This window comes from Arachis stenosperma, chromosome 10 (genome assembly GCF_014773155.1).
Source record: "Arachis stenosperma cultivar V10309 chromosome 10, arast.V10309.gnm1.PFL2, whole genome shotgun sequence".
Classification (NCBI taxonomy): domain Eukaryota; kingdom Viridiplantae; phylum Streptophyta; class Magnoliopsida; order Fabales; family Fabaceae; genus Arachis; species Arachis stenosperma.
The window spans coordinates 128,213,958-128,286,046 of record NC_080386.1 but is presented as its reverse complement, the minus strand read 5'-3'; the positions used below and the strand labels follow the sequence as shown (position 1 = coordinate 128,286,046).

Genomic DNA, 72,089 nt, shown 5'->3' with positions numbered 1-72,089 from the left:
AATAACTAATTATGTAAAATTAAAAAATATCTAAACCTACATTAAAATTTAAAATCGAAAAACTAAAAAAATTCAATATAAAAAATTTATGGAATAAAAACTGAAAAAAAAACTTAGTGAAGAGTGAAGTCAATGAACTCACCCACACTGCAGAAGTAGAACCCAGAACACAGTGATGGAGGAATCACGATAAGAGGAAGTAAAGCATGGCGATGTGGCAGGAATTAAGTACGACTGGTAGCGATAATGTGAGACGGCGAGAATGTCTGAACCACGGACCACAGTGATTGAAGAAGGAGTGAGATAGGGTTAGGGTTCAAAAAGGGGTTAGGATTTTTTTATTTAAAATGAAGTAAAAACAAGGATGGAATAAAAAGATGAATGAGGACAACCTACCTGGAGGAGGGAGGAGAGACGTAAGTCGGCGATTAAGGGAGCAACGACAGCAGCAGCAGTGGCGAGAGCGACGAAAACGGTGGTGAGAGAGAGACCAACGCGCCACAAGGATCACCTAGCCGAGTTCACGCAGTCTTTAGATACAATTGGTGGTGGCCGACGTTGGCGGAGAGGCTGCTGGAGGTGGTTTAGGGGGGGGGGAGAGAGAGAGAGAGAGAGAGAGAGAGTAGTTCAAAAATGAAGGGGAAGAGGGTTCGCAGTTTGAATTTAGAACAAGATTACCGTCAGATTTACCGGTAGAAAAATCCAACAGTAACGCTTTGAAAGTGATCAAAACGCAGCGTAAATCTACCATCGAAAAATTAAATCCGACGATAACCTTTTTATCCGATAAATTTATTGCCAAATACGCCGGTAAACCCGCCACTAACGTCTGACGATAAATCCGATGGTATTCAGCGTTTTTCTTGTAATGATTGCTACATACACAAGATAAGATTCAAATATAATATAATTATTTAAGTAAATCTGTAAATGAGTGAACTAATTGCTCGATTAACTCAAATTGGTTAACAAACTAGTCTATATATTATTACGTATATTATGTAATATGACAATATAAAAACTCAAAATAAAGTAATTCCTTTCCTTCAGCTCAAGATTTCCAGTAGTTTGCGGCGGTTCTGGAATCATATAGCGGTAGTTACATAACTGCTCCAAAATAAGGCGCAACTAAATATTCAACGGTGGTGTTTTTTAACCACTAGAATAACCACTACAAATTAAAATTTTGCGACGGATTATTTTTGTGGCAGTTATACCCATTACTATATCTAAAAACCAAACTGCCTCCTTTTAGCGGTGGTTTGTAACCGCCGCAAAATGCCAACAGATTAAAAAAAATATAACGTTCATCCAAACTTTCATTCCCCGTAAAGATTACTTCGGGTGAGTATTTTATAGGTTAGTAACATGGTTGCTTTCCCTTTCTACTAAAGACTGAAAGGAAAGCCACAAAATTTCACATCTCTTGAATATTCATTAGTCTAGGTTTTACGTAAATCTAGCTATTTTGCCGATATATCACATAATTATTGTGCCTAATGGTATCATTAAAATATAATTCCCATAATAATAATAAACATTAAGCACACTACTTTTTAATTTTATGCACCAAGTGTCTATAACGAATAGGGAAAAGCTACTCCAAAGCTGAGCTCAAGTACTCTAAAGGTTTTTTTTTTTTTTGAGGGCATAATTAATAATTTATTCTTAGCTGATTTAATTAGTATCTGTTTAGATAATACTACTAACAATTTTTGTTAATTGTATTAATTAGGATATATATATATATTGTAGTCTTTTTTATTTTACAGTTTATTATTTATGATGAAGAAATTAATTCTTATTTTTTATTAAGAAATTAACTATCAAGCTTATAAAAAAAACTAGAAACAAATATCTTTAGTTAAATACTAACTCATCGTTCATAAATGACTACTTTTAAAAATTATATTCATATACAATTATATATATATATATATATATATATATATATATATATATATACAGTTACAAACCTTTTAGTGAAAATAAATTATAAATTGATAAAGACTAAAGACAAAACCACCCATTTTAGAAAAGTGTAACTCATCAAAAGAGTAGATAATTACTTGGCCAAAACATTACTTCATAGGCAGGTTAATGTTATCGAACTCCGCAAAGAAGAAATGATTGGAGAGAAAAGTGAATGCTTTCTGTATAGGTGTTGAAATATTTCTTCTACGTATAATTCGTTAATGATGTGTATTTGTTGTCCAAAGCCTTAAATCTCATACTCCAAGTATAAGTAGGGACTCAATTGAAGAGTATTTTTGTCGTAAGCTCTTTCCTTGGTATAAAAAATAGATTTTTTTTGACAAAAGGCGTCTTCGACTATAAAGAGTGTCGACTATAGAAATAATGTTTCGACTATAGAAATAAAAACAGGCAAAGCTAAAAGTTAAAAAAAGATGGTATAAATAGCATCAAAGTCAAAAGGTAGTTATTATTTTTTTTTGAATATTAAGATTTGCTATTTGATTTTTAAGCTGAATGGAGAACATAGGTGCAAAATTTGAGGAGCAAGCTGAAGAAACAGAGATTTGGAGACCAAAGAAAACGTGGGTGTCAAAATTTAGAAGACAAAATTCTTTATGATCAAGACAAGGTCATGACTGAGAAAAAGAAGGAAGTAAGATAGTGGACAACATACTCTATGGCAAAGCCTATTTCCATGGTTCATAAATAGCAAAAACTTAGAAGAGTTCTGGGACTTTAACTAGAACACTAGATCATCACACAAACCCATTTCCATGACAAATTAATAATGTCTGATAGAGTATTGACTTTGACAGATAATTCGAATAATGATATTAAAGATGCCACAAGGGTAGTGAAACAGAGGCAGTCTCATTGATTGGAACTCCTAATCGAGAGACGACTTACATCGTCACTGAAGGGATCCTGACGGCTATACCCGTAACGTGGCCTCCATATAGGTTGCCTCGAAAAATTACTCTCTTCCCATAGAAACTTTAAATATGGGGTATGCGGGAGGTGCAGCCACTATAAGGAATAATCCTTTATATACTCCAGTACCACCTCCAGGATATCCCCTTATGGAGACATATAATTATAACCCTGGCATGAAAAATTATAATGCCTACCAATACTTAATAAAGAATCCTCCATATATAGGATCTATTCTCATGCCACAACCAATGCCTACGGTGTCGAATGTCACTTCGACACAAGGAGTAGGGGCACCTAAAGTGTCGCTAGGAGGGACACATACTTCTATATTCCCAGAGATGTTGAGACAACTACCTGTCGGAACATCGTCGCCTAATAAGTTGAAGTTGGAACAGGAGTCGACAGACTATTACTCTTAGTTTCGATAGGCCGAAGAAATTCTGTTTCATCTTGAATTGGCTAATCCACGTTTAGACTATGTTTGTTGATATTAGCAACTTGAGAGAAAGGTCCTTTCTGGGATTGCTTTGACTACAGTATATTAGAAAATGAAAAATTGCAAGTATAAGGAGAAAACAGTTGTGACATGCATCATCAAGTATATACTTTTGAGGTTACAGGTCGAACCTTTTGAAGTTTGGGTGGTTCAGTTCTCGTCAAAATATCAATAGGACCACACTTTTTAGAGGTAAGGGTTGCACTACTTGACCTTACTTTGCTTCGACTTTCCCCTTGTCTGAGTTTTTTTCTTAGGGATTGCATCCGCATCAGCATCTCAGTTTTCCTCAATTGGTTGCAAGTCAGCGGCAATTGAGTGATGGGTGTTTGTCAAGTAATTGAAGGAATCAGAAGTAAGGAGAGTTGAGTATCAAAATGATGCTTAATACTTAAAAAGAAATTAAATATTTATTTTACATTCTCACCTTTGGTTTTCTTCAACACTATCAGCATAGTAGAAAAAACCATATTCGAGAGGACTTGGTCGACAAATGTGCAATAAGTAGAGAAATACCTTGACCACCACTCATGAAAGTCAGGATTCGACAAGAAACAACGATTGATATTCAAATATTGATATTGAGCTGACATCTTTTGGTGGTTCATCTCTAACATTTTGTCGAATTCTTTTGTTTCCGACACACCATTATGAATCATCTGAGCCATATGGTCGAGAGACAGAGGAGAAGGTAAGGCTTAGGCTAATCCAAACTGTCGGGCTACATACTGGGGAGAATAGATGACTAGTTTCTTTTTAAGATCCCAGGATGATTCATGAGGTAGGCCGACAGGAAGAATTTGAGGAGATAAGATTCTAGCCCACATGTCATCGACAGTTGCTTGATTCTCTGGTTGAAAGCTAGTAAAGGAGTTGTGACACGAAATAGAACTAGGTCGAAAAGAGAATGGGTTAGGGAAATAAGAAACATTATGGTCTTCTTTGATTTCGAGCAGAATCCTAACAAAGTATCAAAAGGCATGATAAACCACAATTTTATGGTTTATCTTGTATTGAATTTGGTAGATTTTATCAACTTTTCCTACATTTATTCACTAAAATAGCATGGTTTTGTGAATTCTTCCTAAATTGTGTTCAAGAGTGAAAATATGCTTTTTAGGCCTTTAATTTGCAAATTTTAATTCACTGTAATTCCATTTGATGCCTTGATGTGTTTGATAAAGTGATTTCAGGTTTCCAAGGCAAGTATGGATTGAAAGAATGAGGAAAAAGCATGTAAAAGTGAAGAATTCATGAAGAAATGATGTTTGGAGCATTTTACAACCATGCATACGCACAACTGCAGTTTTTACATCCATGCGTACGCACAGGAATTAATGCATACGCACAATTGCATTTTTTTACAACCATGCGTACGCATGATCAGGCATGCGTACATACGAATGTGATCACGTGACTCATTAATGAGAAGATATTGGGGCAATTTCTGGACCTGCCAAAGCCCAATCCAACTTATTTCTGAAGTTATTATAGGCCAAATTCAAGAAGGATGAGGGGGAGAGCAATTAGGTTTAGATAGAAATATGCTTTAGGTCATATTCTAGAGAGAGAAGCTTTCTCTTCCCTCTAGAATTAGGGTAAATTTAGGATAGATTTCTCTTAGGTTTAGATTTTAATTGTTGCTTTGATTTAGTTTCCTTGCAATTTATTGTTCTTACATCTTTGTTCTTTTAGTTTTATTTGTTATTTTCTTTATTTTGTCACTTTTATGTTTATGAACTCTTTATAGTTTTAATTTCCATTAATGTAATTTATGTTTTCATGTTTCTTATTGTTTGATTGAGTTGTTAGTTATTAATTTCTTGCAATTGGTAGTTGTTAGATTTTATATTTCTTGCTAATTTATTATGCTTTTCTTTTATGCCTTCCAAGTGTTTGATAAAATGCTTGGTTGGATTTTAGAGTAGATTTTTATACTCTTGACTTGTGATTGAGGACTTAGGTTCCTTGATATCATTGATGTCCAGTATCATTGGTAATTTAGGGTTGTTAATTGGTTTTAAGATTAACTATGTTCACTTGACTTCACCCTTTGACATTCTGACGTTAGAGGAAAACTAAGTGGAATTAACTCTTTTTAATTACTATGTTGTGGTCAATGATACAAGATGGAAAACCTTGACTCTTGATATTTGTCATGAGTGTCTTTTATCATTTATATTTCTTTTAGTTGTTAGCTTTATTTTCTTGTCATTTATATTTCTTGTTCATCATTCTTAAAACCCCATAAATACCTCATAACTAATAACATGCACACTTCCCTGCAATTTCTTGAGAGACGATCCGAGATTTAGATACTCTCGATTTTTATTGGTTTGACTTAAGTGACAAACAAATTAAATTTTGATTGAGGGTTGTCTATTAGTTTGGATCTATATTTCGATAAGATTATTTTTGTGAAAATCCTAACCGACGATTTCTCTCTATCAAGGAACCAATGGGAGTCATGATATTTGGCCTCGTCCAAGAAAGTTTGAAAAGACGAATACCATCGATTGAAATGTAGGGAACGTTAGAATTAGAAGTTGTGAGTCGAGGTTCAAGGATATCTTTTGAGCCACAAATTTACAAACCAGAGGGGACCAAAAGGGTTGATTGAAGGATTCCCTTGTCGAATTTCACCAACAATTAGAGAGTGTGTTTCATAAAGCTAACTCAAAATCAAAACAGGAATATTAATGAGTTTTTTGTGATGAAGCCTAATGGCCAGGGGCAGGTAGTTATTCTTTTGAATTTGGACTGACTTCGAGCAAAAAACAAAAGAATTGATCCAACGCAAAAAAAAAAAAGCTACATGCTCACTATCAAAAATAGGATCTCCATCGGAACCAATGTTGTTTTGAATAAAGCTCGATATAGAATTCGAGACAAAGTTAATGTAAAAAACATCCTCAGGATAATCGGTCGACCATAAAACAAATTCACCATTAACTCATAAACCAGTCAAGGTCGAAATGTCCATCAGAGTCAGACCCATTATTCCATAAGAAAAGTGAAAGTTATTAATGGTAGGGCACCAAAAGTACAGATTAGCCCATAGCAAAAGAGCAATATAAGAAAGATCGAAGGTAGCTAATTCTAAGGCATGCACAATATTCAGAATTTCTCAAATGGGTTTGTACACAAGTGCAAGTCGAGACATCTAGGTCGAAAAAAGGGGACTCAAATCCCTAGTAAGCGTAGTTCTAAAGACTCGACCAAAAGGAGATTAGGTTTTCAAGAAACAAAGCTTTCAAAAATTGGGGATGATGATTTGATTACACAAGTAATGATGGAGTGAGAAGCTCTCTATTCAAAGAATGGATCATTAAAACCCAGTAACCTTACGTATTCCCAAAAAAATACGCGTCATTTAAATGATGCGTAACTATCGTTTCAAATTTTGAGAATTTGAAAAAGTTGCACGTGCCTGGCATAAGGAGTCTTAAACTTGTATTTTTAAACAAAAATAACAAGTTTTAAAGGGGTAATTTGTTGGCACCAAAAATGAATTTTTTTTCTCAACAAAAGGACATCTTCGACTATAAAGGGTGTCGACTATAGAAGCAGTGTTTTGACTACAGGAACAACAACAGGCAAAGCTAAAAGTCGAAGAAAAATGGTACAAAGAGCGTCGAAGTCGAAAGGTAGTTATTGTTTTTCCTTGAGCATCAAAGCTTGTTATTCGACCTTCAAACTGAGTGGAAAACATAGGTACAAAATTTGAGGAATAAGCTGAAGAAATATGGGAATTTGGAGACTAAGAAAGATGTGGGTGTCAAAATTTGAGGGACAAGATTATTTATGGTCAATGCAATGTCATGGCTCAGAAAAATGAGGAAGTAAGATAGTGGACAACATGCTCAATGGCAAAACTCATTTCCATGTTTTATAAATAGTAAAAACTCAGAAGAGTTCTGAGACTTCAATTCGAACACTATATCATCACAGAAGCTCATAAAAAATTTCTAGTCTCAGTGACACCACGTAAGAACATAAAGTGCAAGTATATGTAAGTGGTAGAAGTCAGCTTTTAGTTTATTTTCTTTCGTTTTCTTTTAATTCCTTTACATTTTATTATTATTCTGTTTTTTATTAAATTTTTTACACTTTTATTTATTCAAAATTTTTTTATTTAATTAATTATTTATTTATTCACTTTATTTGTTACAAATTTACCACTAGTCCCTCGATTTAATTTATTTTGATTCCGTAATTTTCAGGTCGAATTCACTCTTTTTTAAAAGAATTATATTTATTTTTTGATATTTAAAATCTTGATACAAACTTAAATCGATACCTTATTAAAATTACTAAAATTTGAGTGAAACACATATATATAGTTATAGTCAAAGAAATAGATTGAAAATAGAAAAAAGTGTACCTGCAAAGCATTCTAATATTCAAGTTAATGACTATTTTAATTTATACGTATAATCAATTCATGAGAAGTATAAACATGAAATAGAACTTGTTATAACTAACTATATAAGCATATATAATTAAAAGCTAATAGAGAGTATGCAAAGGTTGTAGAGAATGAGAATTGGCTTCTTGCTGAGGCATGGAAGACAACTTATACAAGCACTTGGTACTTGGTGGCTCTAGTAATTGACATTGATGTACTGACTGTTTCGTTATTAAGTCCGTAATAATCATTGGTTAATGCCTTAATGGTTATAACTAATAAACTCGTAATGAATGGCCATATTAAAGTAAAATAACTCAAGTTATAACTCTTAAAAAAATACATTAGTAGACTCTTTAATTAGTTAAAGTTTTGATTTATATATATATATATATATATATATATATATATATATTTTCTAAACCTCATCATTTTTAGCAAATTCTAAAGACACTATATATATGTGTGTGTAATATTATAAAATTAGTATAATTTATTATTTTTAGTTAGTAGTAGTTAACAATATTTAAAAGTTTGTTAAATTATAATATTAAATTATTGAACTAAAGGTATTGGATTATTGACTAAAAACATTAACCAATATAAATTAAAATTAGTAGTCTTCAAACTTTTTTCTATATATATCTTTTGTCAAAAAAAAAAGAGAGATCTCGTATTTCATGACATAATTAAAATAAAACTCATGACTTTTTATTTTGTGATTAACCAATATTTTTAAATTTTTGGTTGAATCTTCTCTATTTTATTATTGACAAGTTTTTCTATTAAAAAATTTATAATAAATTATTACAATCATAAACAATAAATAAAATAAAATAAAAATTATAAAAAATATTAAACAAAAGATAAAAAATAGTCTGAAAGTTTGTTTTGGAACTAAAAATTTATTAATTATGATAAAAAAAAATTCTAAAAGTTTGTATCTCCTAACCGATGTATTGTTTTGGAACAAAAACTTTGTTGGACTATAGAAAATTTTAAAAATTTGTATCTCCTAAGTCATGTATCATCATTTTTTTACTCATTCTAACTTTGCAAATTAAGAATATAATATCATTTTTACTTTAAAGAAAGATGAAACTATTCAAAGATATAGTTTAATGTATAGCTCAAAAACAATAAAATAAAAATATCTAGAATTCTATAATGATATTTAAAATTTTTAATAACAATATAATACAAAGTTCAGATCTACCAAAAGAAATTAAATTTTTTATCTCAATCAAATAGTTTTCATTTGCACATTTTATTTGAATTTAAAGTTTGAAATTTAATTTGTATCATTTTTTTTCCTTTAATATATATTATCTTTGACAAAAGAAAGTGAAAAAATAAATCTACCAAACAAAAAAATTCTATCAAATAATCACTATAAAGAGATTTATAATTGGAGAAAAAAATAATAATAAAACATAAGAAAAAAAGTTCATGTTAAAGAGCATTTCAAGAAAATGAAAACAATAATATCAATAAGTACTATATATATATAAATCAAAATACATAAGAAAAAACAGACTAATATATAATAGAATTAATTTGAGTATATTTATACATAAAAAAATATATATCTAAAATAGCAAAAACAATAAAAATAATGATTTTTATAATTTTATTTAGTCATCTATATATAGTAGATTAGAAAACAATAGTTATTTAGCTAAATTAATTTGTATTTAACTATTTATTGTATTCAATTTGAATAAGAAAAAATTTATTTTATTTTTAATTTATATAATTTAATTTTAATTCAATATATATGATTTGATTTGATTTAATTTAATTAATTATTCGTTAAAAATATTTTAGTTATTTATTTTATTCGTAAATTTATTATTTTAATATCTAATGGGTTAATTAAATCAATTAATCAATACACATACTTAGTATAATTAATTTGGTTTAATAAATTAAAAGATATTTTTAGAAATATGTCCCATTAACTCTATTATTATATGCAGAAATTTGATTTTAATATAATATTATAATATAATATATAATAGATAATAGATAATAGATGTTAGATGTGCTTCTCATTGTGAAGGTTGACGGAATTAGGAAAAGTGCAATGTATTTGATTAAATGGAATGGACTAATGGAGGATTATAATTTTGCACTAACTATTAAGCTTTTAGCAAGTGGAATTTATGAGTGTTTCTTAATCTTCGTCAGTCACAACTAGAGATGATGAATAGATATGTTTATGCAATTTGATTGCCAAGTTAGTTAAGTATTATAAAGAATAATTCTCTTTTGAATCTTCATCCACCAATACATAAAATTAAAAAAATTGCCTTAGAATCTTCTCTAGCAATGAGTCCATATACACTCATTGTATTCTTCTTCTTTTTTTTTTTTTTTGTACAGGGATTGTATTCTTCTTTTAAATTGGAGCCAACCACCAAGTGGATCGGAGCCCTATGACATAATATAGAAAAGTTTTAGGTATTTTAAAAATATTGGTGTTTCAATTTTTTTTAATTGTTAATTTCAATTATATAAAAAATTTATAATTAAGAATAGTGACTAAAATCGTTGTAATATCAATTTTTTTTAAGTACCTAAAAGTTTTTTTCTAATATATATCATTATATTTTGTGTGAAGTTCATTACATATACTACATACATAATAATTTTTTTTTCCACAACGGAGATAGGTGTGACTTGCGTGTATGGTAATTAAATCAATGTTGGTTTTGTAGGCACCTCAAGAGATGGGATAACTAATTCGAAATTTTTAGTTTTTTTTTTATGTCACGAGATGAGGATTAAACTCGTTACACTTAATTGGTTAAAGAAAAATGAATCCTTTTGTTTAACTATATCCCGATTGCATAATGAATATTATAGTACAGTAATAAGAGTTATTAATATTAATTTGTGATTTGTGGGTTAGGCACTACACATAATACTATATTAGTGGATTTAGTTGTATTTGTATAATAGGAAGCCAATAATCAGACATATGAAGAAGCGAGGTAGGAAAGCTATATCAGCTCAAAATCCATAATTGTAACGATCTTTTGTTTTCATATATTTTGGTTTACATACGGGCCTTAGGCCCGTAATAAGTTTTGTTTCGGTCGAAAGAGATTAAGGAATTTGTTACTTCATAAATGAACTTTCAATGAGTATGATGGGCTATAAATATGTGTCTGTTTGTTGTGTTTGTGGGTTGGGCGTTTTCCAAGCCCAAATCTCAACCAAAAATACTATCTTTCAATACAAAAAAGACTACTGATGACATTCACAATTTGTTAAATTCATTCAATATGGTACTCAGTTACTCACCTTAGTATAAAATAGTTTTCTTAACCAATTTAGTTGGTCGAATAGCTAGGTCACTTGTCCGTTTAAGTAAATGTTAGAAGTTCAAATTCTATTTTGTGCATCCAGCAATTCATTGGCCAACGGCAGACCTTTAAATGAAGCTTAAATTCGTGACGAATTAATCCTTAGTCTGTTGAACCGAAGAATATCGTGAACAAAAAAAAATAATTTTCCTAATGTCAATCTTTTAGAAAATCTAAGTCAATCTTATTTATAAATAACTTTTCATTTATTATTAAGAAATTTAAAGTATAGACCATTATGATTAATATATAGATAGATAGAACGGACCGAGCAAGTAAAGTTCAAATTATATCTTTCTTAGTCTCGTTAAGTATTTCTTTAGATTAATTGCTTTTAAAAGTAATGGCTTTTACATAAAAAATATTGTATCTTTTTTTTTAGGTTTTCCACGGTATCCTCCAACTCGATAGGTCAAGGACTAATCCGTCGCAAAAATATTGTATCGTTATTGTTTATATCTGGACCCACAATTTAATCAGGTCCAAAAAGGCTAAAGCCTAGTTTATAGAACAAGAGTCCTTATCACACTCTAGAACCTATCCGACCTTATAAGGTCGGCTCACGTGGCGCTAAAACGGAACAGTTATACACCATTAAAGATGGAACTACTCTAAAAGGTGGTTATTTATTCTACTATTAATACATTGACACTTTCAAGTATATTCAGAACCTAATTTACTAAAAAGCTGCCTAAAATCTTTGCTAATTTAGGTATCGGAGTTCCTTGCAAGTACCATCCACCACCTCCTCAAGAAGAACTCGGACAGCGGCACCTCGATACTAGCAAAAGTCGGACGCTACCTCAAAAGGAATCTGGACCTCATGTTCAGGTCCAAAAGCAACCCAGTCTCAGGTAACTCTCGAAACATTGGCGTCGTTGCCGAAGACTTGGAGCTCAACCCTTGATAATGATGGATGATCAATAAGATGGTCAGACAACCGCTCAAAAAGAATAGGATGCAAGCATATTAAAATCAACGCACAATTATCTTCAACAAAATAAGCGCTGGCTTCCCTATGCATCCAAATCAAAAGAGCTTGATTAATTCAAAGTTGTTATGAAGAACTAAATTTCACAAGAAAACAAGGCATTTTTTTATAACCAAATATCAAAAAGTGCACCGCTGACATACAATGATTCTTCTACAACAAAGATGGGTGAATAACTCTCAAGCATAGTTATCAGAACCGAACCGGCAATCGACCCGGCCACGTTACTGGGTCACTGGGTCACTGGTTCAACCGATGGGTCACAGGTTCAACCGGTTAACCCGATCATAATTAAATAATTATATAAAATTTATTTTTTATATCAAATTAACTTATTTTCTAATTCATTAATTAATTAGTATCTATTACATTATTCAAATATATGTTAAAAAATATTAATATTAATAGATATCATATAATTATCAATAACAAAAATATGTCATGATTAATAAAAAAATTTTACTTATCTTTTTTTAATTTATAGATATTTAACAAAGTTTAATTTTTATTTTAATAATGATATAATTAAAAAGTAATTAATTTAAGAAAAATTAAATATAAAACAAAAATAAATTAAATTAATATGACTAAAAGATAAGTAAAATATCTTAAATTTGCATGACTAAAAGAATTAATATATAAGTTATTAATTAGGATATATCTAATAATTAATAATATATTTATTAAAAGATAGAATTAAAGACAAAAGGTAACCGTGTCCAAGTGGTGGCAAGCCTCTTTTATAACTTGAATGTTTCAAGTTCGAACCCCAGCGCTGGCATATGCTCCAAATTTTTGAGATTTGAGTGTGCGCGTGCTGACATCATCCTGGGGCGTGCTGACGTCAGCGGGTCAACCGGTCCGGTTCCATTCTCGATTTAGACCGGGTTTGATCGGGTTTTCCGAGTTTGACCGGTTCGTATGCTTATCCGGTTAAATGGTTAACCCGAACCGACCTAAGGTCCGGTTCACCGGTTTTCCGGTCGAACCGGCCGGTCCGGTTCGGGTTTGATAACTATGCTCTCAAGGATTTCACGTGAATCCGACATTTCCATGGTGGCAGCAAAATCAAAGCTTCCACTCTCTCTTGCACCTGCTCTTCTACTCTTCATCTCAAACTTGGAATATGCTATTGTGTCGATGTTACAACTTTGGAAAGAATCACGGCAGAGATTTTGACCGCCACTAACTCCCGGTTCTCCAAGTCGCATCTATAGGGATTTTGATGCTGACGCTACCTTTTCTGATCTTGGGTACCGAATTTCTACATACATGTGCACGTCTCTACTCTAAAGATTTCTACTTCTAGTGTTGATCTACACATCAACGATAGATACCCTCTCAGGGTAATGGAGCAATTGCACTACTCTAAAGATTCCTACTTCTAGTGTTGATCTACACATCAACGATAGATACCCTCTCAGGGTAATGGAGCAATTGCATGTTTCAAATGCACAGGAAAAAATAAATAAATAAAATGTCCCATATTGAGTCAGTAACGAAGGAAGAATGAAAAATATTGTTGGTAAAAACAATGAAATATTTTTTCCCTACTTATGTCCATGCAAGAGAATGCAACATCAGCCAATTGAAGAAAAGAATGTTCAATTAAAAGAAAACTTAATTAGCAAGAGAAAATATGTGAGAAGAAAAGGAGTAAACAAGACCCCTACTACTCCACCAGAAGAAACAACTGGTGTGATTAAAGACTTAATGGCAGAATCTACAAAAAAGTCCTGTAGAAGAACTTTGTTTGACGGATTTGCTGGCACAGCAAAATACAGTCGCACAACCAATTACAATAAAATTGAAAACAATATAAATGTAAGCCTTTCTTGTGGTATAATCACTTCTATGAAGGAGGCATCAAAGTCATTACTAGAAGAGACACAGGTCCCAAGGTAATATGTATCACTCCTACATTCTATTATGTATTTTTCTAGTGAGTATATACAGAAAAATATACCACAAAAAAATATACTTCCTCATATACCAATGCAAAGCAATAATAAAGGACGTCGGACAAATTACTACGAGTAACATCGAATATATGACGACACTACCAATGCGTGCTATGATTTGAAAAACGTAATTGCAAAACTAGCTAGAGAAAGTCGGTGGGTAGATATTTTAATACAATGACGTTGGATCGCAAAAGAAGATAGGAGTGCAAAGATAGAGAAAGATCACCAAAGTCTATAAGCACTCTGAATCAGCATTTTTACGTTATTACAAGAGGACTTGCAGAAGCCAGAACAATTAAAGTCTCCTCGAAAAAAGTGAAGATGACTTATTATCCAACTTGACAGAAGTATTCCAAACAATAAGGCGGCACGGGATAAGGTTAAATCCCACAAAATGCACCTTCGAGTAGAAGCGAGAAAATTCCTAAGGTTTATTCTCACTTAAGGGGGGCATTGAAGCTAATCCTACCTGCTTAAAAGGAGGTTCAATAATTAAACGGTACTTACATCTCTAGCTTTGTTCTACTGTGAAAGAGGCACGACTTCACATGGATCCATGAATGTGAACAAGTCTTTCAAGAATTCGTAAAATTCTTGTCTCAGCCTCCAATTCTTACTTGGTTGAAGAGCTCATTTTATATTTAGGTATGGCTGACAAAGCAGCAACCTCTATACTATTCAAAGAAGATGACGTCAGGTAAAAGCTCGCCTACTTCATCAATAAGATACTACAAGGAGTTGAGCTCAATTATAAGAAACTTGAGCAAGTTGCACATGTTTTGGTCCTGGCATCCAGAGATTGTGACCCCCACTTTCAAGCTCACACTATTAGAGCCCGAACTAATCAACCCATGAAGCATATCCTCCAAAAGAAAAAGGGGATATTGTAGGGCAGATGCTACAGTAGGCTGTGGAGTTGTCTGAGTTCGACTTGAAGTACGAAGCTCAGACAACCATCAAGTCGCAATACTTGGCTGACTTCCTTGCAGAATATACTTGGGAGCAAAATTGGAGCTCCACGACTTGGAACCTATATGAAGACGGATCATCAAACAAAGTTAGTAGTGGGGCAGGAATCATCCTCGAGAATGAAAAAAGAAAGGTTAAGCATATAACCCGAGAGTAGAATGGCTGAGCTGATCCCCTCTTCAAACTAGCCAGTAAAAAGCTTGGGACAATAATAAAATCCTGATCCAAAAAATACTACAATCACCTTCAATATCAAAAGAAGTCAACAAGACAGATATCCTCACAATCTAGGGATGGATAACTCCAAGCGTTGAATATATCAAGTTCGACATCCTTCCTCAAGAGTAAAAGGAGGTAAGAAGATTAATGAAAGAAGCTCATCACTAAATCTTAGTTTGTAATATTCTCTATAAAGTAGGAATCTCAACACCTCTATCAAAGTGCATCCCGATTTCAAATACTAGAGGTCCTAGATAAAACCCACGGTAAAATTTGTGGAATTCATCTGGGGGCAAATCACCAGCAAAAAGGTCTTACAAACTGGCTTGTACTGATAGTATTTTCAAAGCTCACACAAATGCTATAAGTAATAAACCACAATTTTATGGTTTATCTTGTATTGAATTTGGTGGATTTTTATCAACTTTTCCTACATCTATTCAATGAAATAGCATGGTTTTGTGAATTTCTCCTAAATTGCGCTTAAGAGGGAAAACATACTTTTTAGGCCCTTAATTTGCTAAATTTAATTTATTTTAACCCCATTCGATGTCTTGATTTGTTTTTTAAGTGATTTCAGGCTCAGAAGACAAATATTGGATTGAAGAAGTGGAGAAAAAGCATGCAAAGTGGAGAATTCAGGAAAAAAAAAGTTTTAAAGCAATTCATGATCATGCGTACGCATGCCTTGCGTGTACGCATGCTTCGGGATTTCGCCATGTCGCGCGTACGCATGCCTCATGCATATGGATGACATGAAGCACGTGATTCACTTAAGGAAAATGTGGCTGGCGATTTTTCGACCTCCTCAAGCCTAATTCCAACTCATTTCTGAAGTTATTTCAAGCTAAATTCAAGAAGGAACAAGGAGAGAGCAATTAGGTTTAGTTTAGTAACATATTTTAGGTTATATTCTAGAGAGAGAAGCTCTCTCTTCCCTCTAGAATTAGGGTACATTTAGTTTAATCTCTCTTAAATTTAGGTTTTATTTCTTGTTTTGATCTAGTTTCATTCACTTTTTCTTATTTAATTGCCTTGATTCTCTTAGTTTATCTTGTTAATCTCTCATTTGTGCTACTTTTAGTTTCATGACTCTTGTTAATTTTTATTTTCATTAATGTCATTTGATGTTTTATATTTATTGAGATTTATTTGGGTTGTTGTTATTGTTATCTTGCAATTGGTAGCTTAGATTTTATTATTATTGCAATTTTACCATGCTTTATTCTTATGCCTTCCAAGTGTTTGTAGAAATGTCTCTCTTAGTTTTAGAGTATATTTCTAGACTCTTAGCTTGGAATTGAGTAATTCAGGTGACACAAGAGTCTTTGATGCCTAATATTGATTGGTGATTTAGGGTTGTTAGTTGTTCTTGTTTCCATTGACGAGTAAGACCTATGGATTAAGACTGACTATGCCTATTTGATTTTCTCCCGATGGCGAAGATGACTAAATGGGATTAACTCTAGATAATCACCATGTTCGTGGTCAATGATTTGAAAAAGAAGCTTTGATTCTCATCCTTGCCAGGAGTGTCTTTTATCATTTATATTTCTTTTAGTTATTTGCTTTGCTTTCTTGTCATTTAAATTATCGCCTCTTTATCCACGAACCCTTCTCTTATACTCATAATGATAACACGCATACCTCATTGTAATTCCTTTGAGAGACGATCCGAGGTTTAAATAATCTCAGTTTTTATTGGTTTGCACTTGTGAGAAACAAATTAAACTTTGATTCGAATCATTTATCGGTTTGGAACTATACTTGTAATGAAATTATTTTGTGAAATTTCGAACCGACATAAATTCCCGGACCAATAAGCATATGGAATCATTCAAACTATCACCGAAGAATGTCCCTTTCGATAATCATATGGCACAAAAACCATGATTTTTATCGACATAAATAAAGAAAAATCAAGGGCAACATTCTACAATGAAGTCGGAGCACAAAAGAAGAACTCGGCCTCCTTCCAGAAATACGAAAACAAACTCAGATAAGAGGCTTTGAGAATTTCTGCCACGAGGTTGATAACATTCAAGCTCAAAAAGAAGAGTTCAACCTCCTTCCAGAAATCCGAAAGCAAAAGAGGTTTTGAGGCAAAGAATGGCCACAAGGTACGGCGAGATTCGCCACAAAAGACCTCATCCTCATAAGAAATTATATTGGGTTACAAAGGTTGGGCGAAGAAAAGCTGACAGCAAACTGAAATAGACCTTGAAATCTCAAAAAAGGCCACTACAAAGTGTCTAACCTCAAGGGTGACAAACTGTCAAAATCGCGACACGTCTCCAACATAAGAGGATACTACAATTTCTTATGGAAATTGATTTTCTACAATTAAAACACACTAATTGAAGCTCGACAAACCACAAAAATCATGGTCAACCCTATAGAATCGCTTGGATTAAGCGACTAGGAACTGATTGGCAGAAAGAAGTTACATACGTGAATTGAAAAAAAAGCACCTTGAAACAGCTCGGGCCAAACGGGTTGAAATAATTGCGTGTAGAACAAGTCACAAAAGTAACTTAACTAAATACACTTCTTGAGGCATAAATATAATTTAACAATTCGATCCACACGAGTAATAAATAAATCATACAAAATTTCGAGCCCACGAGCTCATCCCTACAAGTTCCAAAAATAAACAACCTAGTCGTATAAAATGGAACAACTTCACAAAAACAAGTTGTCCAAAAAAAACTTGTTCCAACATTCACAACAATATGAGAAAAACTCAGTTTAAATGAGTTGTGCCAGTCAACTATATTTTCAACGAACTTGTGTCAAGCACAAGTCATGTCAACCTGAAAGTAAAGCTTTAAAAGTGATTTGTATCAAAACAAATCATTAAAGCAAAGCATTAAAAAGTAATTTGTATCAAAATGAATCACTAAAGAAAAATTGAAACAACTTGATATAAAATGAATTGTAAAAAAAAAAAAGTAAAAACAATCCTCCAATTGAAACAGCTCGAATAACAACGAGTTGTATCATACACAAGGCTGACAATTTTGTAAAAACTAGAAAGGTGAAAGAATAAACATATTATCCCTTCACCTAAGGCACTAACTTATGCTCGACAAAGCGCGAAAATCACAAATCAACCTTTTAATTGGTTGCTCGGATAAAGCGACGAAGTTCAAATTGGTGTCCAATGGTTATAATACGGGTTGATGATTTAAAACAACTCAAGCCAATGAGTTGAATGAAATCGAGTAAAAAATAACCATATGTTCTAAGTGATTTGTATTAAAAACAAGTCCTATAAAATTCTATTACCCTAGAAACAACTCAAACCGAATAGGTTGAACAAATCAGTAAAAGGCTTCATTTGATAATCTGATCCGCTTGAGTGCTCGAGTCTGACTTCATAAAGCTCAACCTCGAATAGGGGCACAATAGATAAAGCAACGAAGTTTGATGGTTATAAAGATGATCTATTAAAACAAAGCAAACAAATTGTAATTAAAACAAGTTGTAAAGTCCTAAAAACATCTCGAATTTAAACAAATTGTATGAAATCAGATCAAGAAATAGCCACATTTAAATTAAACGATTTAAAATGAAACATATTGTAAAACCTTAAAACTACTCACATCAAACGAGCTAGACGAGGTAATACGTAGAAATAATAACGAATTTTGAAATAAACGATTTGTATCAAAATAAGTCGTACAAAATCATAACTATAAGTTTCAAAAATGATTTGTATTAAAATAAGTCATTAAGCTACAAAACAACTCAAACTAAATGACTTGTATGAAATTCAATCAAGAAATAATTATGTCTCAAAATAAGCGATTTGTACAAAAAACAAAGTCGTGCTACAAATCTACAACCTTCAAAACAACTCGGTATAAAACAAGTTGTACAAAATCAAAATAAACTTCAGAATGGTGATTTGTATTAAAACAAGTTTTGCATCCTCAAAACAAATCGAACTGAACGAGTTGTACGAAACGTTACAACATTCAAATCACGTCGAGTCAACCAATCTTCTTGGCTTCATACCAGAAACTGCTTCTTTACAACTCGACATTTCAATTTGATCATCTGATTGCTCGAGTCCGACTTCATAAAGCTCGACCACGAGCAGGGACACTATTTATACCCTGACCCGCAATTTAGCCAAGACCAAAAGGGCTAAAAGCCCAGTCTATAGAGTAAGAGTCCAGATCACATCTGGAACCTATCCGATCTCATAAGGTCGGCCCACGCAGCGCCAATTTGGCCCGATTTATTCAAATAAGATGAATCTTAACCAACTGCTAAGATATCTCCTATTAATCTAGAAAGGAGATCTTAATAATCCCTAGATGAAAGGGAACGATTATCCACCACTAAAGATGGACCTACTCTAAAAACTAGTTATCTATTCTACTATAAATTTACTGACACTCTCAGGTATATTCAGAACCTAATCTACTAAAAACCTGTCTAAAATCCTTGCTAACTTAAGTACCGGAGTTTCTTGCAAGTACCACCCCCACCTCTTCAAGAGAAACGTAGATGGTGGTACCTCGATACTAGCAGAAGTCGGACGCTGCCTCAAAAAGAGTCTGAACCTCACGTTCAAGTAAAAAAATAACCAAATTTCAAGTAACCCTCAAAACAGTTATCAAATTAATCATTTGTTTAAAATATATATTAGCATGTAATATATTTAAAATGTTTGAAATAATAATACATGTATATGTAGATAATATTTAGTAATTATTTTTTTATATACACGTAATTAATTGTTTTAAAGGTATTTTGAATACAAATCTTATAAAAAAAATTAAAAAATATCTTTTATTTCATGTGAGAAATATTTTACTCTTTTAAAAAGCAAAAATAATAAATATACTAATTAATTCTATTAAATACAATCTTCCTTATATTTTCTATTCAAATACAAAAATTATGTTTTCTAATAAAAAAAAGTCCTCTTAAATAAGAGGAGAAAAATAAATACTCCTTTTGAAAATCCAATCCAAACTCCTAAAACTAACTAGCGTCTAGTGATATATTCTAACACAGTTTTTTTAAATTTTAGTTCTTATCATTTATTTTCCTTAAGTTTTGGTATCCAGTAAATTTAAAAAATAGTTATTTTAATCTTTGTTATTAGTTTATTCAATTAAGTGTTACACGTCACACATTATTAGCATTTAACTTATCACATTAGTAAGTAATGGAGCAAAGTAAAAGTAGAAATTAAAATATATATTTAAAAAAAAAATTCACTCTCTTCTTTTAAGAAATGTTAAAATAATATTTTTCTCTTATCTATTTATAAAATATACATTTTCATTTTTTATAACAGTTAAAAAATTTATTTTTAATCCATTTTAAATTTTTTGTGTTAACTACCGTTAACTTTATCCATTTTTTTAAAAAAATAAATTATTTTTTACAAAAATCCTCTTTAAAAAAATTATTTTTTTGATTAAATTTTATTTATCAAAATATCTTTCAATAAACTATTTTTTTATTAATTAAATTATATTTTTACCAAAATATTCTTTTAAAATTTTTTTAATGATTAAATTATTTTTTTCTAAGATATCCTTCAATAATTTTTTACAAAATCTTAGAAAAAAATAATTATTTAATTTTAACAAAAATTTTGGTAAAACTTTAATTTAATAATTAATTCAACGAAAAATTTGATAAAATCACAATTTAATAATTATTGAAGGGTATCTTAGAAAAAATAATTTAATCATTGAAAATTTTTTAAAAAAATATTTTGGTAAAAATATAATTTAATTAATAAAAAAATAATTTATTAAAAAATATTTTGGTAAATAAAATTTAATCACATGCAAAAAATTAAATTTTTATTAAAAGGTATTTTTGTAAAAAATATTTTATTTTTTCTTAAAAAATGGATAAAATTCATGTTAGTTAACACAAAAAATTTAAAATAGATTAAAGATGAGGTTTTTTAAAAATGATAAGAGGGATTTATAAATAAAGGATATGAAAGTGTCATTTAGCATCTTTCGGATAGAAGAATGAAAATTTCCTTAAATTTTACTATATCAAAATAAAAAATACAATTTTATAGGGACCGAAATTTCAAAATGAATATTTAATCCTTCTAAAATTTTTCTCTTTTTTTTTTTTTGTTAAGAATAGTACTAATAAATTAACATAATTATTAATGGTTGAGAGAGAAACAAAGCTTTTTTCTGTCTCTCATAAAATATATCAATTGTTAGTAAAAATTGACTAATTAGGCTCTTGTCAAGACTTATAATTAAATATTTATTAGGTTAATTAAGATTATAGAACTATTTGTCCAAAAAGTTTTTTGTAAATAATAAGAATTAAATTTTAAATTTTTAGATTATAAAAATATTAATAATTTATCCTAAAATTGCTTTTTTTAAAAGTTTAAATCGATAAAAAAAAATACGAATGATGATATATCTATCAACCACAAAAATACTTTCAATTTACAAGGAAAAAAGCAAAATTTAATCATATTAAAAGACCAAACAAAGTTAATTATATCAAATTCTATTTAAAATTGTAATCATGTTAAAATTAATCATCAAATAAAATATATATGAAAAATAAATTAAACTATATATATATAAATATAATAATTAATTTATGAATTAATTTTTTGCATGCACGTTAATTTTTTAAATTATTTAATATGTAATTATTTCTAATGGAAAACACTTTATTTTTGCATTCAATGCTTTTCTATAATTAATTTTATAAATTTCACGTTTTATACAATGCTAAAACTCATTAAATGATGTCGGTTTTTTTTGGTTGGACAACAAATGTATAATCACTTCCGAAAATTGCTAATTATATAATAACTTTTAAATTTGAAGAGAAAAAATACATATACCACTCGTCTTGTATAATCATAAAAAAATCTTACTATCATAAATTTTAAAGGTATATTTTCAAAACATAAAAAATTATTAAAAAATAAATTTTTTATATTTTAAAAAAAAAGTATTATTATACATTTTAAATACAAATTAATCAAATTCTGAAAAAAAAATATAAGACATTTTTTTAGCATTAAAATTTTCTCTCTGATATTAAAACATCTTCTAACACACTTTAATAGTAAAAAAAAAAATGTACCAACCCACAAAATACGTATAACATATCTCAAATTTGAACGTGACTCCCAGAATTTTCTAAACAAAATATATATTTTTCAGATTCTAAAATATTATCAGAGAGAATGCTGTGTCAATGATGTTGTTAATGCCAATAAGAAAGAAATAAAACATGAGAATTTCTTATCTCTATAAATAGATTAGTGTGGGGAGAACACCACCATGAAAAACATATACATACATACATACACACACTATTTGTGTTAGTTTTTGCAGCATTGCATGATGAATAACAACTGTCGTCCTAACCTATTTTCCGTTTCCCGAAAAAAGAGTGTCATTTGCGAGCTAGCAAGGTAGTATGAGATGGTCGCTAACAACAACAATGATGATAATATCCCACAAATAAAAAGGAGAGTGAAACTACAATTGATAGATGATATGAATTCAAGAAAAGCTACATTCAGAAAGAGACGTGCTGGGTTGTTGAAGAAGTTGGAGCAGCTCGCCATCCTTTGTGACATTCAGGCTTGTATTGCCATTTTTGGTCTAGGTACAATTTCAATTTCAATTTGAACCTAGATTTAAATTGTAACAAATTATATCAACTTCATTCTTCAAAAAGTTAAGTCCATAAGAAAGAAAACGATTATTGAGGGTCAACAATTTATAATATTTTTGTCGACGTTTGACTAGTATAAGTATTAAATTATTTTTAATGAATAAATTTTACTAATTCATATATATAAATGTTGATAAATATAAATACAAATTATTTATTTTTTATATGCAAAATTCTTATAAATATGAATATAAATTAATTATTGCTTATAAATATGGGCCAGCACTTTTATCAAAATCTAGTACTTAGCCATCAAAAGAAAAATGAATAATTCTCCACCATTAGATGAAATCTCACACCATTAAAAATACTATTAATGGTTAATTGATGGCTACAACTCACAAAATATGCTGTCCCCTAGCACTCCTTAATAATATGGATAATGCTAAGGAGACAAAGAAAACAGCCAGAACTTGCCTTATCTAACGTTCATTAATTGTCGCAACAATTAATGAATGCTAAATAAGGCAAGTTATGACTGTTTTTTGCTAATTTTCTCTGGTTAACAAACATTTTCGTAATATGCGTTACTTATTATTTCTATTACGCCTATGATACCCTGTTAACTTTTCCATATACATAAACCATCAACATTAAGTTGGCCAGACTTAACATCAGTAATTATGCAATGGTAAACTAACAGCGTTAATCAATAGACCGTCATGTGCATTAGCTCTAATTCTCGTTATCTGAACGAGACCTATTACATGACAGACACTCAGAATATGCAATTAAAGCATAGTCGGTCCATTCCTCAGGCTCTACAGGAAGGACCGCTCTGATACCATAATGTAACACCCTCTCTATCAGAATGTCACACTTCCGGCTGCGCCACTCTGATAGCAAGAAGTATTACGACTACTTTATATACTTAATATTAAACTAGGAGCCTATGACCCAACGCCGTATCGCTGATTTTTTTGAAAACCGAAAACAAATATTTTACCTTAAGAAAAAAAAAACAAACAGGCATATTCATATACAAGATTTCTTACATAATAGCTTATAATGTAATTTACATATAAAACATACAACTCCTATCCCTCTTATAAAATTGTAATAACAAAGACGAGGGAAGAAAAATTATCTAATTAATACAATATCATATAAACCAAAACGCAGTATAACTCTTCATAATACTTCTTCATCCGGTTCCTAAAAAGATAAAGTTATAGGGGGTGAGAACCTAACCACACAGTCTCACCACGGAGTTTTAGAATTGTCATAAGAAGATATTTAATAAGAAAACTATTTTCAAACTCAGTGATTATCATTGCCTTATGAATCCTTTTTAAAAAACAATAGCTAATCGTTCAAAACCTTTTCAATGAAACAATGTTTAACCTTTCAGAAATCCAAAACCTTTCTTTTCTTATAAGAAAATCTCAATCAGAAACTAACCACGCAACCAATCAACACAATCATCAATTCAGCACCAAAGTTCATTCTCAATGTAGCACACCAGGACAAACACAGGCAAGACAGACACGGAAAGCACAGGTTTAGGTAGCAGTTACAGCAAATAGTTTAGGTAACAGTTAAAAACAGTTTAACAATTAGGCAAATCAAAATAAGTTCAAGCCCAAGCAAAGCATACAAATGCATATGATGCATGCCTGTCCTATGGCTGATGAGGCTCATCTGTTGGTTATCCAGCCCACCCGACAAGTCTGAAAAAACTTAGACTGTCCCTCGACGTGCGTCCCCAAGAGTCTATGCATAGTTTTTTCTCAAATAATCAATATTTCTCAATGGGAGTTACATTTCTGGGAATTTATATAGTGCCCGGTCACACTTATGTCGTAGGGTCAACAGAGTATCGAGTTTTCAACCTGGTACACGTGGTGGCAAGCCATGGTACTTTATCCAGGGAATCTCGTATCTCAGATAATTCAAATTCATAAGCCATATGAATAATTCAAAGATCATATCTCAACATTCTCAACATCATAATCATTCATCAATCCAAATCTCATTTCCAAATTCATTTCAAAACCATTTAAAGAAAATTCTCATCATCCTTCTTTCCATTTCGTTCATCAACAATCCCAATTCAAAACATAATTCTTTCTTTGATAAATAAATCAATCTTAAAACATATAATTGTTTAAAATCCAAATCTTTTTAAATAATTAATTCGAACAACACTTACAATTTTATAAAATTTCGGCAGTATCTCCTTTAAAACTCGGACTCTGCCACCCTTTTTGGGTCCCAACAAAACCATTTCTCAAACTCCTTTCAACTCAATTTCAAAATCAGAACAATTTCAATATCTCAAACCATTTTTAATTTAAATCTATTTTTCAGCAAATCAAGCTCATTTTCTCTTTCCAGATTCCAATTCATTTCCAACAAAGTCAACTAACATTTTCTCAAAGTCTTTCCAACGATTTCAAACCCAAGTCATTCACAAATCTCAAATCATTTTCCGAAGTTAAACTAATTTTAATATCAAATCATTTTCCAATTCTCAAATTATACTTGGCAAATATTCGAATCAGATTTTCAAATTAATCTTTCATTCGTTATCTCAATACCAACTCAATATTCAAAACTAGCCACAGTCAGGTAAGCAATCACATTTATTCAAGGCAATTCAGTTCAGTTCATAAGACTCCATAATCACCAAAAAAATTTATTTACCTAAATATCAATTTATAACAATTCTTAAGAATAAAAATAAGTTTTAATGAAAACGCCCCTACCTCGGAAAGTCGAATCCTTAGGAATTGACCGTGATAAATCCATTTATTTTAAATTCGCAGCAACAGTGATAATTCCAATGAAACCAAGGATACTGCATCCATTGCAACAGCAACAACGTTAATTTCGCGGTGATGATGATGGTTGCAACAGGACAAGAATTTTGAATCTAATATGATCAAGGGCAGAAAGAGTCCTAAGAATCCAAGACAAAGCAAAAACTAAAATTGAATTAAAACAAGAATATGACAACTATAGCAATGACAAAATAGAACATGCAAATGGATTAGGCCCAAGGGAAAATTTTGACCAGTACCAAGATAATAGAATCAGAACCAGCAACAGCCCCGACGTTTGCTTCCAGCAGCGGTAACACCTTCACCAATGACTCCAATTGAGACAAACTCCAACAAACACAATATAGACAAGAACATCAGAGACAAATACAGTGTATTTTACAGAGCAATAAGGGTTCAGAGATGGTTGTTTTCAGGGCTAGGGCTTAACTGACTCACCATTAATGATGGTAGCGACCGGCAGCGGCAGAGGAATGGTCTCTCCTCTGTGCGTCACTCTCTCTCTCCTCAGATCTCGCTTACTCTCTTTCTCCTCTGACTCTCACTCTTCCTCCAGCGACCTCTACAGTCACAGCAAACTAAAGGCAGCAGCAACAAAGCTCCAGCGGCGATGGAAGCAAGGCGGCGACACAGGCAACCACGCCTCCCTTCTCCGCGCGATCTGCTTCTCCTTTGACAACTCTCTTTTGCGCGGGGTTCCTTGTCCACGGCCGCTCGATAAAATGCGGAGGAATGATAGCGATGCAGACTCGGGCTCCAGGAGGGGTGGCGCCACAAAGCATCTTGAAAAAATGGCGGCGACGCGAGATGGACGGAGGTAGGCGCGACGGCTCGATCTCCTTCTTCTCCCCTGTGGTGCAACTCACTTCTTCCCCAGTCCTCTCTTCCTTTCCTTTTCTGGATTTCGTTTCCCCTTTCTTTTCTCTCTTGATTGCTGCTGTGTGTGGGTGTGTTTGTGTATATTGAGTGGGAGCTGTGGCGGTGGGTGGGTGGGTGGCGGTGAGGCGGTGGAGGTTAGGGTTTGTTAGTTTTAATTTAGGAATTAGGGTTTAATTTGGGGAAAAAGTGAAATTAGGGATTTTGAGTATATTAGAGTTTGGTAAATTTTAATAAAATTAAAGTATATTGTATAAATTTGAAATCTAATTTAATCTCTTAAAATTACTTTAAAAATACTACTTAATTATCAATTTACTAATAAGCTTTTAATCAAGTATTCTAATTTAAAATTAGAAATAATATAATTTATTTTCTATTTATAAAAATTAAAGTATTAAATTCTAAAATCTCAATTATTTAATTTACTAATCAGCCACAGCATACTTTTTGTTTTCTTTTTCTTGCCATCATTACAATGGCCTTACCACTAGCTTCTTCTTCTTTCAGATGGTAGCTTAAAATTTCTTCCATAAATTTTGTGAAGTGACCGAAAGTAAGAAGAGAGATGAGAGAAAAGAGAGAAAACTTTTAATGGATTTGAATGAAGAAATCAAAATGAATTAATTCACTTCCCTTTTTTTGCTTTAGTTAGCGTGTAGCATCTATTCTATTATATAAAAATCGGATTTCTGCACTTAATGATGGAGCTGACGTGGCATGCTCCAGAGAGTGTTTCCTGATTTAATTATTTTAACACATTCAATACAATTTATTACTATGACTTAATTATATCAGTTAATTAATTTGATTAGATATTTAAATATCAATATAATTTATTATAATATATATTACTTAATTAATTTTACTTCATTAATTGTAATTTGTTATATTAGTTAATTAATTTATTCATTTATAAAGTCTAAAATAAAATAAATAATTTGTTGTTTATTCTAATTGAATTTATTAAATTTAATTATATATTATATATTATATACGAATTAATAATAATTTATAAATCACTCTTATTTATAATATTCAATAAAATATTATATATGTCTTAATGTGTTAATTAAATATTATATATGCAAGAAAAAATAAATACAAAGATGATTTATATAATATTGATAATATTATATTAGCACGGTAATTTTTTTTGTTTTGATATCATATAGTATTGATAATGATAATATTATTATATAATATTATATAAACTTTCCAATATTAGTATAGAAAATTGAAAAATTATTTCTTATGGCAATTACTCTTAGTGGAATAGTGTGTATTTTATATAGTATTGATAATTGTTGCTTAATTTAAAGTAATTGTATGTCGGTATCTTAAATTTATTTTTCAATAATGATCTAAATAGATAAATCTAATTGAATTGAATGATTATATAAAATATTTTATATTATTAATATACTAAAATTAAATTCATTTTTCGGTATAAAATTTTATTGGTGAATTTTATATAAGATTAAGTTCTTTTTTATTTTTTATTTGTTTTATCTGTGTTACTTTATTTAATTTTTAGTAGCGTCATATTTACAATTACCGCCATTATGATATTTTATAAAATATGAAAATCAATTTTTTTATAATTTAAATATCAATGTTTGAGTTAATTTTAATTTAACTTTTTTTAAATTAATGTTATCTTTCATTTAGATCTTAATTAATTTAAAATATAAAATACTAATCTATCATTTTTTCTTTAAATAATAATAACTTTAATTTATTTATTGTCTTTTTTTCTTTTATATTTTGTTTATCAAAGATAATATATGGATTAGGATGGAGTTAAAAAACACTCTATGTGATGCATGTTTGGCACTGATAAATTCATATGAAATAGAAAAGAAGAAAACAAAAAGCTAAAGAACACTGAGTTGAATGGTGTAAACAGATTCATTGAAACCAAATGTCTGTGTGTTCTCATGTCTCATCTCATTTTTTAAAGTTTAAACATATTTTGAAAGTACGAATTTTAATTATATTTGTTTTTTTCCGCTCCAATAAATACTACCATATCTTCCTATTTTTGTTATAGGCTTGTCTTTTATTTAAAAATACAAAAAAACTGTGAAAAGAAAAATTAAAGAAATTAAACCTGTTATTATATTTTTAAAAAAAATTAAATGTTCTTTTAATTAAATATCTATGTAATTCCTATCTAGATATAAATTGTATTTCAATATATTGAGTGGTAAATATAAAAAAATATATAATAGATAAGTTAAAATATCAAATAATGAGATATCTATCTATTTTATCTAATCTAATCTATCTAATCTACTATATAAAAATCGAATTTTCGCACTTAATGATAAAGTTGACGTGGCATGCTTCTTGGAATGTTTCCTAATTTATTTCTTTTAACTCATAAAATACAATTCATTACGATGGATTAATTATATCAACTAATTGATTTGATTAGATATTTAAGTATCACACAATTTAATACTATTATTATGTATATCAATTAATTGAATATAATTATTAGAGTATAGTTAGGATCAATTAGATCAATTAGCATTATTTAACATATCTGAATATTTATTATAGGATATTACGTCTTTATTATTTCAATTCTCTTAACACCTATAAATACCCTTTTATATTGTATCATTCTACACAACTTGAATACACACAAACCTTTTCTCTACTGCTCTCTCTTACCCTTTTTAATAATAATAAATACAATTTAATTTAGTTAGAAGTTCATTACTTTATAGTCTTCTATAAAATAATCTTTTAATCACTTTGGATATTTTAACTCTTTTTTCTTTTTTTTCTCTTTACATGTAATTTTGTTGTGCGTTAACTTTGTTTATTTAATGATAAAATATACTCATGTTAATTCTACCATATAATAGTTTGTTTTTCTCCTATGTATTTTGATTTGTATAGTTACTATTGATCTTACTGTTTTTGATCTTGCTGTTTTCGTTTTCTTGAATTGTTCTTTATTTTTTATGACTTGATAATTAAAAAAAAAAAGCAAAAAAAAACAGATGGCCAAAAATGAAGATTAGAAGTCTAAAGCAGCAACATCATTCCTCAGCATTATTATTATGAATATGAACTTTATTATTTATTTTCTAACATTCTTTAATACAAGCTTTGTTTCTTTTTCTTAATTATTATTAATACTTTTATTCTTTTCTTCTCTAATTATAAATCTCCTTATAATAATTTTTAATAGGATTTTTTTTGGTCTAATAAATTTTTCTCTATTTTTTGTCAAAAATAATTTATATTAGAAAAAAAAGATACAAATTAAATTGTAAAATTCAAATTTAAATAAGATGTGTAAAGGATAACTATTGAATCCATTTGGTCGATTTAAACACTTTGTATTATCGTCATTGAAAATTTCAAATACTATTATAAAATTCTAGATATTTTTATTTTATTGTTCTTAAATTATATATTACGTTGTATATTTGAAAAGTTTCATATTTTTTAAAATAAGTGTGACATTATATACTTTTTTAGATACAATAAATGAATAATAAAGTTAAAGCGAGTAACAAAATTGATTATATAATAAGATACAAGTTTTTAAAATTTCTAGCACAATTAACAAATTTTTAGTTTCAAAATAAATATTTACTCTATTTTTATCTTTTATTTGATTTTTTATAATTTTTTTATTTTTTAATTAATTATGATTGTAATAATTTATCATAAATTTATATTTTGTAGAAAAAATTTATCAATTATAAAATATAGAAGACTTAACCAAAAAAATTTAAAAAATGTTGATTAATCACAAAATAAAAAATTATGAATTGTGCTTTAATTATGTTGTAAAATATAAATTAAGACTATTTAAAATTAGTTTTTGTACCATTAATGTTAACTTCAATCATAATAAGGTAAAAAGTAAAGATTGGATATATAATTTAATTTTATTATTTATACTATCAAAATTATTCTTTAATATATTATATCCTATTTATTTTTATCATTGATGATCTTTAATTGTCTATTTTTAATAAAAATTTAAATTAATTAAATTATTTTTTTTCAATTAGTAATATAATTATTGTGACATTTACTTTGTTCAGTAAAATTTTTTAATTTATTTAATCTGATTAATCATCTCTTTCTTATTTTATGCTAATTTAACTAATTAAAGTTAATAAATTTCAGTTATTTTAATTCTTGCAACTTTTTATTATAATAATATATTTCTGTTAATGTATTAATATAATTTTAATATTTATGTCATTAATAATAATAATAATCTCATTTTAAAGTGATATTTATATATAATATGTATAATTGTAGAAAATTTGCTATTTTTTATACGATTAGATTAGACTTATTTATATATATTCAATTTATTTGATTATTTAATTAAATTAATTATATTAAAAGATTAGATTAAGATTATGGTAGACTAATTATATTGTTATTAATTAATTATATTAAAAGATTAAGATTATGATAGATTATTATTATTTTATTTTTTTAATTTTTTATATTAATTCAGATGTTTAGTTTCTTTTTATTATTATTTTTTATTCTCTTATTCTATGTGTTTATTCTCATAAATCTTGCTAAATTAAATAAGCGACTGTATATCTTCTTTTTATTTTTCTTTTATATACACATAAAATTTATTAAATTATTTCTCTTCCGTTTAATAATTTTATTTCTCTTCTATTTATATTTCTTTCCTTCAATATTTTATTGGTTCTTATTTTTCTAAATTTTATTTTAATTTATGTATTTGTTCTTACTATACCTAATTTTTTTTATTTGTGTAATATACATTCTTATATATGTTATAGAAATATAATTTGATTCCATTAACTTGCCAATTTTTTTTGAAAAATCTAAAGTTAAAGCACAAAAATATATTTATAGATATTTTATTTTAATTTTTTAACTAAAAAATATAATATTTTTTGTCATATTTGTTGAAATTCTAAGTTAAATATGAATATTAATTTTTGAAATAGAATAAATATATTTTCAATTTTTTGCATCTAAAAATAATATTCTATCAATGTTAGAATTATTTAGATGGATAAGTAATAGTGAATATAGAATTATTTAGGATGGATAGAACTAAGTACATCTTTTTATTGAAAATACGGATTTAAAAATGTTATATTCAATTCTCAATAGTCAACTTCTCATTAAATCATTGTATTTTCAAAAGATTTTTAAAAAAAATGAAATGGTTTTAGGTGTATAATTTTGAAAAAAATTTAATTAATTTAAGATATTTATTATCGTTGATTAAAAAAGTAAATTGAAATGACAATTTAATATTTCTATACTCTTAAAATATTATTTATTTTTCTAGCATTCTTTGTCATCCAATGATTATATTAATATAATTTAATTCAACAAAATTATTTATTATCATTTGATTGAATAAAATTTCTATTTTAGCTTAAAATTTTAGGATTTCTCAACCTCAAGATCAATCATGTTAAATCATTAAAAAATATAACTAAGAGCGCGAAAGCGTCTCTTCATTCGAGAGTATGATTGAGATTAGAGAACTTGCCTCTTGTGGTTCTTTGATCTTCATCAACCAAAACTACAAAGGCGAGTTTGATGTGTTGGAGACCAAAATCCTGAAGTCATTATTTATATTTGAGTGTGACACTCATTAAACCCTAAAAATCAAATAAAATTGTATGTATGATTTTAATCTCATTTATCCAAATCAAAAGTAATAATGACTTATTTAATTCAATATTTATGACAATAAATGAGATCACCGTTATATAAGTCATTTAATGTGAAATTACTTAATTTGCGATTATAATTAATATATGTATTGTCCGTAAATATATTAAGAAATAATAATTTTCTAACAATCTTCTACTTGGGTTATAAATATATATTTTTCTGAGATAATCACCTCTTATAAATTTTACGCGCAAATGTGAACGTTATTTCTGTTATTACTTTAATAATCTGATCTATCTCATATATTAGTTATGAAATTACCGAAACTTTTATTACATTAGTGTCGCAACAAAACTACGATGATCCCATACTAAAATACTCAACCACATATATTAAATTTGGATGAGAAAATTCAGAAATTACATGCGAAAATGATCTCATGCATGTCTATTTTTAACTTGAATGAAAATTCTATTTTATTCGGTGACAAACTCAAATGAAAATGCAACGGCAACGTCCGGGCTCATAGCGACAGCGACAAAGTGATTAATCTGTAGAAGAAGAAGAGAAGAATTTAATAGACTCACAATGAGAGAGAAAGAGATAGAGTGAGAGAGAGAGAGAGAAAAATTTACCTAGAGAAAAGAAACTCGGCAGGAGAAAGGTGGCGACGGGCTTAATAGTGATGGTAACGAGATGAGCAGTGATGATGACATGAGCGATGAACAGTGACAGACCCAGAAAAATTTAGTAATGGGGGCAAAAATATAATAAAATTTAGGTATAGATTTTTTTGTTTGCTTCCAACGATACTCAACAAGTTAAGGACTAATCCGTCATGAATTTGAATTCCATTTAAGAATCTACAATTGGCCAGCAACGAGTTGCTATACATACGAGACGAAATTCGAACCCTCAATACTTACTTAAGCGGACGACTAAGTTGATCACTTGACCAATCCAAATTGGTTTAGATATATTCAAAATTTAAAATTAGAACTATCTAATACATATTGATAAGAACTAGAAATATACACACAATTATTATTATAATATTTAAAATAATAAAAATATAATTTCATACATATAGTATAACATTTAAAATAACAAAAAAATATTTATAAGGACTTTTTTTATTTTTAACATGACTAAATATTATTTTTTATATATATTTTTAAATATATTTTTAAATAATTATTTTACTTTTTATTATCTCATATTTAATTGTCAAATCTATTTATTATAATTTTTATAGTATAAATAAATTTTTTAACCAAAATAATTACAGTATATTAATATATAGATAATATATTTTTTTATCTTAAACAATTTTAAAAAAATCACTAATAATTTAAGTTATATTTAATTAGAAAACTAAGTTTTAATTTAATTATTAATTAATTACTAATATATTAAAATTAATTATCACTATTTTTTGAGTTTATTTATTTATTTTTCATACTAAATTAAATTTAACAATATAATTATTATTATGTGTTAAGTTTAACAAAATATTTTTTAACATAAAATACAAAAAAATATTTATATTTTATTTTGAGACAAATATAATATAATAAGTGATATATGTATATAAGTATTAATTTTTTTAAAAAAAATTGTGGGAGGCAAATGCCCCCTCTATATTAAACGTGGGTCTGTCCCTGGTTGTGAAGGAAGATGGGAATTGGGAAGGGGTAGGCGGCGATAGACTCAGCAACAACGATGACGGGAGCTGTGCGATTTTTTGTGAAGAAGCCGAGAAGAAGAAGATTTTGGGTGAGAATGACTGAATTTATCTTGCATGGCTATAGAGTATAGATTAAAGCTATGAACCACTGAATCTGTGATGTGAGGCAAATCCTAATTCCTAAAAAGTGTTTATATGTATATATTCGAGGCGGGTATACCTTAAACCCGACCATGTCCTGTCCTGACCAAAATCTACTCCGACTCGGATCAAGTTATTACCCTCTCCATCCGGGTATGGATGGGTTGAGTACCTGCGTATTCGGAAACTCCTGCCAAATCTAATCACGTATTGATACTCCATTTATTATGGGTTTGTCGTTAGCCAATGGATTGGTATATACACAAGGCGAGATTCTAACTCCTAATAATTGTTTAAGTGGACGAGTGAGATGATCACTTAACAAACTCAAATTGATTAAGACAAATACTAGTTTTTTTTAATATTTTAATATTAAAAATTATGAGAGTTTGATTTTAATTATAACTTTGTAAAATATTTATAATAATAATTACTATATATATTATTTAATTTTTTAATAAAAATTTTTATATAATTTTATGTGTTATCCCATACAGAATACGGGAACATACACTAGTTAATGATAATAATCAAATCAATTGCTAATTTTTCTTCCATTATTTCCATGTGATTAATGATAATTGAATTAAATTTGGAATCCTTCACATGAGAGGGAGATCCTTTGGAAACAAGAAGCATTTGCCTTCTCTCTTTTTTTTATTTCGGACCAAGCAAGCTAGTGTCTAGCAAAATTAATTTGGGCTAATAATAATTCAATCTGGCCCAATAACAAAATATTGCTTCAGCCATAACACTTAAACATTTTTGAATAAGGCTGAATGTTTGAATTGCAATTATTTTCTTTTCAGCCCAATAATAAAACCTGCAAAACACAAAATTATTAATTAGTAAATGTGAATTAAAGATCAAATTAATAATTTTGTAATTAATTATGTTAATAATGTTTGATTTATCATCAATTTAAATTAGAGTTTTTCAAACTCATCAATAATAAAGAATAGGAATAATTCACATAAAGACGCTTAAAACGTCTTTCTATAAAGATATTTTTTTAATAATTAAAATTCAATATATATAATCGATTAAACTGTGTTATTTTTGTCAAAATTAGACGAAATAAATCGATTTGACCAAAAAATCGATAAACTAAATTTTGAACAATTTAAATTAATATTTTTTATAAAATGACTATAATACCCCTATTATGGAAAATGATTTAAAATATTTCTATTATATATTTTAAAAACTCTAAATCCTAATCTTTCTCTTTTTTTTATATATGCCATCATTGAATTAGAATTTAGGATTTTTAAAATTAATATATATAATAAGAATATTTTAGTCATTTTTTATAATAAGCGTATTATAGTCATTTTCTATAAAAAAAATATTAATTTAGATCGATTTAAGGTTTGATTTATCGATTTTTCAGTCAAATCAGTTTGTTTGGTCTAATTTTGATAAAAATAACACAATCTAATCGATTATATAAATTAAATTTTAATTATTAAAAAATATCTTTAAAAAAATATTTTAAAGATCTTTACATGAGTGGTTCCTAAATAATAATGTAGTCAACCATGGCCTTTCAGAGCTTAAATTAGTCATACATATATAGAATTCAACAAAAAGAAATTGCTAATGCTAAAAAATATATCGATGGCGAGAACCCATTTCTTCACCAAATGGCAATCTTACAATGCAAGCCAATAAAAAGTAAAAAAAATTGAAAGTAACTGAAATGTGACCGTGTCTACTGTCTATCAATGTTATTACGCAAGAGCCAATTAAAAGTTTAAAACAACCAATTAAAAGACACGCAAACCCAAATTAACTTGACCCTGAATTGAACTAATAATAAATTAACAGAAATATTTGATGAAAAATTAAAAATAGTCAAAATTTATTTTATTTAATATTTATTAATTATACAATAATTAATAAATAATAAAAATAAATTTTAATTTTTTTATTTTTCAAATATTATCATAAATTAATAAAATTATAATTTAAAATTTTTTTGAATAATATATGATAATAAAATTTATTTATTTCTATTAAATTATTGAATTTGATTTTATAATAATTTTTTTTTTCAATTTTTGATACATAATAGTTTATTTAATAATTTTATATTAAATATTTATTAGAATAATTAATTTTTAATTTAAATAAAATTAGTATTTTTTTTAAATTAACTTAAAAAAGTATTATTTATCTTCTTTTAAAATTAGCTTTAATTTTTTTTGTAGCAACTTTATTAATTGAAAGAACTTTTTCAACTATAAATATTAGTAAGAGTTAATTTTTAATTGTATAAAAAATAAATTTTTAAATAATTATTTAATAATATATTTATAAAAAAAATGTTTCGATTATATTATTAAAAAAATTATTCAATTTTTTTTAAAAATATAAAATCTAAAAAATAAAATTCTAAATTATATATTATTATTTAAATTATTATTTTAATATTTTAATTTATAAATTAGATATTTTAAAGATTAATATATTATATAATAACAAAATATAATTATAATAATTATGTTATATGTTCGTAAAAAAATATTCGTATAAAATATATATTAAAATAATATAAAATATATATTAAAAATAAATTAATTAATATATATATTATATTATATATATTGTATCACTGCTGTCAAAATATTTTAGATTCGTCAGTAACTAGGAATACATGCATTAGCCAAAAGGTAAGTGACACAATTAGAAAAGGTCAATACTGTAGCATATTCCACATATTACTAATTAGCGAAAATTATTTAAAAAAATGGTTATGTTACACCACGGCAACAGTGCCACTCCCACCTAACGTTCTTCATCAATCAACCCTTCTTTTCTATAACATATATCAAACAATAACTTTGAACTAATATATGTTTTATTGTGTTACTCTCTGTTGCATTGCAGAAGAATTGATGGAGATTGAGAGCATAAGATTCAAGCTCATCTTGCTCTTTTCTGAATGGCACCATTTCTGCAACCACAGGTATACATGCCTTTCTAAATTGTGTTACTTTTATCTGTATTTACTTTTTTCTCAGCACAGAGAGCCAAGTGTTTTTGGTTTTTGATGTTTTGCATTCCATGATGAGTCAGCGGAAGCAATATATGGTGGAGAAATGGTGATTGATGTCTCATATTTTGGAAGGCACATACACAGTGAGACTACGCGTGCCAATGGCCGGGTTTTTGTCCTATTCAACCTCGTCTGATCCTATAATAATTCGCATAATTCGTTCTACTCTTATTCGTAGTTAAAAAATTGAATTCTAATTTATTCAATTCTTATTTATTTTTATAATTATTAAAATCTAATAAATTAAATTAAATTTTAAATTTTATATAACTACCATTACATATATAATATAAATTAAAATAAAAATTTAAAAATATACACTATCATTAATCATTTGACTAATTATTTTATATATATATATATATATATATATATATATATAAAGTCAAGTATTACTTAAACAGTTAAGCTCGACCTCGTTTTCACCCAAGACCCTGCATCAAGACGGATAATTACCTCCTTAGTAAGTAGAGGCAGGGTGAATATTTGAGAATTTGAATAGTGTTATCATTCCTAAGTAAGACCCATAAACTTTGTGCGGAGACATCTTGTCCTGTTTCAATTGGTGATTTTAATGTTGCTTATACTCAAGTTCTACCTGGTTTCACCTGTAAGCTATTACAATCATTTGCAATCCTTTCTCAATTCCTAAGAATTTTAGATGAACTCTATGGTTAACTTTGTTTCCCAGAAAAAGAAAATGTTGAGAAATGACAGTATCATTAGGGTATATATATATATATATATAGGAATCTAATAATTATCAGTAAGTGTTTCTAATTTTTTTTCATTTTGTTTTAATCAAGCAAGTGTTTTCAATTTTCTTTTTTTTTTATTTATTTTTATATAAATCTTAACATCTGACGAAGTCCTGAGTCATATTATTATAACTGTATTTTTCAGCATTAAAAAATTGTTCTACAATGATAATAACACTAGGCTTCTAATCTTAAATGAAACTTGCTATTATTTAGCTGAAAGAGATTTAGATTTTAGATTTATAATAGCCAAAGGGCATGTTGCAGTTATTAGCTAGCGTGTTATTTTGATTTGGTTTGTAGGGTTCATATTCATTGAAGATGAAGATGTTTGAGGGAAGCAAGAATGAAGTGACTTGCATTGAATTTGGTTTCTATATTGGGTTTGTTACTTTGTTTCCACCTACCATTGCTGATATATATATAGCTGAGTGAACTTTGGTACATGTCATGAAATCTATTATGATCAGTTCCACATAAATTAAACTCCAGAGGACCCCTTAATACTTATTCCTTGTATGATTAGCTTGCAGATACAAATAATCACTAATATATTTCTAGTGCTTAAATTAACCTTGGTGTTTCATTCATATAGACATATATCATATGGTAGAAGATTGTATAGACACAGTTATACATACATGTAAAAAATCTCTTTGACATATATAGCATTATTTAATTTTCTTCTTATTTTTCAAAACTATATGTAATATAAAAGGTTACATCCATTATGAAGCATTTAAGCTTATCATCAAATTCTAAAGATAAAAAGTGGTCTGAGATGTCTTAATAACATAAAAGTTTGATGGTGAGTATGAAGGTGAGCTGTAACTGGTTCATGTAGCATAGTCCAAAAAGTTGTAGCTAGCAATGTATAAAGATGAACAAGGACGTAAGAGTTGTATGGGAATCACAAACAATGCACCCTTGGGAATGGACATGTATATAATTGGTCCCAATCATATAATGCTTTTACTTAGTATTTTTTTTTTCTCTTTCTTTATTTGCTTTCCACAATCCTGTTGGCTTCTTCCACAGTCTTTCACTTTATGTGTTTTGCCCGATAACTGCATTTGATTGCGGATTTTTTTAGGATTAAAAAATGGTAGTTACTCCAACGAAGATTTAATGATTGTCATCATGTGAAGATATATCATTTTGACCATTAGATAATAGATTGTAGGGCTTGATTTTATTTGAAATAAAAATGTTACCTTTATTTAAAATGTTGCAAAATAAATTACACTTTTTAAACAAAGATCATCATGAAAAGATGTTTTTGGCATTTTCATGGGAGTAGCTACCTTAAAAAATATGTATGTAGTCACTTTGCATTGCAAGAAAAAATATCACTAATAGTAATAGGAAGCTGGCTAGATAATCAACAAGGATTTAGCCAATAACAAGCGAACAAGTATTTTTAAATTAGACTTCATATTAATTAATTATTATTAATTATTGATAATTTAAATTTTATTTTTTAAAATATAAAATTAATAATTATTTAAAATTAACTTATTAAAAATTATTTATCTATACTTTTTCTTTCCTAATAATAATAGTACATCAACTCTTTTAAATGGATAAAATGGCAAGAACGAATGAATGATACAAGGAAAAACATCTAAATTCATCCTCAATAAAATATCAGATTTGATAGTTTAGTTTTTAATAAATTTTTATTCTCAAAATATTCTTAAAAATGATTTCTATTGAATAGATTGTTCTATTTGTTATTTTAAATGGAATCAATTGTCTTGTAATAAAATTCCTTAGGAATTTATTTGTATAATATGCATATTAAAAATTTGTTTAAAAGCAACGAAAAGGCAATTTTTTTAATAAGAATAACTTTTTAGGACTTTTAAATGGTAAAAATTTGTTAGAGATCAAAATATTGGATTTAAAATTCTCTAGAGATCAATTTAAGTGTTTAATTTTAAAAAAATTGTATAATTTGTGTAGTGGTTTTGTTGTGTTCGTTGCTCGGAAGAGAGTTATACGTAGCAAATTGAATATTTACGTACACGAATGGTGTCTAATAATAATGATGGGTATTGGCACACTTTGTCTCCTTTGGTGTGGTCCAAGTAAGGGCACCCCCTTAGCAACATTGGAGTAGTGTTAACCAACTGAACCAGCCTCGACCATCAACCATGTGCCAAACAGAGATTAAGGCTGGCATCATAATAAAGGGGATGGATGAAATTTAGCCACTTTATTTGCTTCCAGTTGACAATTATCCTTCCATATTATTATTATTATTATTATTATTATTATTATTATTATTATTCCACATCCATGATTGAGGCACCTAATGGTAGGTAATGGGTCAGTCCACTCTTAATCCATCATAAAAGATTTACGAGTGGAGCCAACCATAAAAGTCCAAAACATTTCATACACACAAATATTTCAATAAAAAATCACTCCTTATGGGTTCATCCATCACAGAATAATTACTTTCTTTTTTTTTTGGTATAAATACTGATATGCACAATTTATTATTTTTATCAATAATATTTAGGTTTAATTACTTTGTTGCTCTTATAATTTTACAAAATTTTTAATTAGGTTCTTATATAATTTTTTTTAATTGGGTTACTGTATTAATTTTTTTTTAATTAGGTCCATCTTAATAGTAATTGGTTTAATTGTATAGGGACTTAACTAAAAAAAATTGGTGCAGAGACTCAAATAAAAAGAAAAAAAAATATACAAACTTAATTAAAAAAAATTGGTGTAGGGATCCAATTAAAAGAAAAAAAAAGTATAAGAACCTAATTAAAAATTTTGCGAAAGTATAAGAACTAACAGAGTAATTAAACCTAATATTTAAAAGTATTGGTCAAAAGAATAAACCATTAAGTGTTTTGGTAAATTAAAATTGTTGATTTTAGTTTTTCTGTTATTGGTACTAGAAGGGTTGTCCCCACAGCATGCAGCAAAGAAACGAAGATGGCAGAGGTTTTGAACTTTCCCATTCATCACTTTATATAAGGACGTTGATTTGGAAGCTAAAAGATGGACGCAACTTTAATTTCTTAATTCTTATAGTCTGATGACAGCAATGAAGGTCCTTCAACTCAATCACAAAGGCATGGATCTGGAGAAAGAAGAAGAAGAAGGAGGAAAGCATTGGATCATTCTGTACACGACGAGCATGAGAGGGATAAGGAAAACATTTCAAGACTGCAACAGAATCAGGTTCCTTCTGAGAAGCCTCCGAGTGAAGTTTGATGAGAGGGATGTGTCCCTTCACATGGACTACAGGGATGAGTTGTGGAACCTATTTGGCGGCAAAGTCACCATCCCTCCCAAGCTCTTCATCAAGGGAACCTGCATTGGCGGCGCTGATGAGGTTCTTGCCTTGCATGAGCTCGGCTGCCTTAGGAACCTTCTAGAAGGTGCTCCCACTATCACTACCGATCATGATCACTGCCCTTGTCTTGGTTGCAACAATTTCAGGTTCTCTATTTGCTCTTTGTGCAGTGGAAGCCGCAAACTCCGCACTATTCACGCTCATGACGATCATGACTTCTTCTTTGTTAGGTGTCCAGAGTGCAACGAGAATGGTCTTGTCAAATGCACCATTTGCACCTCCTAATACATTTTTAATTATTAGTATCTGACTCAAAATTAAGTAGTACTACTTCTGCATCATGTTGCTTAATTAATTATTAGCTTAATTAATTTGTATGTCTTGCATGTTTGGTCTTTTTCAATCTCATGTATCATCATAATAATGATGTGCTAATAAAAAATCATAAGCTAGCGTGCCTAATGTTGAGGTTAAGCTAATTAAGTTTATTAGTGAGGAATGAAAGATTGATAATCATATGGCTTAATTTTTGAGGCAGAATTTCGTAATAAAGCTGGCTAATTAATTCCGTCATGCATGAAGAAGCATATGAAGCATGATGTAGATTGAAAAGGAAAGAAGCAATATCGGATGGGTGGGGTATAATTAGGGAGATCACAGGGACATGCACATGGCTTTTTTCTTCTTGGAAGATAATAATGAAATTAGGAAAGCAGCAACATCTACTTTAATTTGTGTGTGAAAATTAAAAAAGGTTATTATGTGTGTGGTGGACACATCAAACTAAGCCATGTAGATTTTTTTATTAGTAGACTACGTCTTCATTTATATATCTAATTATCTATCATACAAATATATAATACATGAAGGAGTAATACTGTAGTAATGAAATAAAGGAAAAGGAAAGGAAAGGAAAGAATACCTCATGATGTCCCTTGGAAGTTGCTCGTTTACCAAAAAGAAACAAGTGTGGTTGTAAAAGGTGATAGTCGATGTGCTAACCAACTAAAGCTCGTCTAACTAATCATGTCAATGATGCCATATATAGCTAGATAAACGGCGTAATTTAATCCTGTATGCTTTCACTATTATATAAATTAGAGTAAATTTCTATTTTTCTTTTGTTTTTTCAGTCTGTCAATAATTAATTTGTAACAAATCTGAGTTTTATATAAAGATTTATGATTGGTTAACAAATTGTTACATAGACAAGATAAAATTTGAATATCACACTCTTATTAATTAGTTACAAACATTTTTTTTTATTCGTCACGGATCCCAAAGAATGAGATCCACCATATGACCCGATGAGATTAAGGCCCAAAAATGATGATATCCACCATAGGATTTTGCCATGGGATGGATGAAACCCTAAGAAAATTGTGGCCAAAATTGTGATTTGGAACTAAGGATGAAACTTGCACTTTTTATTTTATTTTATGTTATGGATTTCTCTCATTATTCAAATTGGTTTTAAAAGTTGAACTTTTACCATGGGTGAGTTTATTTCCCTCACACAACCAAGGATGAAAGTATGGGCATCCTTTGGTCTCTGGAAAGGTTGAAAAAAAATTTCTGTTCCTCCACTTCCAGAACCACCAGCAAGTAACCAAAAAAGTTATTTTTTATATTTGTAGTTAGAGAAGTTGGTTTGAGCCAAGAGCATAATAACTAAAAAGGAAAACAAATACAAGATCCAAATCCACTACTTTATTATCATAGCATATTCATCAATAACGGATCACACTTATATTCAAGGGCTGCTCAATTGTTTTTCCTAACTATTAACCAATATGGGCCTCATATTATCATAGAAACACATGCCGAATGACACTTGACCCAAAAAAAAAAAAAAACTGTGAATGACACCTAGAAAAAGAAAATTGGCATGATATAAATATGCAAAATTCAAATAAACTTGTGCCATGGAGCGGATGGCATATCTATATGCCTCTTGCAAGCTACACCCGAATTCAAGTCCCAAATAAGACTAGATGTTATTTAAGAATCCATAGTATGTACCCATATACTGTGTGTGGGTGTGTAATGTATAGATATAATATCTAAAATTAGGAGTTGTCCACTCCACTTGAAAAAAAAAATAGGTAACAAATCAATTATAAAATTAGCTGAGAACTATATTTATCTATCAACTGCCAAAAGTTTGTGCTCTCTTGAAAATGAAACTATGAAACTACACAGCATCATTTACAAAGATACCCTTCACAAGAAATAAAATTAGCTGACACAAACCTAGCACACCACATTCATTTTTATGTGGCATAAAGAGCCTTGAATCAGTCTTAATTTGTTAAACTAAAATCTAACTTCAAAGCAGAAAAACAAAAATAGTTAAAATTTAAAACTAGTGACACGAGTTAGAATCACCGCAATTTACAGTTAAGATTGCGTAACATCTGTTACTGCAAGAGTAAGAGTCTCATATTCTTGGATTTCTGGAAGAGCAAAAGCCTCAGGTGTCTCAGTAACCACAAGAGCGAGGGTCTCAGTAGTAGCCACTGATAATGTTTCAATGGCTGAAATTGAAGTAAGGGTATCAGGAGTAGCCATGAATGATGTTTCGGTTGCAGTGTGAGACTGTACCAGTTGGGTGTAGTTAAACTCAAGTTGCAGTCTATGATGAAGAGGTGTTGATGATAAGAGACCTTTCTTGAGATCAGCTTGCAGTTCTCTTATAGGGATTGCAGCCAGGAAGTTTTTTATGTAGGCTTTGCATGCTTCCTTCCCTCTACACAAGAGTTCCTTTTCTGACTCGCTTGATGACTGATCATCCATCTCTTTACCATTAACTTGTACTGCTTCAACAATTTGCTGCTCACCTTTTGGTTTCTCATTCGAATCGTGAGGAGCAGCATCATGCATCTTGTATATTAGTGTATTACTGTCAAATTTTAAGATGTAAGCCTGATTACATCCTTCATAAAGCCTCTCTCCCAATGTGTCAATGATGTAATAAGCATCATCTTCAACTTTCAAGATGAAAAAATGGTCATTCCAGCTAACAATATAAACTTGGGGTTCCCCATTGCTTGGGCACTCCTCTCCAACTCGACTGATCTCATCCCAAATGTTATCAAAAGACATAGCACCATGCAGGAAGTCAAATCTCTCCTCATCCATCCCTTCAGGATGGAAAAAACCGATAAAGGACTTCCCTGGAACCACAGAAAGGGGGCGTATCTTTGCTTGAATGACAGTTTCCAAATCAAAATGCTTGTCAGGGAACCGCTCCCTATAGGTTTCATTGTCACACAGTTTTCTCCATTCTGATGAGCCTTCTCGAATTAGACTGTCAAACTGTGACTTTATGGGCATAAGATCATGATTGTTCTGGAACCAATCAGCAATTACAGCAACAAGAGCTGTACATGCACTCTCACCAGCTGCACGTTCACTCCGTTGATCAATTGAAGCAAAGAAGACCTGTGTCTCAAGCTTCATGTGACCATCACGACTCAGTACTTCTTTCTGCTCCCAACTCCCTACAGCAAAGTTGTCATCACCAAATTCAGATACTGATGAGCAATTTGCACACGAGTCATCCTCAGTCTTGTACAACTGGAAAACAATGTGAAAACATTAGTGTTGAATATTAGTCAAAAAAAAATAATAAGTATAAAAAATCTTCCCAGGTTAATGCCACTAATTCTTTAGTGAACATATGGCTCATCGTAAAACATTTACATTCCCAAACAGGACAATGAGGACTGAGCTAAAACTGTCAAAGAAGAAAACTACTGTAGAGACTAAAGAGTTGCAACTTGCAAGTAAAACATAGTGCACATGCTAGGTGCAAAAGGAAACAACTGTGAGATTATTCTTACCCGAAGTGAAAAGGATTCATCAGAGCTAAGTTGCCGACGATCAAAATCTATGTCATCACCACCTTCTTCTGCATAGGCCTTCTTTAATAATGGCTCTCCCTTGTGACCTTTGGGAGATCTGAAGCTCAACTTCCTCTTCCTCCACGGTAATATGCTTCGCTTTGACATTTGAGACAAATAAGGCTCAGATGAACACATAGTTGAATCCTCCATCTGTGAACACCCATCATCTGACTTCCTGTAGCTGTAGTAAATACAACTTTCATCTTCACAATTTACCCTTGTGTTAGAATAAAACAATCCTCCAGCATTTGCGTATGCCAGACTTTCATAACTAAATGACTTCCTAAAGCTGGAATCTTCCTTCCTCTCGTCTGATTCTCCTTCTTCAAAATCATCCAGTGAATCAGAATCCATGGGGTAATCTTCACTCCTAGAACACCTACTTTCGCTTCCCTCTAGCTCATTACACGCTGTTTTTGCTATTTTTTCTTTCCTAGAGGATACATACTCTGTAAAGATCTTGACTTTCCTAAGGCCAGCCTTGATTGCAGATAGCTCATCCTTTTCCGTCAAGTTTGTTTCTCCAGACTGAGCAGAGGGAGATGAAAGGGGAACTACAGATCTCTGAACTACGTCAGCACTTTCCTGTGCCGATCTTAACTCCACTAAGCTAACAGATATCTGCATAAGAGCAAGAGGTACTACGATGAATTCAAAACAAGGATTGATAAGCCTTAATGTTAATAACTATGACTCCTAAAAATTTAAAACAAAAGAGAGGGGACATACACAAAGTGAGGGAGAAGATTCGGTAGAAACCCCAGGAATGGTGAGAGGAATGCTTAAATCAAAATCCTTTTGATCAGCTAGAGATGCAAATTCAGCAATATTCAACAGAGCAGTCCCAAGAACAGGAACCTTACTCTTAGGCCCTTGATTCAGTCCCTGCAATAGAGAAGGAAAAATTCTGTTTAGCCAAGTAACAATGATAGATGCCCTTGTCAATTGACATATAAAACTGCAGACAAAATATATTTCAATTTGGCTAAGTATTATTATTTTCTTCAAAAAGAAAAAAGAAAAGTCAACTAAAACATAAACATTCTGATAGGAAGGAAAGTTGCGAAATTTCGGCCATGAAGGTCACCGATAATCCATCGGAAAACAATAAGTCAGTAGAGATGTTAGCAACACAAAAAGTTAAAAACTACCGCAACTTACTCAATATCAGAGTTAAAATTAATGGACACGAACCACAAAACAAACAATGATCAGTGGCGTAATTCCCAGACAGAACATGTTCTCCAATAATTAAAACAGAGTAAATGAAATAACTTGACCAATCAAATGGTAATTCACAGGCCCATGAGTAAACAAATTTCAAATAACAGGATACATTCTCTAAACAAATCCCACAAAGGCACAAGTAAAAGGGAGTAGACTGACATTAAAAAGAGTGAAAGCGATCTCCCACGGATGGAAGGCATTGTCCTTGTTGACATTGAACGTGCAAACAGTGTGAAACTCCTCGTCCCATTGAGCCAAGGTTCTCGCAGTGTCAAGGATATCCGCTTCTCTAGTGAAGTTTCTGGAGAGTGGACTCCTCCGTAGAGAGCCGAGAGTGAGTTTTGGACCCTTCCACCTAATCTCCACCGTCAATCTGGGAGACTCTTGGGAGTCAAACTGCAGCAGATCGCAGCCCTCTAACTTCCTAACCACCAACCGAACCTCATACTTCCTCGCAACCAGAGGCGGCCAAGGCCGCCACCTCATCATCTTCACCACCATTCCCTTTCTCCACCCTTGCTCCTTTATATTCCAACCAAGAAACAGTGGAAAAGTGAAAGAGTGAGGACAGTGTTTAAGGTTACTTGTTTATTTATTTAAGGATAAGGGATAGGTCACCGGATTCTCAGAGAATGGAGGAGGAGGGAGAGAATGCAGTTGAATTGGACAATTGGAATTGAGAAATACAGAAAATATGCCGTTATTTGGGTGGTTCCGTTGGAATGAAGGAGGAGAAAAACTGAAAAAGGGAGATATGTGTCTTTTCTCAACTTAGCTAATAATAAATTTAATTTAATAGAAAAGAGGCTTCAATTTTGTATACTTTTTTTCTAAAACACAAAAAAAATATATTTTATATATATAAATAATGTATAAAATAATTTTTAAAAAATAATTTTTTTTTATATAATGTATCATAAACTGATAGAAGAGTTAAATTAGGGTTAAAATACTGCTTAGTTGGTTTCTTAATGAGTGAGTTAGGTGGATATTTGGATAGGATTGGATCAGATGAATAAATTTAGGATTGAGTTTTTTATTTTTTGTTTTTTTTTTTCTTTAGCAATATCCGCATGTATTGACTTTTTAATTTTTACTGTTTCACACCATATTTTTTGGATTTATTTTCTCTTTTTAGGTCTTCCTTCATTTTCTAACAAACATGTACATAGTCAGAAATTAATCCTTTTATGATGTCCATATTACTCGCGTTGTTTTTATCCACATCTACACATGGATTTGTAGGTGGATAACTTCAAATATTTTCTCATTTTTATCGAATACATTTATGAAAAATTCAAAATTTAAAATTTTTATCTATAACAATATATATTTCACTAATTATATATTGACAAAATTATATTTAACTGATTGTAAAAATAAATAATAAAACGAATATAAAAATAAGAAACTGCCATTGTAAAAGGGGTGACAATAATCTAATCACAACAAGTTATTTTATTAAATTCGATTTCATTTTACATCATTTCTTCACCTTGTGATGTTTTGGTGGATTCAGTTTAGAGAAAGTATAGGGAGCCAATGACTTAAGCATACAATAAATGTTTAGAAAGTATTAGAGATATGATTATTAGTGTTACATTATTTTATCATTTTATACTTTTGGGATGAGTAGTTTCAAGACATGGTATTAGAGTTTTAGATCCGAAAGGTCAAGAGTTCGAATCTTGGTGAACCAAAGATTTAATATTTATAAACCAAAGATTTAGCCCATCACTACTCTTCAGTTTATTTTAATAATTGATAAAATAAATAAAAAAATATTTTTTTATTAGATAAAGTAATGTCATGTAACATATAGAAAGATTGAAATTTAATATTTATGTTGGTAAGATTTTTTTTGTGTATTTATGTTTATAAGATTTTTGAATAAATAACCATTTGTATCTATAAAAGATAAAAATATTTACATATGTATTTATACTAGATTGAAATTAAATTTGTAATTACATAAGATATCTTCTGTGTGACAAAAGTATCCTATATGGCATTCTAATCCTTTAAAGATAAAATTCTTTTGTCACATAAAGAACATTTTACGTGGATACAAGTTTGGTTTTGATTTAATGTAGATGCATGTATCAGCGTTTTCATCTTTTATGAATACAAATGATTATTTATTCTAAAATTTTTTAAATCAAGAAAAGTAATATATAAAAACTTATGCGTATGTTTTAAATATTTGACAATTGATAATGTAATACAAAACTTATAAAAATATTGAGACGAAATCAAATAGTGAAATAAAAATATGAGAAAGTTTAGGGAGTTAGCATTTTTATCAAAATTTGACCAGTACTTAGTCAACAAAAAATAAATGAGTAATTTTTTATTATTAGATAAAATCTTACATTATTAAAAATACTATTGATAGCTACAAATTACAAAATCTGCTGGCCTTCTAGTACTCTTCTAAAAATATATTTTATAAGAAAATAATTTATTAATGATTTTTTTAAATAAAAGTATTAAAATTAAGAATTACTTGAAACTTTTATTCTTATTGTTTATTTTATATTATTCTGTTGATGAAAAAAAACCAGCGAAAGTGATAATTAATAGAAAAATAATTGACTTAAAATCTTTATCAGGTTTTATATTATAATGTCATTACTTATATATGTATGAGTGGTTGGAGTGGTGAATGGTAATATGTTTTAATTTTATTTATATGAACTTTGTATCATAATTTTTTTATTTTAAATATAATAGTTTACTTATAAAAAATAAAATAATAATTAAATTATAAATTTTAAATTTAAATAAGATACATTAAAATTGTATATCACTATTTTTTAATATTATAAAATTAAAAAAATTATTTTTTATTTTCTCTCAATTACCATCCAGTGCCACTAAATTCACCGAAAGTTAGACGAACGTAGAGCACTAAAGCATTAAACAATTAATGAGATAACACAAATATTCTTTATATATTAAAATTAATCACTAAAATTAATTATTATATATTTTTATATAAATGTATGTATATTTTAATTTATTTTTAATAATTAATTTTACTATTAATCTAGCATAATTGATGACACAAAATATGGCTTTCATTGCAACTTTTAAGTGGTAGCGTGGACTTGCATAGTTTTCATATGTGTATAGCTCAATACTAGCTGCTATATAAAGTCAGCGTTTGAATAATCTATACCATAGATACAATGAAGATTGAATTGGGGGAAAATTGATATACAACTTTTTTAAAAAAAAAATATCTTTTATTATACATTTAAATATCTTTAATTAATTAATTAATAATTATATATTGTTTAAATAAAGGAATATTTTGTTAATTTAAATAATTAAACTCATAAACTTTTATGATAATATAACATCATTACTATTTTATCTAATCCTAAAATTGTTATTCTTATTCATATTTATAAAAAAAAAAAAGTTGAATTAATAAGTATATTAGTGCATATTAACACACTAATAATATATAAAGCGTAATGTAATGTACAAGATCATTCTTATTATTGTTTTTGTACTTTTATTTTTAGCATTAAAAATAGTTGATAAAGAGTGAAAAATATAAAAATTAATTTTTATATCATAAAAATATAAAAAAATACAAATATTGTTTCTCATGAATAAAATGCAGCAATATTTTAATTTGTCTTGTTGGAGTGTAGAAAGAAACTATATTTGACTTCATCTTCATAAATTGTGGGACAGGTCTACTCGTGGCATTTGATAGCAACTATACAAAAAAAAATTATTAAATTAATTATTTATATAAAATATATATTAAAAATTAGTCAAATAGTATATTTATTTATACACAAATATATAATAATTAATTTTATGTGTGTACATACATAACATTTTATTTGTCTATTTGAATTGATGTTTGCTTCTAAAGTTAAGTTTATAATTAATCTTATATTATTATTTATTTATAATTAATCTTATATTATTATAAAAAAATAATATGTGTATATAAAAAATAATAATTAAATTAATTATTATATATTTATATATAATATATATTATTTTATATTTTTTAATATTTAGTTTATACTTTAATATATATTATATGCAAATAATTGATTAAATAGTTAAGAGCAGTATAAATTAACTTTAAAATTTGTCTTGTATTTAAAATTCAATAAAATCTCAAATCTTTGATTATTAAAAATGTGATATTGATGATTTGATGAATTAAAAGATGGAGAAGAAGAACAAAAGTTGAGAAAGGGAGAAAGTGGGCTCTTTTCATTTTTTGAATAATTTTAAAATAAAAACCTAAAAAAGTGTTTGTTAGGTGATTAATCTTATATACTCTTATTACAAAATTAATTATAACCATATATTAAATAACTAACAAGCAAAATTAATTTATAAGATATACTAAATTGACTAATTAATTACAATTGAGTTTATATGTTTATTAATAAAAAATAATCTAAGTAACAGAAAAGTGAAAAAAAAATATTTGTTAAATGATTAATCTCATGTAAGCTTTATAAAATCTATTAAAAAAACTTAAATTGTTTTTTTTATAACAAAATTCTATATGAAATTATTTGCGAAAACGTTCATATATTTTTCTACATAGGAAAGTTGGCAAAGATTCGTGGTCACATAAATTTTGGATTATTAAATAGTTCTAACTTCTAATAATAAAATATATTTTTAAAATTTTTTAATAATGGCCAAATAATCTTTATTTAATTTTAATTATAAATTAATTTTTTATATATTATTTAATTATAAAATTTACCTTCTATTTTATAAATTATTATTTCATTATTCATCTATCATGTTCATTAACAATTAGAAACAAAAATAATAATGAAATAAATCTTTCATTAATCATGACCTCCATAAATATTTTGACAATGTCAATCAATGAGTTTTTTTATCCCTGGTCTGTTACATCCATAAAAGTTAAGAAATTCATATTTGTTGGTAATTCAAACGATTGGAGACACCAAAAAAATTCAAACGATTGGAACAATCAATCGAGTGAATTTCGTACCACAATATGAGTTTTTCTAAAATTCGATCTATTGGAAGTAATACAATCGATTGAATTTTGTACGATAATATGAGTTTTTTTCAAAATTCAATCTATTAGAAGTGTTACATAATCGATTGAATTATGCAATACAATATAAATTTTTTTTTATCAATGAATTGAATTTTGCACGCTAATATGAATTTTTTTCAAAATTCAGTCGATTGAATTTGACAGTGTTACATAATCGATTGAATTTGACACTGCGCTGCATGTTACGCCATTATAAATTTACCAGCATCCAGCAAAAGAAAATCATCTTTTTTATCTATATAGAAAAGAAAATTATTTTTATACAAACAAAATGAAGAGAAATTCATTCATAAAACATAAAATAATTCGTAAGAAAAAAATCAATTGCAAATTTTTTTTATTAAGTAGCCAAAATTTTTTTCAAAAATTTAATTTGTATATCTCTTAATATTGATTATTTTAAGGTTAGTGAAAATTATAGTCAACCAAAATGTCCCTTCTATATTAACACAATTCAACAAAAAAATCTTTTCTTTGGAGCGGGCACTTCTTATTTGGGAGTGGATCCTCTCTCCAGTGGAAAAAAAACTGGATAGTATCCAGTGTTTGATCTCACTATTCATTGTTCTCTCTCTTATTAATTTTTAGTTTCACTTACAGAATTAAAGGTAAGAGATCACACTTTATTCTTTCTAATGGAAAAAAAATGGAGAGGATCTATTTTCCTTCTTATTCACGCATTTTGCTGCTTTGCCTGTGATTGAGATTGGGAACACAGCCACGAAGTGAACTTTTCAAATAAAAAAAAGAAAAAAATGTTACCAAATAGTACAAATGAATCTAACTATAAAACAACAAAACATATGTGAGATCAAATGAAAATGAAAATAAAAATTCATCTATAGAACTAGTTATTACTATTTCGGTCTAGTCCACTAAAAAGTCGGGTCCGGTTACGAACTACTGACCCAATACAAGAGGTGACTCGCACGTCACCTCCCATTTCACAAGGAACCTGGACAGTTAGCAGAAGTTTTCAGAAGGATGGACTTGATTATCAGGGGTCCACCCGAGTACATAGTATAAATGGGGAGGGATCTACCCCTCCGAATGGTACATCACCTTTCTAACATTAATTAGCCGCCTTTTTATACAGACCTTGACTTTAGCATCGGAGTGTCCTTGCTGGTGGCCACACCCATTGACACGCCGACGCATCGGCCGAAATGCACCACTCCAACAACTCACGCCCCAAGTTCAGATCTCTTCATTCCCTTGCTCCGTCTTTCGCCTTGTAGATCTACCAAGCACCCGAGCAATCAAAAGATTACTTATGAGCTTATCATATCTATGAGTTTTCTATAGTAATGTTCTGCTCATCCTTAAATCCAGAGTTTTTATTAGAAAAATAATTAGGATAGTGTGTTTGAATAGTAATTGGATAGACCTGTTTCATTAAGTTAAAGAACTGAAAAACACTTAGGCTTTGTTTGGTCAAAAGGAAAGAAATAGAAAGGAAAGAAATAGAAAGAAAAGAAGAGAAAGAAAAGAAATTGAGTGAAATTTTGTTTGGATGAAAGGAAAATGAGAAAGAAGGAAATAGTATATAATGTTATAAAAAGACAATTTTATTCTTAGATATTTTAAAATATATTAAAAAATAGAGGGTAATATTGAAATATTGATACTAAATATATTTTTCTTTCATTTTTTATCTATTATTGGAGAAAAAATATTTTCAGTGGGTCTCACCTATTTTTTATACTATTCATTATTTCTCTTTAACTTTTCCATTCAACCAAATAAAAGAAAATAGCTATTTTTCTTTCAATTTTTTTCCTCCCATTTCCTTCCTTCTATTTTTACCTCAAACAAAAAAAATGGAAGAAAAAAAAATAAGAAAAAAAAATGAGAGGAAAGAAAATAGAAAGAAAAGTAAAATTATTTGTTTGTTGTTTGGATTAAGAAAAAATAGATGGAAAGAAAATAGAGAGAAAATTTTCTTTTGTTTGGATGAAAAGAAAATAAAAAAAAAGAAAATCATAATAGTACAAAATTATATTAATACCCTTATCTATATTATATATAAATTATAATTTATTAATGATAAGGGGTACATGTGTAATTTTATTCATATTGCCATATTTCTCTTCATTTTCTTCTCATTTACGGGGAGAAAATAAATTAGTGGGCCTCACACTATTTTTTTCTTTCTTTTCTATTTTCTCTTCTCATCCAAACAACAAAAAAAATTACTTTTTCATTCATTTTCTCTCTTTCTATTTTCTTTCCCTTCAAATTTCCTCAATCCAAACTATGTGTTAATCCAAATTATCAAAAGACTCATCTATGAAAATTCTTAATAAAAGAATTGGAAAAATAAAATAAAAAACAACAACCGAAACTACTTCAAATATTTTTATATGGCGCAATTCAATTGATTGTGTACCACTTTCAATCGATTGTGTTACACTTTTAATCGATTGAATTTTGAAAAAATTCATATTGTGGTGTGAAATTCACTCGATTGGCTGTACTTCCAATCGTTTAAATTATTAACAAACACGATTTTTCTAGTTTTTATGGATGTAATGGATCAGATATAAAAAAATCATTGATTTGTATTGTCAAAATATTTATGAAGGTCACGATTAATGGAATATTTATTTTGTTGTTATTTTTATTTCTAATTGTTAATGAATATGATAGATTAATAATAAAATAATAATTTATAAACTAGAGAATAAATTTTATAATTAAATAATATATAAAAAATTAATTTATAATTAAAATTAAATAAAGACTATTTAATAATTATTAAAAAAATTAAAAAATATGTTTAGTTATTAAAACTATTTAATAGCCCAAATGTCATGGGAGCGTCGAATCCTTTGCCAGAAAAGTTATCCTATTTTGCAAATGCTTATAATAGACATGAAGATTCTCTATGTGAATTGGTATGCAAATGCTATGGTAAATCCTATCTTAGACTACATGTTGAAGTATTCTGAAAATTCAGTTAGAGGTCCAACTAAATCTGTATAAAGATGTTTGTTCTTCCAAGTTTTTAAGATTTAGGCCAAACATAAAGGTCTTGTTTTAGACATTAGCAAGACACTAATAGAAAAGTTGAAAAATTTTTTGCCAATTTTTTTTAAAAGACTTTGTGAATGATTATTTTTCATTTTATTTTTCTCCATCCACAAAAAAATTAGTGTAAAATCTAGTAGAGGTTACTGTCACACTTTTTTTATACTCCATGCTTCACAAACTTTTTATATGTTGGTATGATGTTTTTTTTGTCTAAACAATAAAGAAAAACACAAAGCAAAACACATATCCTAAATCAGACATAATGATTTGTTGGAGAACTTTACAAGGCTCAAACCAAATAACATGATTGAGATTATTTCTACTCCGTATATAGCCATCCATCTGTAGTTTTATTTGCTTCTCTACATATCCAATCAAATCACATACTAGGGTCTTGATAACAACTCCTGAATCTTGTTAACTAAATTAACAACTTTAGATTTACACCCACCAAGAGAATCATGCAAAAGATGAAGAATGTCCAGACAATCCATTTCACACACTATGTCTCTCAATCCACAATTTCAAGCTAAAATAAGGCCCCTCTAAACTGCAAAAAAATTCACATCGGATGATGGACCAGGAAGGAGAGCTACCATAACAACCCGCAATCCAACTCCCATTAGAATTTCTAATAAGACAACCAAATCCAGTCAAGCTCAAATCAGTAAACAAACTAGCATCACAATTAGCTTTAAAACTATTACTTACAAGAGATTCTCAGGATAAACGATTCCTGAAGGTACTAAAAGAAGTACACATGTTCACATATAACCTTAGATCTATGACCGTGCTTCTGATGAGAGCAACCACCTTGTGATTTGTCCAATAATTTTTAGCATTAAAAATGTCATTGCACATATACCTCCACAACTACCACACTCCGGCCCCTAAAAGAGCTTTCTTACCAGATATGACCTTCTGAAACCAAGCTTTCATAGAGAAGTCTTCAACCGAATCAATAATATGAGGTTCTAGCATCTGCCAAATAACTCTGGAATATACATAATCTCTAAGGCAATGTTCTATTGTCTCTGGAGCCGCATTGCATCTCTGGTACATAACTGAACTACCTGGATGCCGCCTGAAGTGGAAAACATTCGTTGGGAGAGCGTTATAAACCCCAAACCACACAGTTAATTTGATCTTTTCTAGAAGATTCAACTGCCAAAGCTAGTTTTAGTTACTATTTTCATTTCAATTCAATTTATTCTTTTACAACCAATGACAACCCTTTTTTACACTATACCCTTTTATCCTTGTAGACCACTAACTCTACCCCGGTTCTATGTCAGCCAAAGTCAAATAGTACAGGCAGTGAATGAAATACTTGACTTCAAGAGAAATTGTCGATGCAAGTCTCTCCACCTCCTAAAATCTATCATGTCATAAATCTGCCACTACAAAATCAGACTCAGATATGTGAATATAGGGAACAAGATCATAAAGCCTTCCAAAGAGTCCACTCATCATACCACACAAATTGTTGTACATCCCCTACATTCATCTGACCCATCATTGAGAGCATAAAATGCTTTGAGAATGTTCTTCCAAATGGCTGAAGCGTTCTGATTGTTATTTTTGCCAAAAAAAATTGAATTATGAAAATATTTATGTATCATAACCTGAACCCATAACTTGTCTCTATTATTGAAGCGATCCCAAACTAATTTGTCAAGAAGTGCCATGTTAGCTGAGTAGGTATTCCTAACACCCAAACCATTCGCCTTTTTAGAAGTTATAGCAACATCCCATTTAACCAATGACAATCATTTTTCATTAGTTTGGCCTCTCTATAAAACTGTCTTATAAAAGAATTTATCTTTTTACAAGCATACTTCGAAAGAAGAGTTCTCTATAAAAATTGTCTCATAAAAGAATCTATCTTTTTACAAACATACTTCGAAAGAAGAGCAATCTGCATGTTGTAAACCATAATAGAAGCCATTACCAATTTAACCAAACAAAATCTTCCTACCTTATTCAACAAATACTCCTTCTAACTAGTAAGCTTCTTCTGAATCTTTTCAATAACATCTTGAGCCGTCTTTTTGGAAGATCTTTCATACCCAATATTCACTCCTATATATCTTTTCAAGTCCTGACAAAAGTGGATAGTAGAAATTTCCGAGAGCACATCTTTCCTTCTCTCATAAATATTCTTTGAACATTGAGCCTTATATTTATTAAGGTTCACCTTCAATCTTGATGCTTTGGAAAATAACTTCATAGTCAGCATAACCTTTCCTATCTGAACTTTTGTAGCTTTACAGAAAAATAGGAGATCGTTAGCAAACATCAAATAAAAGATTTTAAGGCCATGTCTGGAGACCAATACAGGTGGTATCTACAACCCTTGAGAAATTCGATGAGTAATAAAATAAGTAAAAGTCCCATACAAAGCACATAAAGATATGGGGACATGAGATCCCCTTACCTCAAATCCCTCTTCGGGTTGAAATTCTGAAGTCTCTCACCATTCCACAAGATAGCCAAAGAAGATGATGTCACATAGGCCATAATAAGATTAAATAGTTGCTCTCGAAAAACCAAATCTAACCAACAAAGCTTCAAGAATCTCCAATCCATTCTGTCATAAATTTTCTCTAAATTGATCTTGAAAGCCGTAGTCCCTTTTCTAGACTTAGTGTTCCTCATGACATGCATAATTTTCTGTGCAACAATGATGTTCTCCGTAGTTTCTCTTCTCGGGATAAAACAACCCTAGATTGGGCCGATGATCTCCAAAAGAAACGGTTTAACTCTGTTCACCAGCACTTTTGTAATAATTTTATAAAGAACATGACATAAACTAATGGGACGGAAATCTTTTAACGAAGAAGGAGCTTCCACTTTAGGAGTCAGAACAATGAAGGTCTCAAAATTAGTGAAATTTAAAATCTTACCCTCAAAGGCTCTCTTGACTATCCCCCACACATCATAACTAAAAGAGTTCCAAAATTTTTTATAAAACTGAGCTTGAAAATCATCTGGTCCCGAAACTTTGAAAAAATTCATGGTCATTATAACTCTGTTCACCTCTTCTAACGTCACTGGTTCAACAAATTATTAACAGACCTCGTTGCTAAGAGAGGTGCAGAAGAAATTTCCCATAGCATTCAGGTTAATATTCTCCCTTGTAGAAAACAGTTTTTGAAAGAAAGAATTTGTTTCCTGCTCAAACACGTGCGTTTTAATGACCCAGGTTCCATCATCTAACAACAACTCATGGATCTTATTCCTCTTTCGCCTAATAACTGTCTGCAGGTGAAAAAACTTAATATTTCTGTCACCACATCGAACTCACTGCTCTCTAGATTTTTGATACCACATAAGTTCTTCCTAAAGAAGAATATAATTTAATTCCTCCTGAATACCTTGCTCTTTTACCCTCAACTCCGGATCTTCTCCACTCTCGAGAGAAATTTGAACATCATTCAACTGTCTCTCTAACTCCCTCTTTTTAATGAATTTGGATCCTCTAAATTTTAGATTTTTACTTTAGAGGATAAAGTGAGATCTCTCACCATTGAATACTTTCTCTCTCATATTTTCTTTTGATCTCACGTGTGAAGTAAATTGTGATAGATTATACTTTACTTTCTAAAGTAAAATTCAAAATTTAGAAAATCCAAATCCCTTTTTAACAAAAAGATATCCAAAAGTTTTTTTTATTAAAAGTAAGTGCATCCCTCTAAATTTCTACAAACTCCTAACAACATGAGGGACTCCTTTATTCCAAGTTGTAAGAATAATATTTTCAAAAAACAGATGAGTCGTTCAGGTAGCTTGAAATCTAAAGGAAACGGGATCCTTTTTAGTTATTCCAACCTTTGTATATATGATGAGCAAGGGACAATAATAAAAGTGAAGACGTGCCAAAATCTGTTTCAGTAATAATAGTAATAAATGACACTCCTTATTAATAATAGTATCCAATTTTTTTTGTAACTTATAACCCCTCTAACCTTCCTTGTTGTTATGATGATTTAGTAGTTTTGTATTAAATACTAAACAAATAAAGTATTTAAAAAAACATCTTATTAGAATCTGCATTTTTTTCATGTGTATGAAAACTTTGTGATTTCAATTCACTTAGAGTTAGAATTCTTTTTTATATTTTGATAGTAAAAAATTATGTAAATTTTAATTCCAATGAGAATTTAAAAATAAAAATTTACCTAAATCGTTTTTTATTAGCAATAAATATATATTTAATTATAGTTAGTTAGTTACTTTAATGTCTATCCATTAAAATAGAAATTAATTTAACTTGCTAGTTATTTAATGTATGGCTATAATTAATTTTATAGTGAGAATACATAAGAAATATACAACGTTAACTACTTAACAAATATTTTCTATTAGGTAGTTAACCCTATGTACTTCTTATGAAATCCATTAAAAAAACTTAATTTGTTTCTTTCTTTTCTTGAACGAAAATCTATTAGAATTATTTATGAAAACACCCATATATTTTCTATCACATGTAAAAGTTCTTATTTTGATGCTGTATATAACTGTTTGCTTAACGCAGAGAATAAACATAAAGATTCTTCTTGTGAATTGGCACGCAAATGCTATGATAAACTCCCCTATCTGAAAATTCAGTTCGAAGTCCAACTAAATCCAGGTATAAGGATGCTTGCCGTGAGTTTTTATGATTTGGATGAAATTGTTACAGTTATATTGCTGATGTTAATTAATAAAAAATAATCAAACATAAAAGTGTTGTTTTAGACATTAACAAGACATTAGTTAAAGAGTTAAAAATATTTTTTTTTGCCAGATTTTCTTTTTTTAGAGGACTTCATAAACAATTGTTTTTTCATTTTACTTTTCTCCGTCTACAGAAAGATTAACGTTGGGTCTATGCTTGACAATTTTTTTATACTGTTATGATGGTTTAGTAGTTTTGTATTAAATACAAAACAAACAAAATATCTAAAAAACAATTCATTAGAGTCGGAATTCTCTTTATGTGTAAATGCTATTCGGTCCTACCCTCTTTAAAGTAATATGTAAGTTATCCTCTCTGATATGTCACATTCTAATTCGATATTTATCTTAATACATTTGTTATATATTTATTAAAATATTAATTTAAAATTTTTCTTATATTAACTAAATTCTAAACTAAAATATTAATGTGACAAATTAAAAATAAGAATACAAATTAGTGTCACCGTTAAAATTTTTAATTTGAAAAATTTATCGTGTCAAATAGATCTTTAAATTTAAAAATTTATTCTATACAATTTGATTTCGAATTATATGAAAAAAAGAAAGAAATTAAAACACTTTATATCTTGTTTTTTAAAAATTAATGTTGCTAGTTTGTAATTATTTTTTTATGAAAGTCTGGGTTTTTATTTAATTTTTGTTAGAAATAAGAGATTTTGTGTAAAAAATAAAAGAGTAATATATAACATTATTTTTTAAATATTTTGTTAAATTTTCAACAAATTTTAATGATCCGAAATCAATTTTTTATTTTTTATTTTATTAGATAAATTATTCATCCAACAAATTCTATTAAAGAATTAAAATAAATAAATATTAAAATATGACATATCAAAGAGAATAATTTACATATTATTTTAAAAAAAATAAGATAATATATTATCTAATAAATATTTTTTATTAGATAGTTAATTTTATGTATTTTGTGTATTTTTATTATAAATTAATTATAATTATATATTAAATAATTAGTAAATTAAATAATTGTTAAAATGACTAACTAATTTTAATTAAATTTATATATATTGTTAGTAGAAAAATAAATCTAGATAACAGTAACCATAAAAACAATAAATCATGATGACTATATATTGCAGTGTGAAAAGAGATACTTTCTTAAAAGTCAGAGTATCCATTTTAGATAATTTATTTCGAATCATCAAAGTCTTCGTTTTTATATCATTATATGCCCACTACCCATTGACCAGGACTCGAAGAGTGGGAATAGATTGCAATTGCAATATATATATATTCTGTATGTGAATACTTCGTGGCTCATGAATTATCTTTAATCAAAAGATACAAACATGATTAATAATATATATTTTAAATAAGCATGTTTATGGAAGGTCAAAATTCAAAACCCAGTTAAATAAGCTTTTAATTTGCAATAATGATAATAAATACGTACACGCCGCAGAAAATCACATACCAATACTAGTCAATGAGAGACAAGTTGGTGAAAAAAAATGTTTAAGTGATAACACTTTTTTTTCGTATTTAAATTAATTTTAGTCAATTTTTTTATCTTTTTTTCATTAAGTGACTCCTAATAAAAACCTATGAAAAGCTGATTTTTTTTATCAACGCGCCAAAAATTAAAAATCAAGTAAATTAGTAAATTACTCTTATAAAATAAAAATATAATAAAAATATCGATAAGGTAATTTTGCCCACGTATGTAATTACATAAAAAAATGAATTAAATGGTAATATCTAATCTCACTTTATCTAACATATTTAAACAATAAAATTTTATATTTAAGTCTTTTAATCAACCAAGTCCAAATCCAATTTTGTTATAACCTAATTGAACTCCACACGCCACTATCTCTAACAATCTTTTGCCTTATTAACGCACGACTATATATAACTGCCTTTTCTATATGGATTTCGTTTATTTTTTTAAAATTTTTCGGTATTTTCTGCATTCTCTTTCTTCTTTGCGTTCTTTTTCTTCTTCTTCACCCCCTGTCACACATGTTCTTTTTCTCCTCCTTCTTCGTCATCTTTCTCTTTGATTATCATCGTCACCACCACCTCCTCATCCTTCTCTTCCTCCTCCTCCTCCATCATCGTCGTCGTCGTTATTATTGTTATTGCGTGTTTTCTCCTTATCGTCGTTCTTTTATTGCTGCAATTTTTTCTTTTCCTCCTCCTTCTCTTCCTAATAATCTTGCAGCATTATGTGTTTCTTCTTCTTCTTTATTTGATTTTTTTCTTGTTTTTATTCTTGTTAAAAAGAATCATGAGAAGATAAAACAAGAAGAAGAAAAAAAAACAAGAAGAAAAAAGAAGAGGATGAGAAATTTGCTTGTGCGTCATCATTATTAAGTAATTTCGATGCATTTTGAATTTAAAATAAGGTGCACTTGGTTTGTACTTGTTTTGAATTGAGTTTGTTTGTGTGTTGTTATCATTAAGTAATTTGGTGCATTTTGGATTTAAATAAGGTACACTTGGTCTGTGCTTGTTTTGAACCGAATTTGTTTATGTATCGTAATTTCGGTGTATTCTAGATTTAATTTCGGTGCATTATGAGTTTAATTTTGGTGAATTATAGTCTGAATTTGTTTTAAACTAATTTTGTTTTAAGAAATTTCGGTGCATTTTAGATTTAAATAAGGTGCACACAATTCAAAACTGTTCTTCCTCCTCCTTCTCATCTTCTGCTTCGTTTTCTTCTTTTTCATCTTTTTTTTTTTCAACTTATACTTCTTACTTTATTTTCTCATAATTATTCTTGTTTTACTCTCTCCAAAGGAATAAAACCAAGAAAAAGAGAAGAAAAAAAGAAGAATAAATTTCGGTCCATTTCTGCTAAAAATTCAATCCAATAAGTGTGAACCTATATTCATTCAATTAAATAAGATTGCAATACAATTTAAACATATTCATTTAAGTCTAATATGAAAAATAATGCTACTAAAAAAAGAAGTAAGAGCAATAGAAAAATGAAAAAAGAAAGAAAGAAGAATAAAAAGAATACAACATTAAAGAAGATATTAGTCCTTTTGTAACAAAATTTTGGTGCAAAAACTAAGACATTTATGTGTTAATGTTAGGAAATTTCCGTGTTATTTTTTTGATAAATTTTACACAATTCAAAACTCTTCTTCCTTCTCATACTCATATTTTGCTTCGTTTTCTTCTTTTTTTCATCTTTTTTTTTTTACATGTTATCCTTCTTAATTCATTTTTTTATAATTCTTCTTGTTTTACTTTTTTAAGAGAAATAAAACCAAGAAAAAAAGAAAAAAAAAAGAATAAGTGACTGCAATAACATGAAAAAGAGGACGAGAAGAATAAACAAAAACAAAACGTAGTAACGTAGTAGCAACATCAATAGAAGAAAGAGGAGGAGACGCACGAAGATAGGAACCGTTTCTCATGATTCTTTGAGCGCGGCACACAAAACGTCTGTAAAGTGGATGTTTCGTTTGCATTAGTGAAGCGTGCGTATGTGCACTATGCATGTAATGAAAATGGTTTTTATTAGGTTTGGGCCAACTTGATTAGATTTAATTGCCAAAAAGACTTGAATGTATAATGGGACTGATATTTAAATAGGTAGGTACCGATAAGTTTCATATATACTCTTGCCAATTTAAAATCCGTCACATTATTTTATACATTCTGTTTTATCCAATTTTTTGTTTTATTTTTAATAGAAAGTGTGGATATCTCAATGTCTTAAATGTGGTATCAGCAGAAATTAAAATAAAAAAAATTAAAAGATAAAAAAAATATAAGATACCAAAGACAAAATTAAATGACAGAAATTACAAAAAAAATAAGAAAGGATGAAAAAGGAAATATAAGCGTAAAGAAAAAGAATTTATAAAAGTAAGAAAAAATATTGAGAAAAAATGAAAGAGAAAGTATAGGGGAATAACATTTTTTCTGAACAACTTAAACAATAAGTTAAAAACAGAAAGTTAATTTTAATTTTAAAAATCAAATTTTGAATTAATTAGTTTTAATCATAATTTTCAATCATTTTTTTCAAACAACGTCACCTTTCGTCTCTGTGCACCGTCCTCCTGTTTTTTCTAACCGTCAGGTGTTAAAACCTCCATCGCTAGGAATCCACATTGCACCGCCGATCCCTCTGCCATCGCCAGAAGGAGAGCTGTCGCAAGGTGCCCGTCCGTCCGCGAGGTGTGTCCCCGGCCCTGAGTGTCGTTGTATCGCGTTAAACGTGCAGCCGCCGCAACCGCTCTCTCGCAATCTTGTGCTACTGTCGCCGCTGCTATATCACGACCCCGGTGTCCCCGCAATTGCTGTCTTATTTTTTCATATCAACTAAGTCGGATGTTCATTTTACTGTGTATGTAGATGGTTCTTTTCTTTCTAAAGTGGATGTTTATTTGGGTATACCATTGGTATTTTACTTGATTTGCTTGATTCTGCATACATATGCTTTGCAAGTTTCTTTTGTTATGTGATTTGGATTAGATTTAGTTTAATTTTGCTTGAATTTAAGTTGGGTTTGAGTTATGCCATTTCAACATGGTGCACGAGTGATATTTTGGTCAAATTATTAGTTGTTTCTTATCAACTAAGGTGGATGTTCATTTTATTATGTACGTGGATGGTTCTTTTCACTAAGATGTGTGTAACACCCTCATCACCAGAATGTTATAGTTCCAGTTGCGCCACTCTGATAAGTAGGAGCATTTACCTGAAATCCTTAGAGAATGTAACACCCTCACTATCAAAGTGGTATATCCGGAAGCGTGACATTCTGGTAGTGAGGATGTTACAATGTGGATGTTTGTTTGGGTCATACTATTTGGGTAAACGAAACAAAGCGGCATGCAATGAAACTGGCGAAGACACGACTCAACGGCGTGAAAGTAAGGGTAGAAGTGCAACGTTGAAGCAGCGACAAAACAAGGCCTCTAACTCGGAGACAGTGCGACGTCACTTCGTGAGCTTCAAAATGGGCAGAGCAGTAGTGCGCAAAATATGGGAAGAAGACGCGACTGCGCGGTGATGACACAGCGGTAGTGATACAGCATTCGAGGAATGGGAGAACTGCAATTCTCCTCGGCGGGTTAGTGATAGCAGGAGAGGGCGGCAGTAGAATGCTTCGTTTCCGGCGATAGGAAAGGCAATGGTGAGGTGATGCGGTGTAAAAACAAGGTTGACATTAAGGGTAGGTAAAAATAGGGTTTACCTTAGGAAAGAAGGTAAAATGGGAAATGAGGTGGGGTAATTACATTAGATGTTATTTTCATGTTTAATGATTCTGGAATGTAGTCTATTATTCATGTTGTTCACAATCTCCATTGTCTAGCTAGCAGAATTGAAACTGAAAAAAGTAAATTACAAGTGTTTGAGTTCATTTCGGAGGAATTATTTAAGATTACTAATTTTTACTCTGTGGTACCAAAGAAATCAAGAGTGTTTTGGATTTCTAAATGTTTTTAAAATAGTTAAATTTCTTACAATATTTGTCTAGAACCTTATTTATAGATTTGACTATATTACATGTACACTAAAATCAGTCACCAAAATTAACCATCAATATAAAATACATATTAAAATACAAATAAATATTAACCATAAATTAAACTATACATATATTTAGACATAAATATATTAATGGCTGGTTTTAATAACTCATCTGAATATACGAATATCTTTTTTGTTATACATTATCCTATATCAATTGACAATTATTTCTTGATACGCTACTTTTAGTAAATTCAATTTGTATTTACAATTGTTCCTCCTTTTTTATTGTAATCGAAAATTTAAAAAATAATTGAACTGTCAAATAATTTAAACTACCTTTAATTAAAATAAATAAAATAACATAAATATACAATAACATTATCCTATAATTATTTGTTCAAACAACCCTTTTTTATTTTAATTAATAATATTTTGTGCCTAACACATTCACCAGTAGTCGTACGTGATACCAGTTGTATTTTTCTCTTGGTGAAAGTTCTGTTTTATTGAAATTGAATTTTTTAAAACCATTAATTTTAAAACATTTTTTGTGATCTGATAATTTGTCTTTATTGTAGCAAATATTTGATCTTTTTTAACCAGTTGTCAAGTGTTAAAAAGATATTTCAAAACTTCGAATTAACTGTCTCACCGATAATATAAATTAAAAAAAATGAAATTTAATGTAATTGACAATAACATTGCAAAAAAAATTGCAAAATATTCTCAGAGCGCAGTTTAATGGCTGAGAATGTAGCTACATGAAGAAAAATTTCTTCCAGAAATATGATATTAAAATTCGGCAGAATATATAGAATAAAGGCTGAAAAATTTTAACGTTGTATATGCTAAAAAAATATCTTCATAGAGTGATTAATACATAAATGAAAATATGCAATTTGTAAGTAGGGTTAGAAATGAAGAGTAAAGTATTGTTTTTGTTCCTAACGTTTGGGGTATGTCCTATAATTGTCCCTAACGTTTCATTCGTCCTATTTACGTCCACAACGTTCCAAAACTGATTCAATGTTACCCTCCCGTTAAATCTACTGACAGAACACTAACGGAGATGCCTACATGAACCAGACACGTTGGTAACCCCACTCGTGTGTATTGACACGAGTTTTCCTTCGCGCGTAATGTTTGCTTTAACCATACAAAACGCTTGCAAACAGAGGAGAGCAACAAAAAACATAACACTTCACATTCCACCCACACTCCGTAAACCCTATCGAATTTTGATCGCATGTTCTTCGCCCTCGATTACTAAGAAAGAAGACGGATTGAAGCTGCTTGGTGTGGTCTATATTCCCTACAGAAAACAGTATTGCCCCGTGTTGGTGGTACCAAGAACTTCGAAACGGCACAGAGTGAAAAGGTATATTGAATTTATGTTTGATTTTCGTTTAATGGGAATAGTTCATGCAAGTAAAGATGAGTATGCATAGGGTTTCTGTGATTGTTATGTTGTTGCTGTTAGGGTTTGGGGTTGTTGATGTAAGTGCAATATTTTGATTTAGACTTTCTGGCCTTGACATTGATCATCGTGGTTTTATGATGTTTGAAACTTGTAATACGAAAAGTAGCGGAAGAGATGAGTGACTTTAGTGTAAAAATTTATCACCATGGGAGGTTTCGGCTTCAAGGAGGTGCTGTTAGGTATTTGGGTGGGGAGACATCCATTGTAGACTACTATAATGAGGATGAATAGAGTTTGATTGAGGTGTATGAGATAGTGAGTAGACAGGGATATTTGAAGAAGGATATCGATGCGATGTGGTATAAAGTTGTGAATGATGGGTTATTAGAGGAAGGATTGAGCATGCTTAAAACTGATAAAGATGCCATGGATATGGCAAGAATTGGGGTGAAAGATGATATGATTGAGGTTTATGTTGTTCACAAGACATGCGATGACTTGTATAAGGAAAATGTGCTTCAACGTTGATACCTATGTATCTGACTACTATAAGAAGGCTGCATACATCTCCTGCTACCAACATGTTGTGTTCCCTGTTAATGAACCAAACCTTTGGGACAGAACTCAATTCGAGGAAGTGTTGCCTCCCACTTATAGAAAACCCATTGGGAGGCCAAAGAAGAAGAGGACACGAGCTGTTGATGAGCAATCAAATAGGACTGGCCTGTCTCGTGAAGGACAGCAACAAAAGTGTTCTTATTGTTTATGCTCTGGTCATAACAAAAGGAGTTGTCCAAAGAAGCGCAAAGTCACTCCAAGTTCTGCTGTAAGTATATGTCATTTATTATTTGTTGGTGTGCTTACTCGTGTCTTCATCATTTTGGTATTTCAATTATTTGTTGCTCTGTCTTGTGTATAGGTTGACAATGCTGGTAATTCTGCTTCACATGGGAGGTCACATAGAGGGGTCAGAAAAAGTGTGAGACTCTCTGCCAAGACACCTTCTAGTAAGGCTACTGAAAGTGGAAATAGGAAGCAGAAGGGAAATAACAACAAATCACCCTCACACCCAAAGAGAAAGTCAGGTGTCAGCTTGCAGTAATCACAAGCTGCAGTGAAAAGGGCTAAAGTGGATCATTCACAAACTGCTTCTGCACCAGCCCCAACAACTGCAAGGGTTCTGCCCACTCCAGTGAAGAGGGTCAGCTAGTCCAACCTTAGGTTCATGGCCAGGACTCCACCAAGAGCATGGAAGAATGTGGAGTGATTTACTGTCACTTGTGAATTTATATGACTTGTGATACCTTTTGTATTTTGCATTTTGTATTCTGTTAGAAACTATGGTTGTTGGTTTCACTTTTTGTATCTAGAGGTGCTGCTACTTCAAAAACAATGTTTAGCATCTAGGTTGACTTATATTTCCAGTTTTTGGATATCTACATGACATCTATGTTGGTTAACTTCTGAACTATCGCCTATATAGGCCTAATGTTGAGGTTAATCCTTTATGTTATTCCTGTGTCACTGATTCATTTAATCAAGGTTGCAAATAGTTACTTCAATGATGTTCCATGACAATGTAAACTGAACAGATAAAATTGGGTAACAATGAAGTTTCATTCAAAATCATTCAATCAACATCTTACATTTGATCCAACCTAATCCCTACAGCCACACTCCAAAATACAGACAACATATTGCCAACAAGCCTACACTAGCACCTATGTTCTGCAACCTTAATGCAGAAAAAAACCTCCCATTTCTTGTTAGTGACAATTTTTCACACAATAAAATCATAGCACATGTCCATCCAACCAGAGCTACTGCTACTGCTACTGCTATTGTCAACATCCTCTCAAGTGTTGTCACTTTATCCTTCAAGCCTGTGATTTTCCTTTTCAATCGAGCAACTTCTTGCTCCTTTTCTGACTCTGCCCATACAAAGTACCCACACTCTTCTCCAATCTAGACCAAAACCAAAAGAAAATTCAAATCAGATAACCAAGTAACGGCTAAATCCAACAATTACATTTTCTACTTACCCCATAGTTAACACAGCCCCAAAACCTCCTTCCGGGATTCTCTGCCGTTGATGAAGTCACAAGCACTGGCCTTTCCCCACAGTAACAAGTTGTTCTTCGTCGCCTCCCTTGGCTGCTGTTTCGATACGAAGCACTGCAACTACGCTCTGCCTAGGAGGCCTGCGAAGCCATGGACTCACCCACGACTGCAACAGAGACGGCGATAGTGAGAAGAAGAAGGGACAAGAAGTGCATTCTCAAATTAGGGTTCACCCATTTAAATTAATATTTCTTTTTTTTTTGGTTTCTCAGTAACGGTCACTAGGAAAAATATTTGCCACAGTGGACAAAGTTAGCCACGTAGGCATCTCCGTTAGTGTTCCGTCAGTGGATTTAACGGGAGGATAACATTGAATCAGTTTTGGAACATTATGGACGTAAATAGGACGAATGAAACGTTAGGGACAATTATAAAACTTACCCCAAACGTTGAGGACAAAAACAATACTTTACTCAGAAATGAATTAAGTGTCAACAAATTGAATTCATAAATTTGTGAGCCAAATTAAGATTTAAATTTGAACTCATATATATATAGAGAGAGTATAAATATAATTATGTACAGAAAACATAAATCAATAAATCATAAACTTAAATTATAATTATGTAAACATAAGATATAAATTATAATTGATAAAGACATAAGATTTTATTTATATGAAATTATAAATTATATTCTTGTAAATTGAGCTAATTTATAAGTTTTTTGTGAGTTAAGTTTGAGTTTAAACTGCATAAATAGATTCGATTGTAAATAATAAGTTGAGTCATGAATTAAATTCAATTTTAGTGAACTAAATTTAAATTTAGCATGACTTGACTAAGCTTAGCTCACCTCTAACCTTATTTGCGAGTAAAAAGCTCTTTTTGGTTGGAATTTTTTTCTAGTAGCATAAAAAATACAATTCAACGGTAATACTGTTAAATGAAAGGTAAAACTAGAAAAGGGAGAGAAATGGACCCAAAGAAAGCAACAGCAATTGATAAATGATAATGATATCCACAAATGACAAATATTTCACCATCTCGCAATTGCTTAACAACCAATAATACCTCCCATTTCCAACACCCAAATAATTAACAAAAGCCATGGATTTTTCCCTCTAAATTGTTCACACAGAATATATATTAAGATAATCTGAGTCAACAGAGTATACACACATCATAAACCTAGCTATATCAATAACACATGACCGAACCAATCAACAAAATTTCTTAAAACAAAAAGTATGTATTACAATCTTTTATTTTTTTTAATATGACCACATTCCGAAGTCATTTTTATATGTCATTTTCCCCAATATGTTTCTGCCACCTAAGGAACCAAAGATTTTGTTATCCCTTGCCGCCACACCCCCTCCACCTCCTACGACGGCTCGTTTACTTTTACTATATATGAGATGTTTATTTAAATATGTTTTCGATTTTTATATTATAGTAGTAAAAGTAGATATCAGATTCAGTGGCATGCATATCTTGATGTATGTAGGTTTATATCAATAGAAGTTTCCATAAGGCATGAATATGAATACGCCAGAAATTAAATTAAATAGTGTAAGACAAGGGTGAAGGTGCAAATGGAATATAATGAGTGAAAGATATTCGAATCATTCAAATGCATGCCGACAGGAACATATTCTTTGCTCGCAAGAAACCAACACATTGCATGTGCTGCAATTACTTGTTACCTCTTCTATGTATATAACTATATATACAATTTATTCCTCTACAAGCGAACCTACGTACAAGTTACAAACCAGCATCTATTGCATATTGCTTCATGTATATATAGTGGAAAATGAACAAAGAGGGCAAAATTATGCTAAACTTTTTATGCGTCCTCATCCGATCCCTTCTTTAATTTATTAATTCTGAAGTGTATACTAAAATTAATGACGTCGGACGTCGCTTGAGTCACCAATTTTAGCGAGATTAACAATTCCACTATGGTGAAAATAGCCATAAACCCACATTAGTTAGCTAAGCTAAGGATGCACCTCTTACTCTCAAAGCGCCTAAAGGAAAATAAGTACACAGCTTATTTCATATTCAAATCAACTTCAACTCTATTTCATAAATAAAAGGTACATGAGTTGTTTATACTAGTGGGAGAAGGAAAAGCCTTCATAACTTAGACGATGTGGGAATAATACATAACACAAAGTTTACTATCATAGGACTTGTATTCCCTTATTACAATTAACTAATATAATTAACCTACTAACTCTACTTGTTCCCGCGTCAATTAATCATCAAAATAGCTATCGGTATAAAATACACATTAAAATATAAAATATATACTAAAAATAAATTAAACTATACATGTATTTATACATAAATATATGACGACTGATTTTAGTAGTTGATTTTAATATACAAATATTATTTTTGTTTATCAACTGTTATACGGATGGATATTAATGACACGTGTTAAGATGATCAATTTTTTTTATAAAAATATATAAAAAATTAAAATTTTTCATATATTTATTATGTATTGATTTAAAATTAAAAAATTTAAAAACTTTTATACAAATAATCTTAACATACATCCTTGGCTTGTCGTAGGAGTTTTTAATCAACGAGAAAAATAAATAATATAGCATGACTTATAACTACTATGAGAAAGAGCTTCAAAATCAAATGCATGGTGTCACAGATAAAAAATAAGCTGTCCTATATTAAGATTGGGAACAGGAGGAGACGTTAGATTGAAGTAAATTTGAATGTGGTGGGAAAACATCGAAAACAAACATATGTATGAAGTAACAAAGAGGCAAATTAAAAGTGAAACAACCGAGAAGCAAAGAAATGGACAAGGTTTTGAAGGAAAAAAAAGCAAGTTAAGATATCCTGCCAAAACCTTGTCTATCCTTACCTAATTTTCTACTATCAAATTAAAGTAGTAGTTATATATATATATGTGTGTGTGTGTGTGTGTCATATATATTTTATCGCAGATATATGAGAACTAACTCATCTAATAGGATAAAAGATTGAGATTATTTTGATTATTAAATTTGTTTAAAGACTATAGTATCCAACTAGTAGAAGTTTTTTAGAAAATAATTTAGGGTATTATTTATTTATTTATTTCAGCTTTGGGCTCATAACTTTTTTTTTGGGTTTAGGTTTTGTAGGCATCTCTATGCCCCACATTTTTTTGGGTAGGAACTAAGAACAGGTTGGGATGTATACAATTTTCTATATGACCCTAAAGTAGTTTTGGGCTGCGACCCTCACCCATATAAGTCGTTTATTGGACTATTTCATTGTTAAATCTGTCAAGCGTTTACCGTCCAAAAACATATTAAGTTTTTTTTTTCTTCTTAATTCAGATAATAATATTTTTAATTTATTTTCTAATGCTAAGACTAATATTTTAATAAAAAAATAAATTGGTTAGTAACTTAGTATTAATTCAAATAAAAAATAAATATAAAAAATATCAGCGTTACGAAAATTTGTACAAAACAACAATATTGAATATGCTTGTAAATTTTTCCCTTTTTCTTAACATATAAGTGCAAACTTTGTTTTCTGAATGGAATTATATACATATATATATATATACATACCGAACAAAATTTAGAATAGGATAAAAATTGATACGTTGGGTAACCGAAAATTGATGGACTGGACTCGTGAGGTTGGCTCAATCGTCTTGGGAAGAAGGCCTTCAGGCTTTCTTCCGCGTTTGAGACCTTCGTCCAACTTGTATTCGAAGGAATGAGAAGGGGGTGGTACCTGCAAAGACACTCCGATACTTAAGTCAGCAAGGGTCTAAGCAAGTTTAGAGAG

The 72,089-nt window shown here is 29.5% G+C and overlaps 3 protein-coding genes across 3 annotated transcripts; 2 read left to right on the top strand and 1 right to left on the bottom strand.

Moving 5' to 3' along the window:
• The first annotated feature begins 22,782 nt into the window (after positions 1–22,782).
• Positions 22,783–38,440, top strand: LOC130957700 (agamous-like MADS-box protein AGL11). Its single transcript, XM_057884544.1, has 4 exons — positions 22,783–22,969; positions 37,268–37,356; positions 37,770–37,877; positions 38,309–38,440. Exons 1-4 carry the CDS (start codon positions 22,783–22,785, stop codon positions 38,438–38,440), a joined length of 516 nt encoding a protein of 171 aa, XP_057740527.1.
• A 2,626-nt stretch (positions 38,441–41,066) lies between these two features.
• Positions 41,067–41,612, top strand: LOC130957699 (uncharacterized protein At3g28850-like). The gene has a single exon (XM_057884543.1). The coding sequence runs from the start codon at positions 41,067–41,069 to the stop codon at positions 41,610–41,612; it is 546 nt and encodes a 181-aa protein (XP_057740526.1).
• Positions 41,613–43,418: 1,806 nt separating this feature from the next.
• LOC130954519 (uncharacterized) lies at positions 43,419–47,175 on the bottom strand. The gene is made up of 4 exons (XM_057881271.1): positions 46,622–47,175; positions 45,965–46,120; positions 45,173–45,856; positions 43,419–44,906 (listed from the first exon to the last, which is right to left on the bottom strand). The coding sequence occupies exons 1-4, from the start codon at positions 46,961–46,963 to the stop codon at positions 43,728–43,730; spliced, it is 2,361 nt and encodes a 786-aa protein (XP_057737254.1). The 5' UTR covers positions 46,964–47,175; the 3' UTR covers positions 43,419–43,727.
• Between the last annotated feature and the right edge of the window lie 24,914 nt (positions 47,176–72,089).

Excerpts from the sequence above, each read along its gene's own strand:
- LOC130954519 (XM_057881271.1), bottom strand. The coding sequence starts at position 46,963 with ATGGTGGTGAAGATGATGAGGTGGCGGCCTTGGCCGCCTCTGGTTGCG. Across the intron at positions 46,121-46,621 it reads TCGCTTTCACTCTTTTTAAT|GGACTGAATCAAGGGCCTAA; the intron begins GTCAGTCTACTC and ends TCTCTATTGCAG. Across the intron at positions 44,907-45,172 it reads ATGAATCCTTTTCACTTCGG|TTGTACAAGACTGAGGATGA; the intron begins GTAAGAATAATC and ends ATTGTTTTCCAG.
- LOC130957699 (XM_057884543.1), top strand. The coding sequence starts at position 41,067 with ATGACAGCAATGAAGGTCCTTCAACTCAATCACAAAGGCATGGATCTG.
- LOC130957700 (XM_057884544.1), top strand. The coding sequence starts at position 22,783 with ATGGTCGCTAACAACAACAATGATGATAATATCCCACAAATAAAAAGG. Across the intron at positions 37,357-37,769 it reads CTACGCGTGCCAATGGCCGG|ACCCATAAACTTTGTGCGGA; the intron begins GTTTTTGTCCTA and ends TTCCTAAGTAAG. Across the intron at positions 37,878-38,308 it reads GTAAGCTATTACAATCATTT|GGTTCATATTCATTGAAGAT; the intron begins GCAATCCTTTCT and ends TTTGGTTTGTAG.